General features: G+C 42.0%; 4 protein-coding genes across 7 annotated transcripts; all 4 read left to right on the top strand.

Moving 5' to 3' along the window:
• The first annotated feature begins 21565 nt into the window (after positions 1–21565).
• LOC132076611 (pancreatic alpha-amylase-like) lies at positions 21566–26415 on the top strand. Its single transcript, XM_059477751.1, has 10 exons — positions 21566–21736; positions 22340–22486; positions 22669–22866; positions 24120–24350; positions 24738–24871; positions 24957–25079; positions 25191–25290; positions 25502–25623; positions 25733–25858; positions 26108–26415. Exons 1-10 carry the CDS (start codon positions 21566–21568, stop codon positions 26295–26297), a joined length of 1542 nt encoding a protein of 513 aa, XP_059333734.1. The 3' UTR covers positions 26298–26415.
• A 6036-nt stretch (positions 26416–32451) lies between these two features.
• Positions 32452–46189, top strand: RNPC3 (RNA binding region (RNP1, RRM) containing 3). 2 transcript variants are annotated; one of them, XM_059477744.1, is made up of 15 exons: positions 32452–32691; positions 33689–33736; positions 34764–34882; positions 35490–35570; positions 36272–36383; positions 36848–36916; positions 37506–37651; positions 38567–38692; positions 39413–39549; positions 40332–40493; positions 40652–40746; positions 40826–40884; positions 41418–41550; positions 42353–42425; positions 45961–46189. In XM_059477744.1, the coding sequence occupies exons 1-14, from the start codon at positions 32452–32454 to the stop codon at positions 42410–42412; spliced, it is 1587 nt and encodes a 528-aa protein (XP_059333727.1). In that variant the 3' UTR covers positions 42413–42425; positions 45961–46189. The 2 variants fall into 2 exon arrangements, with proteins under 2 accessions (XP_059333727.1, XP_059333728.1); XM_059477745.1 differs by having other exon boundaries at positions 45032–46189.
• On the top strand, positions 45873–55866 carry LOC132076610 (pancreatic alpha-amylase-like). 3 transcript variants are annotated; one of them, XM_059477748.1, is made up of 11 exons: positions 47349–47553; positions 49683–49898; positions 51353–51499; positions 51781–51978; positions 52496–52726; positions 53629–53762; positions 53848–53970; positions 54082–54181; positions 54454–54575; positions 54685–54810; positions 55399–55866. In XM_059477748.1, exons 2-11 carry the CDS (start codon positions 49731–49733, stop codon positions 55586–55588), a joined length of 1539 nt encoding a protein of 512 aa, XP_059333731.1. In that variant the 5' UTR covers positions 47349–47553; positions 49683–49730; the 3' UTR covers positions 55589–55866. The 3 variants fall into 3 exon arrangements, with proteins under 3 accessions (XP_059333733.1, XP_059333731.1, XP_059333732.1); XM_059477749.1 differs by lacking the exon at positions 47349–47553 and adding an exon at positions 47685–47893; XM_059477750.1 differs by lacking the exons at positions 47349–47553; positions 52496–52726 and adding an exon at positions 45873–46037.
• Positions 55867–60654: 4788 nt separating this feature from the next.
• Positions 60655–65576, top strand: LOC132076609 (pancreatic alpha-amylase). Its single transcript, XM_059477747.1, has 10 exons — positions 60655–60833; positions 61417–61563; positions 61753–61950; positions 63222–63452; positions 63840–63973; positions 64059–64181; positions 64293–64392; positions 64665–64786; positions 64896–65021; positions 65269–65576. Exons 1-10 carry the CDS (start codon positions 60663–60665, stop codon positions 65456–65458), a joined length of 1542 nt encoding a protein of 513 aa, XP_059333730.1. The 5' UTR covers positions 60655–60662; the 3' UTR covers positions 65459–65576.
• Positions 65577–69795: the final 4219 nt, after the last annotated feature.

The raw sequence follows: 69795 nt of genomic DNA, 5'->3' as shown, positions 1-69795 counted from the left end.
CATTCTTTGCCTCACACACTTCTGGAACTATTTCCAGCTTTTTCATAGGAGTTGCCCTAGGAGAGCTGCCCACCAACTTGTCCTTCCTAGTGCCAATAAGCTCTGTTTCTCTGCCATATGGGTGGAGTGTCTGGGGAAAACAGTCTTCCCTCTGACTGGTCCCTCTCCTGTGAGTGCTGCTGCCGAGCCTGATGATGTGGAGGCACTGCCAGGAATGGGCAAAGAAACCTGGAGTGTGACTTTCAGCTTTTGCATGTCCAGGAAAATAGGCAGGGAGCTTGACAGATCTTATAGAGATAGATAGATTTTTCAGTAACTCTAGAGTATGGTGGAAAGAGCTTGAGGAAAACAAGACCAAATATAATATTTGTACAGGTATTTAGCAATGGGACCATAAACACCACTGATGGCATTGTTGGTACCCTCACAGCAGCAAAACCAACTGCTGAAGACTTGCAGTGTAGGGCTGGCAGCATTCTGACCTGAATTGTCAGGCCTGAGGTGGGGCAGTATGTCCCATGATCCCACATTTACTGAAGGGTATGGAGAAGTGTATTCCTTGCACAGCAATGAGCACCAAGGAACATCTCTGACCTAGTGCTTTTGCCTAAAAGAATTTAAAAAAATCCTCTGCATGTATGCAGTGAGGGAAGAGGAAATGAAGGATGGAAAGAGTAAGTTATGAAACTTTTGCTTCCCTTCAGAAAGCCCTCTCAAAGGTTACAATCCACTTTGGCTTCAGCACTTCAGTGAAATGCATATAAACAGTTATGTTGTAAAACCAAGATGGACTTAAACTGAAAAAATGTTCTCCACATCTCACGTATGAAATTAACCCCAGTTCCACTTGACTGCACAAGGTAAAGGCTTCTCATCTTAGTCACAGGAACCATTCCCCGTTGTCTCTGTAAATATTTCTGGATTGACTTACACGCCAACTTCACTTTGTCATAAAAAAAAGAGAATGTTCTGGTAATGACATTGACTGGAAAAATAAGCAAATAGACCTTCATTTCTCCAAGAGCAGAATTCAAATTCAAGATGGAAATGCAAGTTGACCTGCAAGGATCTGTTCCCTGGCAGTAAGGGGGATTTTTTAATGGGAGAAAAGCAGGGGAACACTTCATTATGGTACAAAGACAGGAAGTGAAGTAAGCACTGAAGCAGGCTTCCCCTTGTAATACTAGGAAAGAGCAATTTCAATATCAACTTTGAATAAAATCATGGCAACTTTCCCCTGCCTGGATGAGTTAGGTCATTGGCCTAACTCACGTATGCAATATTGGTCTCGTACTAGTCAGGCATTATTTAGCTTGTCTCAAGCATGTATATTGCCCCCTTGCTGGTACTTCTGCATATCAAATGACCTGGTTAATTCCCTCAGATTTGCTCTCAGAAAGCAGTTCAAATTTGAACTCAATTATCCTTCAAGTTCTCCTACAGAAAGTTCAATAAGCATAATATTCCCTACAACATGCTGGAGGCAGAGAGTGCAAAGGTTCTCAGAATCTGAGAGGCAAAATACTTCTCAATACAACAACTGCCATATGAAGGTCGGTTGGGATTTTTTTTATTTTGTATTTTTTTTAACTATGTAAAAAAATAATCCCCTACAACGTGAACTGGTGACACATTCTAGCTGAAGAATTCTGAATATTTACCAAATCATCTGGGAGGCTTCTGTAGCTGTCTTCACAGAACTGAGAGCCCTTGTGTCCCTTCAGAATATTGTATTTGGATGTTTAGAGTATGGGGGATCTGCAAATCCAACCTTTTTTATGTTCTGAATTCACTGTGTTATCAGTGCACAGGCAGCACTCATAACATCCCATTCTGAATGTTTTCTAGTGAATTTGATCTTGTTCTAACAAATCAGCTGGAGTGACTGTGATATACTTCCTGAAATGAGGTCACTAAAAGACATTTTAAAGGCTGGATTCACGTGTGCCATCTGAGTGCTCTCCATCCCCAATACCACATCCCCAAACAGCTGCCTTTAACTTGCTCTTCCTCAAAGGGAAGCTCTGGTTAAGAAGCACAAAAACCACTGCTCCAAAGCACTGGGACACTGCTTGGAGAGCTGTTCCTGAGCTCTGTGGGCTGAGTGGCCCAACCCTGAAAAAAACTGAGAAGTTTGTGGCATGAGGTAAAAGACAAATTGAATAATGCCTTATGGGGGTCTCCTGAGCTGTGGTCTAGGTTGCCTTTTTCTGCCACTAACCAGTTTTGCCAGTGCTTCCATGATAGACTCTGTCTTCACTTTTTAAAGTGCTCACAGGCTCCTTGTGGATGGGATCGAATGACTGCCCTGTTCCCTTCACCTGTGAAATTTCAGAGGTGACTTGAAAAGGGCCATTGTTTCCCAGGAATGCCAGGCCTAGTCCAGGAAAGAAAGTCTTCATTTCAGCAGGAATTTGGAGTCTGCTTGAGAAGGCCTTGCAGTTAGTAGGTGAAAGCTATGGCACATTCATTAAACCTCTGAACATTTAGAGTGGCTGGGCTCGCCCTTTCTGGGTTCTTCTGCTTCCCCTGCTGAATGCGTGGGATGGGGAAAGGGAAGGAGAAGGAGAAGGAGAAGGAGAAGGAGAAGGAGAAGGAGAAGGAGAAGGAGAAGGAGAAGGAGAAGGAGAAGGAGAAGGAGAAGGAGAAGGAGAAGGAGAAGGAGAAGGAGAAGGAGAAGGAGAAGGAGAAGGAGAAGGAGAAGGAGAAGGAAGGTTTCACCACTGCACCACTGGGTTTGAGCTGGGGTCAGCCTCCACACACAGGGTTCTCTGTCCTAAGCCTCTGGAGCACTCGTGTGCTTTCATGTGAGTAAGGCTGTGTTTAGTGAGCATTTTGAAAACATTTCCAGTGGATTATTCTTGTATTTGAGTACAAAGAACAAATACAGTGAATGTGTTCAGGTTCAGACAGATGATGCCTGCTTCAACAAATTCAAAGTCACTTCTAGGGTGAAAACTGGGAATAGAAGCTATGAGAATACTTTGGTGTTTTTAAAACCATTTGAAACATGAGCACACAGGCAGCAATATATACTGGGACTAGCTCACAGTTTTGCTATCTAAATTTAATATCTTCCTGTTAATTTCTGGGATGTTTTGTGCAGAAAGAGTTGAAAATGTTGTCAGGATGAACTGATGATGCTAATAAACCTTATTAGGAGTATCTGAGTTACTGTAATGAATTCTTTAATGCATTGCCCAGTAGATGAGCAGAACACAAATGTGAAACACAAAGTGATAATGAATAATATTATTAAATTTGTAACCAGATGGGTAAGGGGAAGATGGGAAAAGTCTTCAAAGGGTTTTTCAACCTGTTTTTCAAAGGAAGGAAGAATCTGACCTGAATATGAACTGATGATAATAAGTACTGTGCTTAGTGAGCTGAAGCACTGAAAAATTTATTTTTTGTACGAATACATTTCTTCTGTTTTGGTTTCAAACCTCATTTAATCTCCAAATGGTAACACTATTGACATTAAATATTCAGATTATAATAAACTGACTGTGACTGTTTTCTGAAAGTATGGTCAAGAATGTAATAATAGAGCTAATAAATAATTTATCTTAGAAAGCTCACAAATATAATTTATGACAACTTGGATTTCATTTCTTTTCTTTTTCAACAGGTTTCCTGTGATCTAACTAAAAAAAAAAAAAAAAAAAAAAAGAAGTAGTAGCACTATGTGTCCTTAGACCCTGGTATAGATGGCACACAAAAGGAAGCTTGTCCTTTTGGGACCTGGCTCTGAATCAATTACAGACGACAGAGAAATACTCTTTTGTGGCTGCTAAAGTTCAGGAATGAAATCTGGCAGGCTTAGCCAATTCCCTAATGCAGCATCCACATTACCAACATCAAATTGGCAGCTTTTGCCTGTCCCAATGGGGACAGGGTAATGAATAGATTTAGTTAAGGTGTCCTGACTCATCTACAAAGTGCCTGGTATGTGCACCAAGGCTCTCCTGTATAACTTCCAAAAAAGTGTCATTCAAAGAAAAATGAAGTTGAGAAGGTTTGCTGGCTAGCACTGCTGTAGCACAGGACTGAGCTTCAGTCTGCTCCCACTGCCCTAGAAAAAGCTACTGTTCATTTTCCTTAGGCACCCTAAGGAAAGTATATTTCTCATAATCTATTGTTTTTCACTACATTGTCAAGGAAGATAATTTCTTTATGATCTTCACACTTTCCCTTTTTTTCCCTCCTGTCACTTCTAAATAATTTACACCATGTCAAAAGACTGCTTGGCCTAATGGTAATTTTAGGTGATTTTCCCTGGAATGAGGCATTGTCATTCTTAAACCCCAGGCAGTGTGCTTATGAATTTCCAGAGTGTGATACAAACATAATTTTCCTGTGAGGCTCTTCCCCATGACTGTGCAGTGAAGACTGACAAGGGATCCAAAAGAAACTACATCAGAAAGCCCAGTGAAATCCAGCTTCTACAGGTGGGATTCTTTTCACAAGTATCTCTAAATATCTACTCTTAAATTGTTTTTGTTTTAATAGAGACCATTTGTAAAATTTCTTTACATTTATTTCTAATGCAAACACAAAGAAATGGGAAAATTTTAAACTCCAATTGTATTTAATTTTTTTTTTATTCTCACCCATGTCCCTAGAATCCATGCCAAGGGGAGAAAAAAACCCAAACTAATAAAGTAGGGTAAAAATTTTGTCTCCTTATACACACTCTTGTATTTAACCTTCCCATTTCCTTCATTCAGAAAAATGAAAGAGAATAAAATAACCTAAGTTAAGTTCAAGTTTCCTTGTTTATTTTGGTTGCTTCTGCAAAGATTAGTAGCCTTCACAGACTCATAAGGCACAGGTGATCCAGTGCAATAGAAAGTTAATAAAAACCCAGAGTCTTTGGAGTGATCTTTTGGATTGTTTCAATATGAAATGGAACTCTGAGTTCTTGAAGGGCTTGCATCAGCAATTCTTATCTTCAAACTATTGTAAATGAGGTTCTATTTCACTGCACAGAATTGTATTGGACTGGTGTCTGATGTGTTAGGAACTGAGCCCATGTGCATGATTATAAATATGTATTTATGGATGTACAGTCTCCATAGGATTTGTTTGTTGCTTTCAATACTTTCAGATTAATAAATGATTTGCTGCCATGCAGAAGTCCCCCAAGGAATTACATTAGAGAATCATTTGAAATATTTGCAGAACCTCCCAAGCAGAAGATATTATGAATGTTAAATGCAGAGAGAGATATCATCCATTTGTCACTCTGGCTGTGATAAGCAATATGGAAAAAAAGAGAGAGAGAAAAAGCCTCAATAACAAGATCCACATTGAAAAGTTAGGCACTTTGAACTTTCCCATCACCTTACCAGTGCTTCCCCACAGGCTGTCTAAAAGACAACTCAGCAATGTCTGAATGGGGCTGCACACAATGGCTCCTTCACAAGTAGGTCTTTAATTGATTACGGCTGTGTTTATAGAAGCAGAAGAGAATTTACTCAAAATGACAGATTGCCTTTAGTGTTAAAATAGTTTAGTAATGTTAATGGTAAAGGAGGTCCCCGCCACCTCCTCCTCAGCTGCATGAAGCCCTAAAGATGAGCTCTTTGTTCCTGCAGCCCCCAATCGCTTCTTGCTCTCCCTCCTCCCCTCCCCGCTTCTTTGGTGCTTCCAGAGCGGGATGCTCCTGGCTCCAGGGCCGCATTCACACCGAGGGCAGCAGCTGGCCGGCTCCTGCGGAGGTAAGATCCTGCAAAACTGCAGATTCCATCGGAAATACGATAAACTGGAAGAACACCCAGCACAAACCTCCGGGAGCGCGTCCCAGCACCCTGCCTGTGTCCCTGAACCCTGCCTGTGTCCCAGATCCTGCCTATGTCCCAGATCCTGCCCGCTCGGACACCGGGGCCAGCCCGACCCTGGCGCTGCAGTAAGCAGCTTTTCCTTGTTTATATTCCAACACCCGCAGTGACGAGGTCCCGGTGCAGCGGCTGGATGCGCTGGAAGCTCTGGATGTGCTGGATGTGTTGGAAGGGCTGGATGCGCGGGGAGCGCCCCCGGCCCCCGGCCCCTCCCGCGGGGCGCCCGGCGCGGGGCGGCATCTGCCGGCCAACACCGCCCCCTGGCGGCCAGCGACAGCACGGCCGCGCTCCCCGGGAATGCCGGCCGCGCTCCCCCGGGAATGCCGGCCGCGCTCCCACCGGGAATGCCGGCCGCGCTCCCCCGGGAATGCCGGCCGCGCTTCCCCGGGAATGCCGGGCGCGCTCCCTCGGGAATGCCGGCCGCGCTCCCCCGGGAATGCCGGCCGCGCTCCCACCGGGAATGCCGGCCGCGCTCCCCCAGGAATGCCGGCCGCGCTTCCCCGGGAATGCCGGGCGCGCTCCCCTCGGGAATGCCGGCCGCGCTCCCCCGGGAATGCCGGCCGCGCTCCCCCGGGAATGCCGGCCGCGCTTCCCCGGGAATGCCGGCCGCGCTCCCACCGGGAATGCCGGGCGCGCTCCCACCGGGAATGCCGGCCGCGCTCCCCTCGGAAATGCCGAGCACGCTCCCACCGGGAATGCCGGCCGCGCTCCCCTCGGGAATGCCGGCCGCGCTCCCCTCGGGAATGCCGAGCACGCTCCCCCGGGAATGCCGGCCGCGCTCCCCTCGGGAATGCCGAGCACGCTCCCCCGGGAATGCCGGGCGCGCTCCCCTCGGGAATGCCGAGCACGCTCCCCCGGGAATGCCGGGCGCGCTCCCCCAGGAATGCGGCCGAGCCGCGGTGACGCGAGGCTCAGCGTCGCAGCACGGGGCGGCTCTCAGAACTACGAAGTTCTTTACAGCCTAATTGCACCTGCCAAGGCCGAGGCCAAATGGCATATTTGATTTTCGAATATTAAAAAGATTAAAATTTTAAAATATCCTCCGCCCCGATATTTTAAAATCTCCATAAATAAGGAGTTAACTGCCGGACTCTCAGAGTAATTTGGTTGACAATGATGAGCTATGGAGTTCACACACTTGGTTTCTTCCTTCTCCATAAAGGAAAGATAATGATTTAAAAGTCTTCTCGTTGGTTCAGCTGAATTAGTTGAAGCGTGAAGTAAGCAGAAAAAAAATACCCTGATCATTAGAAATGATGCTGTGTGGTTAACTCTGTATGTGGAAGGCAATGTTAATGTCATCAGACACTATATTTGATATCAAAGATACTTAAAATGAATTCCTTCTTTCACCTATGTGACTTCCAGTATCAGGAGAGAGCTATCATAAGTAACTGATGGCATTCCAAACAGACATTAATAAATCAGGTGAATATGATCAATAGCAAACTGCCCTGAAGAAGACTCAGGGTTTAATATCCCTGCCAAGTACCTTCTAAGCTCTGATTGTGCTGAATGCCTCATGACTGGAGAACACATTTTTGTGATGCTTTTTAGTGAATTTGTTTTTCCCAGATGGGAGGCTTGACTTGCACTGAATGACTCATCATAGTGACTGCTTCTATCATCATGCTGAAATATGCTGCTAAAACAAAAACCTTTTAGGGAATAGTAGTATTTCCATTGTAAGAACAGGAAGAAAGAAGCCATTCCCATGGGTCGTTTTGGCAGATATTAACAATGACTTTTGCTAGGACAACCTGCCCTAATGAGATCAAGCCTCCCATGAGCTGCCAGCCTTGGTGCATGAGGATACAAACAGTGAAGTAGATGTTGTTAGTGACATGATCAATAATTTATAAACCATACCCTGAGTTTTCATATCCTGGACTCCTTAAGCTCCTTTTATATCCAATGAAGATCCCCAGAGAGGTCAAAGGAGGCAGCATTGCTTACTAAGCTTACAGTAAGGCTGTAAAACTGGCCCATGGATATAAATTTCAGTTCACTTGTCAATGACACCATTATTGCACTGCAAGAGCAACACGTGGCTATAGCACCTTCCACCTCGGTAACTGCAGTGCCAGGAAAGCCAAGGGGAACAGTCTTTGTACACCCCTGAATTCACATGACTCTTCCAAGTCTGCTGAAAAATGGAACCTTATTCTTGTCTTTCATCCTCCATTAGGATTGTCCTTGCATATTTTTTCTGAAGACTCAAAACAGAATGGAACTGCTCAGATGAACCTGAAATACTGAAAATATGTCCTTTTAAAAAAAGAAAGAAACAAAACCAAAACTGAAACATTTCTAGTCTGCAGTTTTGGAAAATACAGATCACCTGAGGCTGGTAAAAACACACACATATTCAATAGATATGGCAAGGCCAAAAGCAAACATTAACAACAGTCCTACTACAATCTCATACAAAGTACATATTTATGCAAGAAATTTGTGACAGAAACAATATATCTCATGCAAACTCATAGAGCTTTAAATACATGCTCTTTCTTTAAGCCACAGGAAATGTCAGAGTTGTCATTTCCCAGTGCAAACACATTCAGAAATTCAAAAATAACTATATGTAATATTTGCTCTTGCAGATGTACACCCCATTCAGGAGTCAAGTCAAGAAAAGAGGATTAACCCTCCATTCATCTATACAGTCCTTCCTGGAAAGATCAGTAGGTGAAATCTCAAGGTGAGTTCATGAGTGTGATCCTGAGTGTATGAGTTAGAGGGGCTCCCTTACCATGAGTTTGGCTAATCATGAATTACTCCAGCTCTTTCTGTCTCTGAAGAAATAAAGTTGCCTTTGCTCTATATCTGCTTACAATCCCTGTAGTTAGCAGCCTAGAAGGGGAATCTGCCCTTTGATTTTTAAATATGGGAAAGGCTAATAAATCCTTGTGTCTAACATATAATTAACCTATGAGACTGCCTGGCATGGGCTGCTATTCTGACAGATGCAAAAGCAGATTAAAAATCACCCTCCACAGGAATAACACTTGCAATAGCTAGGACAAAACTTATAATAAGATCTGTCAATCCTGAGGCTTTGAGGAATATATTTCTTCCCTTGCACAGAGACAGGAGTGTTTATTACAGCATTGTGTCATCTATTTGCTTGCAACTTTTCCTTTTGCACCTGTCATTAGCAGGGTGCAAAGTGGTGAACAAGATGGAACAATTAGTCTCCTCTTGTTAGACATTTCTTGCACTCTTTGGCCATTGGGAAAGTATGTAAATGGAGTCAAGGAAGCACAGAGGAATTGCCTGAGGCCTGTTTTAAAATGCAATGGAACTCTTATGAGTGCTTCAAATTATTACTTATTTTTGATTAATGATTAATAAATGTATTAGTGGAAATGAGGCGCAAATAGATCTTGGTAATAATGGAAAAAGCAAACAATTTCATTACTCTGCTCCTCAAACAAGAGATAAAACTGTCCCTTTGGTTTCATAGCATTATTACTGAAGCTGCAGTCCCAAAGGCAGTGACATCCTGAGCACAGAGAAGGCTGTGAGTTTGCCCTTTGGACATGTGGGGGTGGCTGTGCCCCTCTTCAGCCACCTAAATAGAAAAATAACAGGCCTCTCCTCAAGCAGAGGAAATGCCCCAAAGATGGGGAGAAAACAAAGAGAAATTATTTTAAATAGCTCAGAGATCATTCTGAAGCAAGAATACAGAGAATGTAATACCCTGGTTATATAGAGTGGACTATTAAGTGTTAAATAATCAGTGAAATCTTACAGAACACGTCTACTACAAAATCACACATTTGCTTCTACGAATATATCTTTGTCTGATGAAGATGTCAGCTCAGAGAATATCTAAAATAAAGAGGCTATATTGTATTCACACTTCCTAAGTGATACATATTGTAGAGTGTGAGCTGCTTCATAATAAATGGATAGTTTTGTGAAGAGAACTTTAAAAAAAGTCATTGTTTTAATGAGGTGCTGGTGTCCTCCCTGTCCAGATGAAATCCTGTCAGGAATAGAACAGTGCTGTGGCCCTTGCTGTTGTTCAGCCCAAACTGAGCATGAAGAGAACTACAGAAACAAGAATTTCCTTGCTCCCACTTCTGCTGCAGCAGTAACACGGGTAAGCATTAAATGAGTGTAATGTGTGGCAATCCTGCAGAGCTGCTGTGCCCACACTGACTGGAGTGTGGTGCCAGCTGGGCAGAGCAGGAAAGCCGGGGCATTGCTGTGCTCTGGCACTGCTGAAATTCCACACAAGTGCTTTGGGGTCAGAAAATACGATTATGTTAACAGCTACAAATATGATCCAGGCTAAAGAATAACTCTCAACTAATCTCTGCATCAATTCCTTAGCTGGACACTGAGTCTGATCCAGCCCTGGTGACAGCTGCAGGACTTGTTCAGCTGACATACATGGAATATCTTTGATGTTGGGCTTAAGAGAATGGGTGGGGCTGTCATGTGTTGTTGGGAGGGACATTTTCTCATGTGGTGATTTGCATGGATTTTGGTGGCTTTTGCAAGGTACATCCAGGGATAAGAGTTTCAGTGAATCAGCACTGCTTACTGACAGCCTCTGGACATCTCAGTGTCTCAATCCTTGTGTACTGTCACTGGCCAGTGGTCTGATATAATCCACAGTCAAAAACCAGTCAGAAAGAGGGGATGGTATGTGACAAATGTAATGTCTTTCTCTAATGCAATAGTTTTTAATTAGAGATTGCTGCTATATCTTCTATTACAACTTTCTATTGACTCAATGTTCATATTCAGTAAAATATAGGGCTTATTTACATTCTTTGTGTTATACAAACAATTTAAAGATTATCCCTGTGTCCAGGAGGCTCTACTTGCCTGCTCTTTATAAGCTCAGTTTTGTCAGTAGATTCTTGCTTCTCTATGTTACGTGCTGGAATTGATAAATCAGGTTTTACTTTGAAAAAGTGGGGAAGTCTAACTCAGGATAAACATTAAAGCAAAAACTTTACCACTTTACAGATTAAATACTCAATTCTGAACAAAAGACAAGTCAATGCACATATATACAGTCCCATTGAGATTACAATATTATCACATAACTAATTTTAAAGAGATAAGAAACCTCACTGCACCCTGGTAGACTTATTAAAGATAAGGTAAAAATTATTAGAAAAAGAAATATTAAAAAAAATGTTCATAATAAACATTTTTTGTAGGACTTCCCCAAAGTTTTATTCAATGTATTCATACTATCTTGATCTGTAGATTAGACTGGACATTCTAGTGAATATTCAATATTGGGAGCCTCGAGTTGAAGCTCCCTTTACATGATACTGCTGACTCATCTCTAAGCAATTCCTGCAGACTGGAACTGACTGTGACAGGTTCTAGAAAAACAATGGAAAAGGAAGTATTGCTTCAGCATATTTAAATTACATACAAGTTTTCAAAAATTCACTAAAATTGATGGAAGGAACTTGTTATATTTCGATAGACAGTGGATGAGGCTGAGCAGCTTCAGTGTCCCAGCCCCTGAATGGGGCTCTGCCCTGTGCAGCTCCAGTGGTGGGACCACGGCCTCATTTCAGAGCTGGTCTCACAACCTGGCAAGGTGAGCAAGCTGGAGAAGAGAAGGTCTGAGAAGGGGCTAAAGAGGCAAGGACTTGGTATGAACAGACCTTACAGGTCAGAGGCACTTTCCTGTTTATTTGTAAATAAGATAAACAGTGGCAGCACCAGGCTTTGCTGCCTGTCCATGGCCCTGGCTCACACTCAGTGTGCCTGTCACAAACTCACTGCTATAGCACTACTTGTCTTGCACCTCTAAGGCACTGATTTCCTGCTGTCTTGTACCTTGTGCAGATACTTGTCTCAGAGCCAGCTGCCTTAAACTGTGCTGGATTTGATGGATGAGTTTTATTTGCAGCAGCTCTTTCCAGATTGCTGAGACATCTTTGATCTTTGTTGCTATGTACCTTTGTCAGCAAAAGAGAGTCATCAGCAAGATGCAACCTTCTTAGCAGATTTTTAGCTGATGCTACATTTTAGAAAATGATATCTTTTATGTATGGTTTCACTCAGATAACTGTTTCCTGATGCCTTCCTCAGTTCTCAGATGTGACGTTATTCTAGGCAAGCCCACAAACCCAATATCCTGTCAATTCTGGATGCCTGCAGCACAAAGGAAGGGAAAACCAGCTTTTTTCCTGCGTGGACTAGAATATATTGTTTTACTGGATTTTTGATGCAAAAGCAGCCAAGTTCAGTGGCAATTCAATCCTATATTAAAGCAAGATAAAGACCTGTTGCAAACTTCAGATGACTTGTTATCTGTAGCATGATTTTGCTGAATAACAAGAGCAGAGGCCATTTTCTGAGTGTTTTAAAAATAATTTTACAAGTATAGCGTGTACTAGACAGTGCACAGAAGAGTGGCTTAGCGCAATCTAACAATCATGGAAAGCATAGCTGTCCAGGGTAATTGAGAAACTCCTGGAAGATTGGTCAGTCTAGTGCATGGCCAGGACATTGCAGTGCTGGGGCTGAAGGCTGATCACATACCACTCCTGTACTCACACTTTCCAGCTAAATACTAACCAGGAGGCAGAAGAGATTATCAGTAAGGTGAAAATCAAATACTGTCTGTTCCCCTGTTTTCTAGTAATGCAGCACCAACACAAGGTATAAAGCTTTCTAGACTCCTGCTTAACTCTGATTTACTGTAATACCAGCTGTAAAATAACATAGAATTACACACCATTTTTACTTCACTATTATTAGGCCTCAGTGAATTACTTTTATTTCTCTCATCATTGAATGAATTTGCAGTATGCACATTCTAAGTAATAAAAGAAGTACTTTTATATATCAAACTATTTGAAAGATCTTAATTTTGGATTTACTTTTATTTAATCATACAGAAGTACAATTACTAAAACAATTCCTGTGACTCCTGTGACTTGATGGCCGAGCAAACATGGCTATATAATGTGTTATATTGTACTTAAAATATTATGTGTTTAATGGTAACATCCATAGCTGGCAAAGCTATTCCTGATGTTCCTTAGAACCACAGTGTTAAGTACCAATGACAGTTTTATTTTGCAGTACAATTCAGGAGAGAATTACTCTAGTTCAGTGATATTCACTGGAAATTTTTCTTCTTCAATGGTGAGAGATTTAAATGCACAAAAACCGTGGTTTAGGGCATGTTAATAAACAATATAAACAATATACTCAAGGAAAAAAGTATATTTTCTTAACTTGAAACCTAGAGTTGGGATTTGAAAGTTATGACTCATTCTGAGCTTTACACTGTCTGCAGTGTAGGGCACTTTCTGGTTTTCCAGTTAGAGCACTTTTATAATACTAGAATAATTCAAGTCAAATAAATGGATTTAGAATGAAAAGGCATGAATTTGTCTACAGAGAGTTGGGGTATAAAGTACAAATATAATTATCAGAGACTCTTTTTCCATTGGCTACTTTTCTAAAATTCAGCATTTACAGAGACTGTTTTAACAGAGGGAGTTTTGTTGGGTTTTTTTTCTTGTATTGTGTGTTGTGTATGCATTGCTCTGATAGATAGATAGATAGATAGATAGATAGATAGATAGATAGATAGATAAACTAAGACTACTATAAATTATAAAAATACAGCTGGAGAACCAGTAAACATGTTAGAATAAATATGTTAAAATCTGTATGGTTGCTTTCTGAAATGCTAATCTTTTGAAGAGTGTTGGGATAGCTAAAAACAGTGATTATAAAAAAGTGAGACAGATATGCAACAAATATGTTAAGCTATTGTTTATTGTATTCAAATACAAGGTCATCAAATTAATAAGTGGGTCTCAGGCACTGTTATGGACAGAATCCAAGCAACTTGCTCAATGTTTTATTATTTACTGCTCGCTACTTATTAAAGAACACTTGCATGGAAGTGGAAGGTTACCTCATCTTTTTGCATTTGAACTGTGGGATGTGTTCTCTGTCTGGGAGATGTTAAAGCTTCACAGATGTCTCCCAGATGGTTCCCTGATCCAGTCATACACAGAAGTCAGGTCAGCAACTTCGGAAATAAAATTTAACTCACAGGAAATACTTATAGTTTATTCAGCATGCATCAATATGACCTTTATTAGAATTGAGGGAAAAAGAAGAGAAAATGTTTACATACTTAGAATAGAAAGCTTTTGGTGAAAATATCAGAGAAACTTTTAGTTTCACATTCGCAGGGCTTACCCAAAGTTTAAAAAAAATGAAAGAAGAAATGTTTAATAGAATAATGAACTTTTTGGTAAAAAAATTAATGAAACTTTTAGTTTGCTATTCCTGAGGCCCACTCAAAGTCAAAGAAATTTGACACAAAATACCTATTTTTCACATATCCTAAGTGCCTTTTTAACATGCAGACACCCAACTTAGGCACTCTGCAAACCCTGCATTCAAAATGACAATAAATATTAATGTTCATGGTTATCTATTTGAGGTGTTAAAGACTAACTCCATGATCCCTAAAGCCAGTGCAGGAAGAAAAGCTACTAAAAAGTGCCCTGTGTTATAAATCTCTAGGGCAAGGAAAAGCAGCAGCATCTCAGGCACATGTTAAAGAAAGGGAAAGGATCCTGCTCTTGTGGGGTCAGCTCACAGCCAGAGCAGCAAGCAGAAACCCCATGTGGTGGGACAGTAGGAGCACTGGGCTGGCACAGGGAACACAGCAGAGCGTGTATGCTTGTAATGTTCACAGAGAGGCCACAAAAGAAAACAGATGACTGAAACTTGCACTAGTATGCAGTTCCAGTTACTAGTGTCATCTTTCCAGCAGTGTCATTTGATATGTGCTCCACTTCTTAGCTCCTTTGAAGCATTCTTGCTGCACACCAAATTCATTTTAAATTGCCTGGTGGGGTACTTATTTGTGCCAAATGTAACAATTAGTTATCAAGTAGATTTTCATATCCTGAAGGTAGATGGTACATTTTAAAGGCTTTACAGAATGCTGAGGTCACTGTGCTTGTGTCCTCTTGGTGTCAGAGCTCTCAAGGCACCGATAGGCTTCAAGGGCTGTGACCAGCCTCAGCTGGAGCCTCCACTCACCCCCCTGTCCACAGGCCCAGGGGCTGTTTTTAAGCTGAGCTTTGGCATTCAGTGGCATGGGCAGCACTGCTGGAGGGGTGCTGGGCAAGATCAGTGCTGGTCACACCTGCCCTTGGCCACCGAGCTCCTTGGTTTGGGCCTCGACCTGCAGACTTCACCTGGGACTGTTGCAGTGCTGTGGAGCTGCCTGGCAATCCTGGAACTGATCCTGGTGTGTGGGGCTGGCTGTCTCTCCATGGCAGAGCTGTATCACCACAGTGACCTTGTCCTGTGATGTGGACTCTTAGCTGGGTGTGGGGGCTCTCTCTGGAGGTTTCCTGCTCACCTTGCTCAGGTGCTGTGGGGTTGTGCCCTGGCTGCTCTGTTTTTCCCAGCTCCTACCTTGCCTTTCCTGATGGCCAGAGGCTGCCCACTGAGGCTTACTCTTGTGCAGCTTGTCCTTAGTCTTCAGTATATCTTCTCATTATGCAGTGGTAATTAATATTTATTAGATTTTATTTGTATCTTTCTGTTCGTGATTTTCTATTCCCTTTTCTCTTCAGGTTCCCAGTTGATTTTGCCTATCCTTTCCTACCCTTCTTCTCAGGCTCTCACTGAACCTCCTAGCTGTAGATCTCACTACAAATTCCCCTGTCTCTTTCCTCTAGGAAATCCCTGACAGTTGTCTTCAGTAGAACTACTTCATGCCTATCCTTGATGAATGAAGATTTATGACTTCATGTGTCCCTAAATCAAGCACTTCCTCAGGCCACTTCCTCACAAAATGCATCAGAAGAATTTTACTGAAAGTGAAAGGGAGAGAGAAAAATCTCAGGAGTTATAAGAGAAGTAATAATTTATTATATACTCTTAGTGAAATCCAAGAAAGGTCACTGCACTTAGAGGATTGAGGAGGAGTGGGGGGTTGGGTGTGGAATAAAATGCCAAGCTCTCCCTTAATTGAATCTTAGGTGTACAAACCCGAAGCTCCTCCTCTTTAAAATATTCATGTAAATTTTCTCTTGCCAAAATTATTGCTGAATAAGCCGAAAGGAAAATGCCATCTTGGTTTGGTTTGGTTTGGTTTGGTTTGGTTTGGTTTGGTTTGGTTTGGTTTGGTTTGGTTTGGTGTATTTCTGGGCTTAAGTTCTGGAATAGGTAATAAGTTAGAAGAATGTTCTGTGGTAAATGCAGTGTTTGACAGATGTGCTTCTTTCAGAGCAGACAAGTTTTCTCCACTAACTAATGCATATGCAAAATGCAAATAAGGATCTGCTATTTGGTCCTGTCCATCTGGGAGTACAAATCAGAGACATTACTAGGGGGCTTCATGAACCCCATGCAGGCTTTGTGATGTATTTTCTACACTGATGAACTGATTTACAAACAAAGGGGATAGGTGTGGAAAAAAGAAAAATATAAACCACAAACCAAGCAAACAATAAAAATTAAAAACAAAAACAAAAACAAAAAACCCCCCAACAATAAAAAATTAGGCGAAAGGAAAAAAACCCCACAACACTACCAGAAAAAAAAAAATCTCTGCACACCAAAGCCCCCCAACAGCACCTGACTACAGCCACACAGGGACACTGGGGCTCTGCCTCAGCACAGCTCTTGGAAGTAGCACCAAAGCCGCTTCCTCTTATCCCTGTTGTTACAGTAGCAGGGGACAGCTCTCTCAGGAAGAAAATCATTCATTTCCCACTCCCCCAGCATTCATGTTCGCAGCTTTCTGGTCCAAACATTTTTCTGAATATTAGATTGGGGTTTGTTTGGGGTTCTTTTTCCGACTATGTGAAGCAATTGAGATATCAGGTTTATTACAAATTCTTTTTCTATGACAGGGATCAAACCATAGCAGCCAAAGTTTCTACATTTCCAAACTTTTCTTTGTCATTCAGACTGTCAAAAGCTTTTTATGGCCTCCTGACTGCCATGGTCCCAAGGCTGTGTTCAACAGTGTCTTGTTTCCATTTGTTCCATCATTTCATCTCACTGCTATATCCCTACAGCAGATGCAAAGACTACTTTAGTAACTAAAAAGGCAGTTTTTCTTCCTCCTAAATTAAGGAACTAAGAGTAGGAAATTCCAGTGATCCCCTAGACAGAGTATGCCATCTGCACATTCTCCTTTGATGAACAGTAAATTTAAATTGCAGCTTTCCTGGTGGCTTTGTGATCTGAGCTATATTGAATGCTCAGACTTCAATCCAGGCAGTTAATTAATGGGACTAGTGGGATTCCAGCCTGCTTCCAAAGGGCTCTGCTTGAGGCAGAGTGCTCAGCCCCAGCCTGTGGGAGCTTTGGGCACAGGGAGCACTCTGTGGGTAACACTGGGATACCATGAAACTCCATGGAGTGGCCTTGCCTAAGGTAGCTTGGTCTGACAAGTATTTATAGGAAAAAAGAATTACTAAGATGATGATCTTTCACTTACAGACCTCTTCCAGATCATTCTGGAGGCACACAGATGAAGGCAATGCCATGCTTCACTGCATAGATTTTATTAAAATTGCACCACAAAAATAACTGTGCTAAATGTATAAACAAGTTGGTTAGGCCCAGAGTTTTTTATCTAGAAAAAGAATGTTTGTCTTGGGAGGAAAATTAATACTTAAGTGTCATAATATAAACATGACATAATTTCTTTTATAAAATCTAGGGGGAAAAGTGGACTTAGGAGAGAGTGCACTTGAAAGCCTTTCAAAGCAGTCATGCTCGTATTCAGTAGAAGCAGAATAATAACACCCTAGATAAAAACACTAATTAGGGTACAACAAACATGTCCAAGGGGGAAATAGCTGTGTCTTAAATGAAGCAGAGCTGCAAAGTAAATTTTATAGACACTCTGCAGTGGTAGGAATTTAGCCAGTAGTAAATATCCTTATGTTTTGCTGTTTGGCTTAAAATAGTCTCCTCTCATTCTCTTATACTTCTCCTCTTAAATAAGACCTGATTCCAATCTTTAGGCTGACTTTGGCACAATATATAAAGTGTAGATGTACACATCAGATATTAATGATTGTTTGAGCTCTTCTATGTAGCAGTAAAAGTGGGGAGTCCACTTCATTCCCATATGAAATTTGTTAACCTTTTCCGTGATTGACAGAAAACCTTAGTGATGAGCTGCTGTAATTCAAGTCAATAAATCTCTAGAAAACTTTTAAAGTTATCAAAGGAAATTCTCTTTGCAGCAGGGAAGCTTCTTCTGCAAGAAGAATGAAATTCTCACCAATAAAATTCTGTCAGAGGAGAAGTAGATGTACTTCCATTAAAAATAGAGTTGAGATCCAAAGAAATCTTTAAAAAATCACTCAGAATAGGAATCTGTTACAAGAGAAGTGTCCTCAGTTTGGTAAATATATATATTTTTAAATGGAAATTAAGATGATGAAGCCTCTTGTATCAATTTTAGTCCTTACAGTTGTATACCAATACTTTTAAGACCAGAATAAATCCATGTATATATTCTTACTGCTAATCTTACCAATACTGAAGAAATACTTCACACAGTGCCTGGATATCAGTGGGACTATTGGTGAAACAAGGGTCCAAACTGCCTGATCATGGGGTAGAAGAAGAAAAACAAGTGGGTTTTACCACTGCTGTGAGTCTTGGAAGCAAAGGCTGGTCTCTGGTTAAGCCTGAAGAAAGCCAGAGGATTTTCTTTGGTGCTGCCCCATGAGAATGAGTAACTGCAGGGACACTGCAGCTGTGTGAGCATGGGCTGGGCACAGTGGCACAGCATTTTCAGCAACTTTTAATAGCAAGTTCTTCTCCTAAGGAGTTTTAAACTTCAGGAACTTGTTGCCTATATGAGTATATAATATCTTTTATTGGAAGGCAGTATTAGGTGTTTTTGAAGGTGACACTGAGTTTGCACCTGGGAGTAAAATGAGTATTACCCTAGGTATTCAGCAGAATTACTGCAACATGGTGATTTTGTACAAGCCTATCTCCAAGTAAATTAGTAACAACATGTTCAAAATGAGAGTTAGCACAGTTATGTGACAGGAGCACAGTTGCAGTATAATTGTTAATGAATTTGCAAAAATGAAGCTTACTTTTAAAATGAATGTGAATGATCCCTCACCTCAGAGCCTGCTGGGGATAGAACAATGTCCCAGTGAAACTGCAATTGCAGTGTCATGCAGGCATTTCCCAATCAGACCCCAGTGTGAGTGGCAGATGCCATTTCAGTGAGGGAAAAAAAAGCTTTATGTACTCCTTAACTCTCAGAGAGTGTAATTTCCTTGCTTACATATTGAAAATAAGATCCAGATCTCTGACTGGCAGAAGTGTGCTACATGCTTGCCTAAAAGTGGGAAAGGCAGATATTAAGCTAGTTCCAAAGCTCTTTTCTGCTAGAACTGACTGGCACTGACCTAGCTTGCAAGCTGTTCTGAATTGTATAACCTGTTTTCATTCCTCCTCTGGTTTTGACATATGGGGATCACCTGAATGGAGCTGTGCCTTTAGCACTTCTGTACAGAAGGCAGCTGGCTGAGTATTGCTTTGTCTTCTGCAATCAGTAGAGCCTTCTTGTATTAACATTTCTGATAAGAAGATGGAAGAACTGCTGCAAAAAATAAAATGTGTTTGCAGGAGTTCATAGAAATGGCAAATGGTGAAAAATAATTAGGTCACATGAAAGAATGCTGTTCTCTTGAAATCACTTTGAGAAGACCATCAGTACAATGGCGTCATGTGTGGAAGGCTAATGGAGCTCTTGGCTAGGGCCCCCAACAATGTGGATCAAACCACTGCACTTCTAAATATAAAAGTATGGAATGGCTTATGGAAACAGAAAACAGAAATAATGCCTATGCAAATAAATAAGATAATCTATTTTTTAGCAGTAATTGCTAAACAGAAATGTCCTCCTTAATTCCAAATGCTCTTAAAGCACAGAAAAATAAATTTCAAAACTGAAACTAAACCCACCATTCTAATTATGTAGCATTGAAAAACAGAAAGAACTATAAATATAAACCTGAATTAGATATCTCAAATCTCTTCTCAGTAAACTTTCTCCTTTTTGCAAAAGTCTTTACTCAAAGCAGTCCACGTCTAGGCACATAGGGAGAAGAACATAAGAACAGCTTCAAAAATAATGTGACTTTCCCCATATTGTCAGAAAGAGTTATTGCAAAGATGTCTGATCTATATGGATTTGTATAGAAACTAACTACCCTATATGTGCTTACAGCCACAATGCATATAAGAAAAAGAAAACACCAACTTTTCATATAAAAAATGCTGCAGAGTTCCATAAAATAAACCAAAATGGTAACAGTACAGTATCATTGGCAATTAGGAGTCACAGCATCATCTAGTGGTCAGATATGAAAAGGAGAATTCTTGGTGGACTATCCATTGGTTTTGTATTTTTTTCAGACAAAAAAAATTAACACCATAAAGAAAATGACTGCTTATGCAGTTACCTGACATAAAGCCTTCTTTAAATATTAATTTTATCTTTTTGCAAAAAGTCATTTTTACTGAATCAGCAATCATTTTGCAGTCTCAGGTTGTGTGTATGCCTGTGTAGCTTGGGGGGCTGGCCTTGTCTGGGTGCCAGGTGCCCAGCACAGCTCCTCTCTGGCTGCCCTCCTCAGCAGGCAGGGCACAGGAACTGTGGCCAAAGGCTCCTGGGCCCAGACACAGATGGGGAATGCCTGTCTGGGCAAAACAGTGACGTACAAAACCAGCTGGGATCTCATCACCTCTCATTGCCCCCTTCATCCCACAGTTCTACTGTTAAGACATGCTGGCCTTTAACCTTTAACCTGTGATTCTGCCCAGTGAAAATCAGCTTAAGAGAATGAGAAGCAACTGTTTTTCTGGGCTTCTCTAAAAGTTTAGACATAAGTTCAGACATGTTTTTCTCCTGAAGACATATCAGTGCCCATGTTCCAAAGCTCACCATCAAAACCTGAAGGGATGGATGCCGGCTGGCTCCTGCTTCCTTTCAGCAGCATTTCAGTTCTATGGGTTATCCCTAGAACAGCCAGACAGGGAATTGTCATCCCTCACACAGAACACAATTCGTGGGGATTGAGGGACATGGACCATGCTATGCAAGCAAAGCTCTCTGTTGCATCAGTTTACCAGTATTTATAGGTCTCCAAGTTCTGTCCAGAATTTTCCACTCAGACTCCTTTGCCCCTGTTTCCTTAGTAACACAATCTTCTTGGTTATCAGTCTGTCACCAGCAATGCCCTTGCTACTTTCTTTTGCCAGAGCAGTCAGAGTGTCCAGACAGGATGTCTTCACTTTTGTTCTTGCCTTGAGTTTATCTCATCCAGGACCAAGAGGATGGTGGCACTACCCAGTTCAGCTTCTGCAGCTTTCTGATTGCCACATTTTGGAATACTTTTGATAAAGTATCTTTGTTTATGTGATTGGAAAGAGTGCAGTTCTGGATTTGGGTGCAAGGCTCATGGATCACTCAGTTTATGACGGCATATAATTATGTGAAAAGGTATTTTATCTTCAGCTGTTGGGTTATTCAGGAGAAAAAACAAACCAAAGGAATGATATTGAGCTATCTACCTAAATAATAACTGATAACATTGATCCATGTGAATTTTGACAGCTGCTACAGGAATTTTGCCATCTTGCAGGCACATAAATAGCTGGTGAAGAGACCACAGCCTTACATTGAAGGCACCATGAAGATCCTTCTCCTCCTCCTCGCAGCTGCAGGGCTTTGCTGGGGGCAGTACAACCCCAACACTGTCCCAAAGAGAACCTCTATAGTGCATCTCTTTGAATGGCGCTGGCAGGACATTGCTGAGGAGTGTGAACGCTACTTAGCTCCTAATGGATTTGGAGGAGTTCAGGTGAGTTGTTTCCTGTGAGTAGCAGGAAAATGGCACTGTAATATTGATTAATAATTTGATTAATAATGCCTGAGTTTGAGACAGTCATCTCTAAGTAACTTTGCTGCTGTGGAGGGAAGGTAGGAAGTACTAAGTACTTTAGAAGCAGCCCTAATCTGCTGGACCCTGTAGGGGTGAATGATGGTGTATGTCTAGCAGATCAGTAACAAAGAGGCATGCTGAAAGGCTTCACCTGAAAGCTAAGGAGAAGGTAAAGCTCTTTACCTTGTTCTAAAGGAAGAATGGAAGCAGTGAGGTTTGGCATTCCTAAGGCAGTCACAGTTACAGGTAAAAATAATTCCTGTGGCTTCAGCCCTTCCTTGCCCATGTCCTGGAAAGCAGGCCCATGCTGGATGTGGGCAACTCACAGGAACAAACCAAAATGCCTTTCTTGCCTGTGTGCAAGACAGACATCTCACTGACCTGAACTTCTGCTGTGGGAGAGAGACTGGGTTGGGTGCTAACTTTCCTCTGAGGGCAGAGGTCCTGAGCGCAGATTTTGCCCTTGAAATGTTGAAGTAAAACCATTTGATTTCTTATCAAAGTACATAATTTCATCTGCAGGTTTCACCTCCAAATGAAAATCTTGTCATTACTAGCCCGAACAGACCCTGGTGGGAAAGATACCAGCCCATTAGCTACAAGATCTGCTCTCGATCAGGAAATGAAGAGCAATTCAAAGACATGGTGAAGAGATGCAACAATGTTGGAGTAAGTGCCTTGAAAATCTGTCTGATATGGCAAGAAATGCTGTGTCAGCTGAGGGAAGGTGCTGCTTTCCTCAAAAGAGGTGTAAACTGAGGAGAAACTGAAAGGAAAAATAATCCACTGATTAGTGGCTGTCAGTTCATGTTTGCTACAAACACACTGAAATGCACACATTGCTTTTCCAGGTTCGTATCTATGTGGATGCTGTCGTCAACCATATGTGTGGGGCTGCAGGTGGCTCAGGCACACATTCTACCTGTGGAAGCTATTTTAATGCTGGAAACAGAGATTTTCCAGCTGTCCCATACTCTGGCTGGGATTTCAATGATGGCAAATGTCACACTGGAAGTGGAGAAATTGAAAGTTATAATGACATCTATCAGGTAACTTCCCCTGGAAAAGTTTTCAGGTTTTTTTTTTTTTTTGACATGTTCTGTTAACTCTACAGTAAAATTAAATGGTGTAGTGCCTCACAAAACCTGTGCTTAGTCACTTGACAAGTGAATGAAGTGGCCATAGGTATGTGTGGCCCAAAATATTCTCAGAACTGAGGAATCCAGAACCTATGTGCAGATGTTTGCTCCAGAAGTGAGCCAGTGTGCTCCGCTAAGAGTGAGCTCATTTTTATAGTTTATAAACTCAGCTGATCATGATAAGGGGCCCCCTTGGAAAATTGCCAGCAGTGCAAGGTGGAGCTGTAGTTATGCAAGTTACTGGTTTTTGTAGTAAGAATATGTAGCAGTTCTTTCTCAAGCTCTGCCTTCAGCCACTTTGCGGCAATACATTATAATGTTTCTGCACTTACACTGCTTCTTGTAAGGCTTGTCCTTCATGGGTTCAGATGCCTTCTTCTGTGGTAATCCCTAGCAGACATATTTCAAATCCTGGATTACAATAAATTAAAGGTATTTCCAGTACAATGTCCACTCCCAGTTCCTTTGGACTAGAGCATCATGTTTAATGTTGCAGTGAATTCCTCCCCTTGCCCCTGCTCTGGCCTAGACTTAGCCAGACCCTGCAGTCCCTCAGGTGCCAGCCCAGGCCATGGCCAGTGCTGGGATCAGAATGCCCCAGGGTCAGGGGATCAGCAGCACAGGCTGCAGCTGCAGCCCAAGCACAGAGCAGCCGCTGATGAGCCCTCGACTCTAATGCACAGTGAGGCCAGTGAGCCCCACGGCAAGCACAGCAGCCTGTCAATTATTGGCCAAACTGCAGTAACAGCTGTAAATTCCATCTAGCACATTAATCATGCCGTTGTTAATTTGGACCCTTTGAGTCCCATGTTGGGCACCAAAGAGAACTTGTGGTTTAACTCAGCTGGCAGCTAAACACCTCTCAGCCTGAGGAAACTCATGGATTGAGATAAAGACAGTTTAATAGGTGAAGAGAAAGCCACACACATAAACAAAGAAAAACAAGAATTTATTCACCATTCCCATTGGAAGGCAAGTGTCCAGCTGTCTCCAGGACAGTAGGTCTTTATCATGTGCAACAGTCACTTGTGAAGACAAAACCTTTACACCAGATATCACTCCCTCACTTCTTCCCAAACCAATACAACCTCATTAACCACCACCCCACCTCCGCCCCTCCTTTGGTGTAATACACAGAAATCTTTTTTTTTTCTGTTGCACAGGTCCGGGACTGCCGCTTGAGCAGCCTTCTGGATCTGGCCCTGGAGAAGGACTATGTGCGCTCAACGATTGCAGAGTACATGAACCGTCTCATTGACATGGGTGTAGCAGGATTCCGAATTGATGCTGCCAAGCACATGTGGCCTGGGGACATAAGAGCATTTCTTGACAAGCTGCATGATCTAAACACTCAGTGGTTTTCTGAAGGAACTAAACCTTTCATTTATCAGGAGGTAAAGTCCACATTTTCTCCTTTATGTTTGCCTTTGTCTTTTGTATCTCTTTTGCCCCCTCCTTCACAGGAGCAACAATACAACTTCATCCAACTTACCCTAGAAAGAGCTCACAATTTACTTAGAGCAGCCCTGCAGACATAGGCAGTTTTGATTCTTAAAAATGCCTCCACAACAGATTGTCAATCAACTCTACCTTTCCTTTCATCGGTCATGTTTTTACATGTGTCCCTCATGTCTTATTCTGAACTTGTGTTGCTCTACACAGCACAAATACATAATTACTTTCTTCTCAATGTTAAAGCAAGAGCTCCTGTTAAGTTTTGTACACAGCATTGCTGGCCTTTGTGAGACAAGAAGGGATGCAGGTTTTCTTTCTTGTACCAGGTGATTGACTTGGGTGGAGAGCCCATCAAAGGCAGTGAGTACTTTGGAAATGGCCGAGTGACAGAATTCAAGTACGGTGCCAAACTGGGGACAGTGATCCGCAAGTGGAACGGAGAAAAGATGGCCTACTTAAAGTAAGGATGAAGTTGCTGCAATTTATCCAGGATTCATTGGATACACCAATTGACAGGGTAGCTTCAAGTCTGTGTTTTTGTTTAGGAACTGGGGAGAAGGCTGGGGCTTTGTGCCTTCTGACAGAGCCCTGGTCTTTGTGGATAATCACGACAACCAGAGAGGACACGGGGCTGGTGGAGCTTCTATTCTGACCTTCTGGGATGCCAGGTGAGGGATTGCTCTTGTGTGGGTGATGCTTCTTGCTTTTGCTTGTTTGCCTGTGTGTTCTCTGGCAGGTTCCTCCTTTCACATCTCATTCCTTGTTTGTCCACCAAACAGGCTCTATAAAATGGCAGTTGGTTTCATGCTTGCCCATCCATATGGCGTCACACGTGTGATGTCAAGTTTCCGCTGGCCAAGATATTTTGAAAATGGAAAGGTGAGCTGTTGATGCTGAAGATTCATCCATGGGGATTAAGTGTGAGAGCAGGGCCAGGGAAGTAGTCCAGTGCATTTCAGGCTGTCGAGAGATTTCCCTGTCCCAGGCTGGATGCAGCCACTGTAACTTTGATGCTCCCTCTAGCTTTGTTGACCAGAGGGGTGCTCTACATTTTCAGTCAGAAGATATAAACCTGTCTTTTTAATGACAGGACGTCAATGACTGGGTTGGGCCCCCAAGTAACCCAGATGGCTCCACAAAGTCCGTTACAATCAATCCAGACACGACCTGTGGCAACGACTGGGTTTGTGAACATCGCTGGCGTCAGATCAGGTAGGGCACTGGGGAGAAACAAGAAGTAAAAGCAGTTGCTTTTGCTTCCTGCTCCATGTGGCTTTAGAGGTGTTGCAGGTGCAGTGGCAGACATGGCTTGTGTTTTCAGGAACATGGTTATCTTCCGTAACGTGGTGGATGGTGAGCCTTTCTCCAACTGGTGGGACAATGGCAGCAATCAAGTGGCTTTTGGCCGTGGTAATAAAGGCTTCATCATCTTCAACAATGATGACTGGTAAGTCAGTGGCACAAACAGTGTCCCGAGAGAACAATAGCATCCCTCATCAGCAATCCAAATTGAGTTATTTGAGTGCATGCTGGATCCAGAGAGCTAAAATGGGTTTGTAGGTAGGGTGGGATCAGAAACCTTATTCTTAACAACGTCCTTCCAAATAGAGGAGTAAGATAATGTTCAAAAATCTTACACACCTTTTGAAATACCTGTTTTAAAAACAATGCATAAATCATGTTTATTTTCTCATAGGAATATGAATGTCTATGTGCAAACTGGACTGCCTGCTGGTACCTACTGTGATGTTATTTCTGGACAAAAGGAGAACAACAAATGTACTGGAAAGCAGGTGTTTGTTTCTGGTGATGGAATGGCTAATTTCCAGATTAATACTGATGCTGAAGATCCATTTATTGCAATCCATGTTGATGCCAAGTTATAATTTGGGAGAAACAGACTCCTCTGTTTGATCTGTGTATTACTGTTTCCCCCATATGTTATTCCCTGCTTTTTGAGCATGAGTGACTCTCTATTGAATAATAAATGGCATTCAAATTGAAGAGTAATCAAGTTTTTCCCTTAATGAATTAGATGTAACTTTATCCCCTCATAACTAGTGGCAATGCAGTGATACGGTTTAAGGCAATGCAGCACTCCGGTTCCTGTGTAAAAAAAAAACATTGGAAAAAAAATAAAAGAATCCAATCCAGGTAAAATGGCTAAGCTGAAGTGCAGGATTTCCAGGGCTGATCCATGCACACCCACTTGTGTCCCAGAGCAGCCACCTTGTGGGCTGTCAGCTATGAGCAGTGCTTACATACAGAGTTTATCCCTTCCTTATGACCAAGCAAGCCTGGGGTCTGGGTCACTGAGGGAAGCTGGGCTGTGCCAATCAGTTATTCCAGCCTGTGGCGTCAGTGAAAGCAGCAGGTTTCCTGCTTCACAGTCAGCCTGTGCCTGGACAAAGCAGAGCCTGAGCTCTTGCATGGTTTGCCCCACTGGCTTGAGGCCAGCGAACGCTCCCTGTGCGGGTGCCGAAGGTGCCTGAGAGCACACAATGTATGCAGGCATTGCTTCCACCTTGTGCCACTGGCTGAGGCACGGCAAATTCCTGCCTCTGGTGTGTTAGGCACCCTTAGTCTCTAATATCTCAAAGAAATAAGCAAGCACAGTACAGGTTGGGCAGCCTTCCCAAATCCCTTGTCAGCTGTGAGAAAAGGCTGAGATAAAAGCAAGTGTGCAGGCCTTGCTGTGAGGCAGAATCTCTGCTAGGCCAAAAGTGGTGACTGCATCCCATTCCGGAGGGAAAAATGGAAGGAGGTTGTTCCAGTCTGAGGTCAAGGTGCAGTTTTAAGTTTCCTTTCTGTGGTGTTGGTGGTGGATATTGGCTCTCAGCGTGCCCAAGGGCTCCGAGTGTCTGTCAGGGCAGTCAGGGTGTGGGAAGTGTTCCTGGCCCAGCACTGCCCCTCCCATCTGTCTCCCTCCTTGGCTGTGGCCAGCATCTCCTGGATCCATGCACTCAGCCCCTGCACCAATGGAGAGGTGCCAAAGCCCTGGGCACCCATGTGGCAGGGAGTTCATGGCCCTGGCAAACCGGTCATTGCCCAGAGGGGCAGGTCAGGGAGCCCTGGGGCCCCTCTGGAACTGACAGGAGCTGCCTTCAGCCCTGCACTCAGCTCCACCCCTCAGACACTGCGATTCCATCCTCTGCTATTCACACATTGCCCAATCCCAAGTGGAATAATCAGCTCACAGGTCAAATTGCAACTCCACCCCCAAGCCCCAGAGCTTCTGTGGCAAATGACTGAAATGCCACACAGGGATCTGAGGTGTCCATAAACCAACAGGCTGAATATGGAGAGGGTTGTCTGTGCCTGGGAACAGATGTGGATCCACTTCCCAAGGATGTTGGGGTGCAATGAGAGTTTTCCTTAATGCAGGTTCAGGTAGCTCTGCATTTCACGGTGGCATGAAGGAGAACATGGAGAAAAAGAAGTCGTGAGATGCTTTCTTTAGGTGAAAAGAAAGTGAGATGCTTTAGGTGAGATGCTTTCTTTGTGATCCATATGTGGGCCACTGCTTTGAAAGGACCTAAATTGCATTCAGACCTTGGGTTATGTTCCTTTTATATCAGGATTTTGGCACATTGCCTTATAATTTGAGCATAAAGATGATAAAGAAGGCAAGTGTCATCCAGAGCAACACCAGATCTTTCAGATAATTCACTAAACCCAGAGTTACAGTCAACCTTACTGCTGATCTGTACGTTTTCAAAAGAATGTTAGTTCTAGGAAATGTTAATCTTAAGTTTTATAATTCCTATTGCTAGTCTTCTATGTGAAGTGATGACACTAAGGCCTTAATTTTTTTATTCCAGTGTTCAATGAAAAATTGAAATTATGTTATGAAATGATCAAATTTAAGGTAAGAGATTTGCTGGGGCATAACAGGATGGCACAACAGATCTGCTGAATTGTAAAATTTTAAAATGTTTTGGCACAATGCAATATTTCATTTTCTGTTAGAAACGATGCTTACTTTCATTGGCCAAACCATGAATTTATCTGTGTAATTATTCTGACACCAGAAATGCATTGTAAATTTAAGCTTATATTCATTTATTTCATCTTTTTTTTTTCTATTTATATTTCTTTTTCTCTTCCTCTCTTTTTTTTTCTTTTTTTTTTTTTTTTTCATTCATGAGTCACAGCATCATCTAGTGGTCAAATATGAAAAGGAGAATTTTTGGTGGATTATCCATTGGTTTTGTATTTTATTCAGACAAAAAATTAACAGCATATAGAAAATGGCTGCTTATGCTCAGGAAAACAGTTACCTGACAAAGCATTCTTTAAATATTAATTTTCTCTTTTTGCAAAAGGTCATTTTTACTGAATCAGCAATCATTTTGCAGTCTGAAGTTGTGTGTATGCCTGTGTAGCTTGGGGGGCTGGCCTTGTCTGGGTGCCAGGTGCCCAGCACAGCTCCTCTCTGGCTGCCCTCCTCAGCAGGCAGGGCACAGGAACTGTGGCCAAAGGCTCCTGGATGGGGAATGTTGTCCTTGGCGAAACAGTGGCAGGTCCACCTTGGGGCCAGCTGGCACCTGAACTTCTGGAAGGGGAAACTTCCAGCACTTCTCACAGAAGCCAGCCCTGTAACCCCTGGCTACCAAAACCCTGCCCCACAAAGCACTGGGTCTGTGCAGTGGATGAAATGCAGCTTGCCCATGCCTGGAGCCTCGGTACCACGGACACCATTCTGGCAGGAACAGCCAGGATCCTGCCAGCCTCACTGGGGCCCCTCTGCTGCCTTCTCCCTACAGCATTGTCTTACACCACACTGTTGAGATGAATATGGAGACAATTACTGAACTGCCACCATGAAAATCAGATTTTGCCCAATAGTGTCATTTGTACCTCAAAGCTGCTCTGGTGGTTTTCTTTTTTACCTCAGTAATCAAAACACCTTGGCCTGAGGCTTCCAAAACTCGTAACAAAAATCACCTTGCTAGGCTTGTGTAACTCACAAGAAATTAGGCAGGAAAAGTATCCTTTGGGAAATGAGTCTGAATAACATCTAATTCTGTCTGTAACTCCTATATTTGTTGATCTACAGAGTTGTTATTGCAGCAATGACCTGGTAATATAGGATGCTGGTCTGCAGGCCAGTAAATACTGTATTGCCATTATTAATAAAGAGCCACAGGCTTTCAAAGCCTCAGGACTGAGTGATGTCAGATTGTTTTGCTTGAACTCACATAGGCTTGTGTGGAGCTCTGTCTTAACTTGCTTAGATGTGGCATCAATTTCCCTTATGAGGTGGCTCTGCCAAATTTCATTTACTTTAACCTCTGCCCTGAAAACCAGATTTGATCTAAGCTGTAGTAACAAGTAGTCATTCTGTGGAGAAGGAAATATTTATCACGAATGCAGAAATACAGGCCTAGCATGACAGCAGAGGCCCTGGAGTCAATACTGTGCATGGAGACACACATGCATGCAAACACAAGAGCAGCTTAGAAGCTTTGTAGAAACTGGAGTGCTACACAACATTTGCAACCCACATTTTGATTCTATTCAGGTAAAGTAAAAGCAGAGTCCACTTGGAGAACCACTCAAACAGCCCTGGCTGCATAATCCACAGTTCTGCAAGTCACTGTTTGTATAGTTACAGATCAGACTGTCGTTCTTGCCAACTCAATACATTTTAACTGGAATTTGAATTTTTGTCTTCATGAAGTTACCACACAGTTACAAAAATATTGTCATGTTCAAATGGAGAAAAAAGGGAGGAACAAAATCACTAGAAGGTTAATATGGCATGGAAAAGCTTGCCTATGCAGGCTGTGGAATCTTCACCCTTAGGGCCTTTTGACACCAGCTGGAGAAAGTCCTGAATGATGTGGTTGGATTTCAGTATTGACCTTGCTCTGAGTAGGAACTGGACTTGATGTTGACTGGACTCGAGACTGCTGCAAAAGGATCTCCCTTCTTTCCCACCTGAATGAGGCTGTAGTTCTGAGTCACACTGGTACTGCTAAACCACTTGCATTCAATCTCTGTATAAGCAAAGAACTTCTAAGCCATGGATTTCAACACAAAACCATGATGCATTGGTGTTGAAGAACTCTACTGTTCAAAAATCTACAAATTAAACATCTTGGTAAGTAAAAAAGGTAACATATTATTCATACATTTTGACTGTAGATATGATTGAGAGAAAGTTAATTTTTTTTTTTTTTTTTTTTTTTTACTTTCTGTGTCTTAGGAAAAGCACATACACATTTTTTATCAGCTTGACTTGCATGTTGCTATGTTAAACCTCTGCTCTAGCGGTGTTCAGCTTCAGCAGCCTGGTCTAACAAGGTAAAGAGACTTTAAAAGAGGTATTTTCTGAGGGGGATTTTGTGCTAGGAGGAACAAGGGGGTTGAAGAGCCATGAGATATTAGTTATTTCAAGTGAAACAATTCTTGTCAATTGTTCAGTGTAACTAAAGAGTACATTGTTTCCTCAGCCTTCTCTAAGCAGAACTGGGAACAGTGTTCCTTAGTTCTGAGGGGAAAACACATTTGAAGTTATTTCATTATTTTACCATCTGGTGAATGATATGCACATTAATAACTGGAATGTACTAGAACACTACAAGGGAAACAGGAAGGTTTGCTTTGCCTACAAGTTTCACAGATCTGCTGCATAAAATATTCTCTGAAGTCATTACCCAGGAGTGAACTACAAGTCAGGCCAATTTAAACAGGATGTGCAGCACAGCCACCACAGGCTTGCATTTACAATTATTATCTTCCCATCTAATACAACTGCACATTGAGCAGCATACCCCAGAAAATCTTCTGGACTTTATACAAACCACAAGCCACACACAGAACTGGCTGGCTTGGCTGGCCAGCGCTATTTTTGAAGTTTCAACAGCCTCAGAAAAAAACCAGTACTGCTGGTGTTATCAAGAGAGAAAATACACTGCTCTGTTTGCACACTGTGTCAATTATTCCACCTGCTTCCCACTTCATAGATATTTCTTAGCTTATGCTTATGTCAGCAACAAAAATGCAGTAACAAATCCCGTAAGAAACTGCTCCCACATTTCTGCTTTTCTCATTGATCCCTTCAGAAGATCCTTTTATACCCAGCTCCTTCCCAAACTGGTTTGGATGAATTTGGATTGTCATCTGATGGAGCTAAGGAGACTGCTGTGCCCACCCACCATGGCCAGGCCTTTGCCCAATCTGTCAGTGCTCAGCCACCAAACGTGCCTGGCCAAGACCTTGCAGGTGCACGCGCTGGGCATAGCACCAGGTCCACCATGGCCGCTCAGGAACACTGAAGGGACTTTATGGACTGAAGGCCTTGCTTCTTGTATGGAGAGGTGTGGGAAGCACCCGTCCTATGGACAGGTTCCAAGCAAGTTTTCTCCATGGCTGGCTCCAGCACAGCCCAGCGCAGTGACAGAGCCCGGCTGTCCCTGAGTGCTCCGCTGCTCAGACATGTCAAGTGCTCCAGCAGGGCGGGCACTGCGCCTCTGTGGGACACACAGCCCGTGGCCATAGCGACACAGGCAGGCACGGCTTGTGCCAGCAAGCAACAGCTAATTTAACAGATCGGGGATTTCACTCTCTTGGGATCACAGCCTGTATGCTCCAGAACAAGGCAGGCTTGGGAGCCGCCTGTGTGGCTGCTGTGGTAGGTGACAGCAATCTGTTCATCCTCCCTATTCACGCTGATTATCCCCTCACAAATTGTAATTATGGGGGTGTTTCCCGTGGCCAGGCATGCCTCAGTACCTCACTGTTCACGGGAGGGAGGCAGGGACAAGTCTCCGCAACTAAAGGCTGAGGAGAGGGCATTTTGACAGCAACACTCCTTAGGACTTAGTGCGAGGGCAAGCTCCTAAGCGTTAAAGTGTTGAAGGGTGAGGGGAGCGGCACCGCGGGCGTCCCCTGGCGGGCTCTGCCAGGAGGAGCCGCTCCCATCTCCGCGCGCGATTCCCGCCACCTCCGCGGGGGGCGCCAGTCTCGCGAGACCTGAAGCGGCGGCCCCGCCCCGGTTCTCGCGAGATTTGCGCCGCCGGTCCCTGCGCGGCGATGGCGGCGCCGGGCGCTGAGGAGCTGCGGGCGGGCGGGCTGGGACCCGCGGGCGGCCCGGGGCTGGGCGCCGTCCCGCCTCACCCCGGCGTCCCGCCGCACCCCGGCGTGTCGCGGCGGCGCGGGCGGACGCTGCTGGTGCGGCACCTGCCCGCCGAGCTGACGGCGGCGGAGAAGGAGGATCTGCTGCAGCACTTCGGGGCCGTGTCTGTGCGGGTCCTGTCGGACCACGGGCGGCTGGTGAGGGCCGGGACCGGGACCGGGGCGGGCCGCGGGCAGCGCTGAGCCTGGAGCCGCGCAGGAGCGGGGGTCCCGCTGCCGGGGAGCCCCGTGGGGCGGGCGGGACAGCGAGGGGACAGCGGGCGGCTCCGGGCTCCATCCCGCCCGCCGCAAGCGCCGTGCCCGCGGCTTTGGCCTCTGGTGCTGCCGGCGAGGCTGGGCTGAGCCGTGCCCAGGGGCCCCTTGGCGCGGGCAGGGATGCAGGCTCACGGCTCTCCTGAAATCTCTGCTTTGCTTTCTCCTTCCCCCAGGTAACGAAAACATTGATGTATTTGTGATAAGTACTCTTCATAGAGAGCCTTGTTTTTTGCAGAACTGCAGATGGATGTCTGCGTATTTTATCAGGGTCATGCTTTATAGGATATCAGATATACTGGCTTTGTTACAATGATTTTGGGTACGGAGTCATGTAGTGGCAACATGGGGTAATAAAGTTTGTTAAAAAAGATTAACTTGGAAAGGTGTATTCTGTGAGGATTTGATTTAATTTAGAAAATGAGGAGGGGGGAAGTTAGAAACCACTCAAACGTTCGGAGCACAATAGTTACAACTTTCGTTGCAGGAAGAGCATTACTTTTAGTAAGAGTTACTTTGATGAAAATGTTTTGTGAGGTGCTCAAATGAGTTTTCTGGTTTAGAAGAGAATTAAATCTCTCTATATGTACTTTTGTGCAGTCTAGAGTGGGTTTTGCTCACTAAAAAATCCCCACTTGTCCTGTATTTGTCAAACTGCTGAGCTCATGTCTTGATTTTGACTGCAGGAGGTACTTTTCCAAAATTCATAAGAAAAAGGGTTTCTAGCCCTTCATGTTTGCCCTGATGGGAATTAGATAACTCCCATCTGGTAACTTTCAAATATGTAAGCTTGGACTAACAAAGTGCTTGTGGCTCAATGTTTTACATGCAATCTCTTACGTTTTTGATTCAAATACATTATAACTTTTTGTTTGTTTTCTAGAAACATACTGCTTTTGCCACCTTTCCCAGTGAAAATGCAGCTGCAAAGGTTTGTATTGAGTTTGTTATTGAATGTTTTAGCAAAGCACTGAATTGCCCGTGCTCTAAGTAGTTTACACATCATTTGGTACTTAGAGCTAGGAAGAAACAAAGCAACAGGATGTAGTATGAGAGTTCTGTTTCAGCACAGGTTTGCTCGCAGGACTTGATAAAATTCTTGATTATTTCTGTGTTTCCTAGAGTCCTAGGAAAGGTGGATTGAAAGGGGTTTGTGGAAGTTATCTGATCCAGCCTGGCAAAGTTAGAGAAGCTGAGACTGATCAGGGCACTGTTTAGGATGTGTGTGCATTTATATATAAACTATAAACCAAGCAGAGTTTCCTTGTCTCCTGTGTAATTGTGTTTGCCATAAAAATCAGCCCTAGGGATTCTCTCAATCCAAGTCTGCCTTGAATGCCCAGCTTTGATAAGAAAAAGCTGTGCCAGAACTCCCCCCTTATACCTTGGGTTTGGGGTTTTTTTTTTGCATTGCTTCTATTTCTTTTAGGCCACACTTTATAGGACTAAAAAAGTGAAAGACTGTGTGAGGTGAACAGTAGTGAATTGGGTGCCAGTTGTTAGCAGCCTGCTGGGCTCTGGACTTGAGGAATACTGGATCTTCCTAGAGCCACTGTGAAGATCTTGATATTAGAGTCCCTAGCTGCTACTGACAGAGTTTAGCATGTTGGTACTTCAGGAGCAAAAGGCTGGTTCTTTGAAATTCCAGCAATTTATTAGGCTGTGTGCAAAGTCTGATTGTTAGGGCTGCTGCTGTGTTCAGGTGACCAAGCTGTGCCGTGGTTCTGGCTGTGCCTGGTCCCTTTCCTTCCTGCCAGCAGGAAATGCTGCTGAAAGCAGAGCTGGGAAGACACAAACAGTGCAGAGCTCTCGTGTCCACAGTAGCACAGACTTAGCTTAAAGCACTTGGGCCTGCATCCTATGGCCAGTGTACCACTCAAAGGAAAAACAATTATGCTCTACAACAATTCTCATGGTTGTCCTCTTCCCTTTCTCTTCTCCTCTCTAATTACTTGAAGGCTTTATCCAGACTGCATCAGCTGAAACTTTTGGGTCACACCTTAGTTGTTGAATTTGCAAAGGAGCAAGAGAGTGCCCAGGTACTTAGCCAGCCTTCTGCCTCAGACAAGTGCAAAAGGTATGTGCAGAGTAATTTCCTCGTTATCTTAGTGGTCCGGGAAAGGATTCTGGATTCATGATACTTAGGTAATACTTGTAACCCAAGGATAAACTGTAACCACTTGGAAGTCCTAACAGGTTCCCATCTATAGGACAGTGACTGTGTCATTTGCACCTGTGAAATGTGCAAATAAGTGATAAAAGCTATGTGACAGTGCTTAATTAAAAATACTGTAGTAGAGTTTTCAGGTTATTTATCCCACTTTCTGAATATGAACAAATCAATAATTTAATACCTTTGAATTTATGTTCTCTGAAGAGAGTGCGTGATAAATAATTTCAGTTCTTTTCCTTTGAGTGGATTTAACTCAGGAGTGTTTGAATATAGGGAATCTTATTTAAATCTGCATAAGTATTTATTTTAGAAGACTCACTACTGTAATTATCCTCATGTATTGATTATGAAGAATTGGTAACAGCTGTAGTAATGCAATTGGTAAAAGATGTTAAAAATACCTGTGATAATTTATTTTTTATATTTATTAATAGATTATGCATATTTTATATATTACATAAGGCATACCTAATTTTTGCACTGTTTTAATTAAGACTAAATTAATTTTCAGTTTAGAAGAACCAGTGAAAGAAGAAGAGAAGATAGAACCAAACTGTGTTAAAATAGAGAATGGAATTGCACCCAACCATGGGTTAGTGTCGGGGTTTTATTTGTCTTAATTAATTTATTCTGTTGCAGATTATTTTGCAATGTGTTACATCATGTTGAACAAGATGCTCAGAACAATAACTCCTATGCTGCTGTTCCTCAGGCATGTAGGAGTTGTCATAAAGATGGAGTTTCAGTTCCTCAAGTTTAGAATCCTCACATCTGCATAGTGACTGGTGCTTTGAGCTTGTGGATTGCAGAACAGCCTTCTAACACTGCACATTGCTTTCTTGGGGGGTTGGAGGGCTGGCATTCCCCCAGTGTTAACAGCAGAATATCACTGACTTTTTTCCTGATGTTTCTTCCTTCTCCACCTCCCATTTTCATTTTAGCATACAGGAAGTAGTAATTTTTTTGAAGCTAATGCAGCCCTTTGAGCATTGAGTTTCTGATATTTGTACAGGCTGCTATTCTGTGCTTTTGGGTTGGACATGCTGATTGTTTCTGTTTGCTTTAAGCTCCTGCATGGCTTGATATTTTCAGTATTTCCAAGCCCAGTAAATCTGTCATGCATTGGGGACTACTCCATGATGTTAAAGGCATTCTAAGTGGCCCAAAACTGTTCTGGGGAAATAAAAATATTTCAGTGTTACTTCAGATGTAATCAATAGTTAAGCCTCTAGTAACCACTGTTAAGTGGGAGTACTGGTAAGGTGTCTAATTTTCAATCATTTTTTTCCTCAGCCTCACCTTTCCCATCAATTCTTGCCTCAAATATTTGTATCCACCACCTTCAAGTGCAATTCTAGCAAATATAGCAAATGCCTTGGCAAGTGTGCCCAAATTTTATGTCCAGGTAAGTAAAAAATGGGGGGAAAAGTATAAAATTAAAGACATTTAATTTTTCCTCTTTTAATTATGCACAGAAGTAATTATTTTTGTCATCATAACTACTAACTTGGATTTTCTGTGATAGTGTTAACCAATCTTAGTTTTTTACTGTGCTGAGGTAATGAGATTTTATTAACCTGAGATAGATTGACACTGAATTCATAACTGCATATGCACTTCCTAATTAGATGTGACTTGAGTACCTGGAATTTCATTCTGAGAGGATGCTGTGTGTTTTTTATTAGCCTTGTTAGGGTGTTGCTTATATTGACTATTGGTGTTGGATCTCAAGTGCGAGTTTTACATTGTTCATGAACATTAAAACTGTGCTGATTTTCACCTGCCAGGAGTGATTGGCTGTTTTACCTAGCAAGGAACTGTTATCACTTACTTATTCAAAGGAAACCTACTTATTTTGACTCATTTCAGGTACTCCATCTGATGAATAAAATGAATCTTCCTCCACCTTTTGGACCAATCACTGCTCGCCCTCCCATGGTAACATTTGAAATATGTTTTCAGTACTGTAGGAATGATTCACAATTTAAAATGTTAGCAGCATAGTAGGAGATGTGAATTTCTAGAGGATTGCAAATCCTGCTGCATTTTGCTGAGTACATGTTGGTCTTCTAAAGCAATTCTTTGGACTATACTTAGAACAAAGAAATAGTCATCTATGGTAGCATCACTGGAGTGTTTCAAACTGCTGCTTCAGTGTTGAAACTGAGATGCCTTTGGAGCCTAAGCCTTCACCCATATGCTTGGACTGTATTCTTCTCAGGAAAGTCCTTGAAGCTGAGTGCAAAGTGAAAATCCAAGGCCATGGTTGCTGTATTTTTTTCTTATCTAAACTTAAAAGAATTAAACCATTCACTGTTATGCTTCAGAAAGCAGATTTTTTTGCTTGTGGAAAGTTTTTCATTAGTAATGTAGTTTACCTAAATGCTATCTCGATCCCTGTAAGCATATTTGGAGGAAATACTTGTTAAATTATCATTAATTGATTGTTGTTATTAAGAAAACAAGACATGTTCAGGTTTTTTCCTTCAAGAAGTTTAAGTTTTTGCAACTTCTTCCCCATAATTAGTATGAAGAGTATTTGCCAGTGCCTGTGCTACCTCCCCCAATCCCACCTCTGCCTCCTGAAGAGCCTCCTTTGCCTGAAGAAGAAGAAGGACTTTCTAGTGGGGATGAATCAGAATATGAAAGTGATAATGATGAGGAAAAGGAGAGGTATGCATTTTGCAGTCATGTGCAAGGTTTTGGGCTTGCTGAAAGGGGTGGTTTTACTTTTCCAGCTTTGAGTTCAGCAGGTGGTAATGTTTGCAGTATGTAGATGTAGCAGCTTGTAGAGAGTGTGTAGCAATCTTTCCAGATGTTTAGAGAACCCTCAGAATGCAGAAGAACAGTGCAGGTTTAAATGCAGTAAGAAAAGGAGAGTGGCCTATTGCTGTGCAAGTTTTCATTTGTTTCCATGTCCAAAAAAAACCAACTAAACAAAAACTCAGCTTGAAGAGCGCAGATGTAAGGAAGCAGAAATTTTATTATTATCTGAAGTCTTCATTGTTCCACATCTTTCTAAATTGACTCCTCAGCCTGAATTGTATGTGCACACCAACTTCCAGAACATTCTTTGTACATCAGCAGGTATGCTAGGGGTGATAATATTTGTGCTGAGGATTCTCTTGCAGTTTTGGGACTGAATTGCATCATAGCTGTATTTTTTTTAATCTTTAAACTAACTCTAAATTAAAAAGCAGCTTTTTCCTTTACTGTCTAAACTGAGAAGTAAATCAGAAAGTACCTATGCTGTATTTGGAAAAAGCCACCCCTGTTGAGTGTTAGAAAATCAGGTTCAGCCTGGGCCATCACAGCTTCAGTGTCCCAGTAAGGAGCATGCTTGGGGAAGGAAGGGCATCACTGACATGTTAGGATTTTGGTCAGTCCTTAAGTGCTCTGTGTATATTGATTTGCTGTGTGTTACAGCTTCAGTTTTAAGGTAGTTAGTTTTACAATTATATTCTGAAAAGTTCTATATCAAGGGCTTTAAGGAAAGGGGAAGGGTTTTTAAAATTAGTACTTTCAATGAACTGTAAACCTCTTTGTTTTATTTTTGTTTGGTTTTGGTTTTCTTTTTGTTTAAAATAGAATGACAAAGTTGATGGAATTAGCAACCCTTCAGCCTAAAAGACCAATAAACACAAAGAAGCGTGGTGTTAGAAAAAAGCAAAGAATTAAGGACATGTTGAATGTTCCTGTGTGTACCTCCCACAGGTTTGTGGTTTTTGCACTTATCCTATTGGTTTTATTGCCCTAAAAATCAGATTTTCTTCTAGTTTGAACTAAAGTCTGCTCAACAACTTTAAAGTGTGCCTGATTCAAGCTCTGCTTCTCTTCCTGTCAAACTAATAGAAATTCCTTTTCCTAAAAAGATAACTGGTTTTGCATCACAGCTGTCACCAAAGCAATTTGGATTTATTGCTTGATCTGCTTCTTAAAACAGTGACACTGGAAGAATAGAAACTGGCTTGCTTTAAAATGAGTTTGGGTCTTAGAACTGCAGTTCTACGCCACAGTAGACAGCAGTGCAGTATTTCTGTGTTGTGATAAATGATTGTGAATGCATTTTTACTAATGGCTGCCTGCTTCCTCCAAATGATTTGCTACATTTTTTTAAAGTGTGATATATTTTATATACTAGCTGAGAGCAGCAGCAAGGCTGCTTATTTTTCATGCTGAAGTTACTGATGAAGGTTTTAATAAATGCCTGTGTGTATTGTACCATGGTACATGATGGTTGGTTTTGCTCCCACTGCCAGACATACCTTCTGTGTCTGCAGTGTTGTAATCACCTGAAATTCTGTTGGGTGAAATGGAGAACATGTGTTTGTGGTAAACTACTGCATAAAATCTAACTGGAAGAAATCTTGTGTTTGAGCATGCATTCATTGGTGTCTGAGTCTTTAATTCATGTGTTGTTATTTTTTTAAACAGTAACTCGCACCCTACACTGTCACCTTCAGATGTCTTTGAGCAGCTGCAGCATGTAGGTCATAAAAAAATAGAGTTTCATATTAGTACTGAGATCCCAGCTGTTCTTCAGACAAACCAAGAAAAAGAAGAAAAAAATGGTAAGAGGGTTTGTACCTCATATGTGTTTAATGTTCAAGTCATGTGGCTTCAGTATATAAAGGGTGCTGAAATTTACACCAGGAAATTCTTTTCCCTTACTGTATTGGAGCTTTCAGCACCAAGTTGCATCATAGTATTTGCTGTTTTTCCCATTTTACAAGCTTTGAAAAGGATCCAGAGGATTTTAAAGGACTCTCCTATGTGCTCTGTGGTTTATGGTGAATTGCACTGTCTTTTAAATGATAGGATGCAAATGTTACAAATTTTCAGTATTTTATGGTGTAAATTAATATATCAGGCTAGTTTCAGATTTTCCTTTTCCAGCTCTTAGAGAACAGCATCTGAGTGACTGACAGCCCTTTTTTCTCTGGTGCACTGATTATCTGCCATAAAAATGCTGGGTGGGCACTGATAACAATGAGGTGTGATGGCTTTTTAGAGAGTTATGGTCAATCTGTAGTTCTTGGTACTTTACAGTAATATCCAGTTTCCTTAAGGGAAAATAGTGAAATGGATACAGAACTGAACAGCAAGGCAAGGTTTATGCTAACTGATGTGTGCCATGGCCTTTATTTTCTACTACATGGGGTTTTATAGGACTGTACAGAGCAGGTGCTTTTGTCAAGCAGGGATTAAGACTCTTTTTTAAGGGTGTGTTCAAATTGCCTTGCAAAGTCTGCTCTATTATCATGTTGCTGGAAGGAGTGTGGTTTTCTTGCTGGCTCTCGATCTTGGTGTGAATAAAGGTACAAACCACTTACATGATTTGTTGAAATTTCAGACCTTTATGCAACCACGGAAGAAATCAATAACACAGGCTTTGGAAGGATTTTCCCAGCTCCTAGCTCAAATGATAAAATGGAAACTGAAGAGGAAGATGATGAAATACCATCAGAATTTATATCTAGAAAGGATCTAGAAAAAAACAGACTTTCTAGAGAAGGTATAACTGTGAGAATCGATTATCTAGTAACAGCATCTTGATTTGTTGCAACAAATAGCTTAAATAAGTGTTTGTTTTTTTATAGTGAATTATTTTATATTGAGCAAATGTGCAAAAGTAAATTAACTAAAGTATGGTTCATTTTTTTTGTCTTCAAGAAATGGAAAAATATTCTGTTTTCAAAAACTATGAGCCAGGTGATCCAAATTGCAGGATATATGTGAAGAATTTAGCTAAACAAGTTCAAGAAAAGGTAAGTAAACATGCAAATTAAATATCTATCAAAAGTGCTTTTTCTGAGCATTCATCTTACACCTACACTTTAATTTCAGGATCTTAAGTTCATTTTTGGAAGATATGTTGACTTCCAGTCAGAGGTGGAACGCAATATGTGAGTTGATTTCATACTTGGTTAGAATTAAGCCTTTTATATTAACTCCTATGTCACTTCTGAAAGCTGGGATTTTAACAATAGCCATATTCACATTTTCTGTGTTTCTGCATTAACAAAAATGTGTTAGACCTAAAAATCTTCATTTATGAAGGTTAAGAAATGAAATTATTTTATGATGAGTGACTGAAGACCCTATTATTTTGCCTTTATGATTTTATTCCCAGATTTGCTTTTCTTGGCTGTGTGACACAGAATGAACTGTGTAGGTGATTGTGTCTATCTGATCACTTTGCATATGTCCTATTTAGTAGTACTGCACATCAATTTGCCATCCTGCAGTTTAGTAAATTGCCTTTTAGTAAATGGTTTCCCCAACAAAATGGTCTCCAAGGACATCACGCTTCTTTGTAGGCTTTCCTTCTGTTTCTGTTCTTTCTCCCACCTGGAGCATGAGAATTGTGCATTTGTACTGTGAAATCTGCAAGGTTTGTTAAACATGAATAATTCCCAGTTGTGGTCTGTGCCCCTAGGTTTGATATCCGTGTGATGAAAGAGGGCCGGATGAAGGGACAGGCTTTCATTGGACTGCCCAATGAGAAGGCAGCTGCTAAGGCGCTAAAAGAAGTTAATGGCTATGTCTTATTTGAAAAACCCATGGTGGTTGTATCCTTTTCTTCAAGGATTTACATTATATTCTTTGTCGTCTCTGCCAAGGTTTGTTGTCACAGTGTTCTGCAAAATAAAAAATGCCTTAACAAAACAGCATAACACAGTGCACTATTTATGGTGGCTGAAAAAAACAGGGGGCAACTCTTGTGAAATAGGACAGTAAAAGTGATTTAAGAACAGAATTCACTGGTCTTACATCTTTGATCCTGCAAAGACAATACAGAAGATAATTTGGCTTGCATGGCCACTGTATTTAAATTAAATACAAGGGTTTTGACTTGGTTAGGTGTATGTTTACAGAATCATGATCATAAGAAATGCTCCTGTAAGAGTAAGTGGTTCTAGATGGGTTTTTCAGCTGGAACTGTCTCCTTTTGATTGCATAGCACTGGTTTTTTGTGTGAATGTTCTTTCTTATTTTTCACTCAAACATTTCATAGTTTTTTTCTTTATACTCACATTTACCCCAGCATCTGCTGCTTTTACTGTTTTTCCTGATACATCAAAGTTAAGAATTAACATGCTGGGTTGGAAGTTTGTAAATATCAAACATTTATCCTTGTTTGCATCTAACCCATTCCCAGTTAGTCCTCCTTATAGTCTCTCTAATAACTCCTGTACTGTGTATCAGTGAGGTCCTAATCTTAGACTAATAGACACTGTTATAATACTTCATACTGTATTGATTCACAGATAAAGGTCACTTTCTAGACACTAATTTGCAGGAGTAATCTTTTTGGTCTTTCTTAATTGACTTCTACTTACCAGACACTTGTAGTCCTTAATAGAAGCTCAGCAATTTGCTCGTTCAGCTAGACCAAAACAGGATGCCAACGAAGGGAAAAGAAAAAAGTAAAACCCTGCACAAGGTATGGACTCTCTGCCTGAAAGTGAAAACAAAGGATTGGGCTGGGGTTTTTGTTAGTGTTTGTTTGGTTTTATTTACTCTCTCTTTAATAGCTTCTTCAGGAATATTGATGATGGAGAGGAAATGTTCCATACAAATTAATTTTCTTAAATGTGTGCTTATATCAGAAAAACTGAGTGCAAGATATATATAGTTAGTGTAAATTTATAACTTTCCTTTTTCCTGTGTCAGAAAACTCAGATGCAAATATTTTCCTAATTCTGATATTGTAGGGCACTTGTCAGTTCCTTACCTTGCAAAGATAAGGAGAATAATTTTGTGGAATTGGACCACTTATCTTTTAGTAATCCACCAGGGTTTTACTGTTGAAAAGTATTGCCTCCTACCTCCTCCTTTTCTATTCCTGCTGTTGTAATGGGATTCTGAAGAGCTGGTTCTAACAATAAACTTCTACTGGCTGTAAAGAATCTTTTCTAACTTCAGAAAATGAGTTCTTAGTGCTGTTGCAGTAACCTTTAACCTTGTCTGAATTAGGGAAGGATATTCTGTTGGAAAGTGCTGCTTAATGTTGCATTGATGAAGGCTTCCTTTGTTGTGGAATATGTAGGTCCTGATTTTTGGCATTATTTAAATGTAATGAGACAGTACCTTCTAGCAGAGAGTTGCTATTTAACTTTTATTTCTTATCATGTAGCTTTACTTCACTGCTCCCTACTCTGGGTATTTCATTTATGTGGGAGTAAGTCAAGCCAAATCAGCTCTAATTTACCTGAGTGGTTTCATGGCCTGCAAACATTTGCATAGTGAACTCAAAAATGACCATGTGCAGTAACTGGTGCAAGAATAAAAAGCATTTATTTCTCAGTCTGCAACCTCTGATACATGAGTTAGCTCCAATTTAAAGGGCACTGACCTTAATTTCTGGTTACAGTTGAGATCACTCTGGTTATGCCTCTGCTTAAAACAAAATTAATTGACATCTTACCCTGAGTGCTTAGGAAACATTCCTTAAACCATGGTCTGTTTTTAATCTGGAGCTTGATTCTTGTTACTCAGGATGTGAACATTTGCTTTGATTTTTACAAATTGGCTGTAAAGCCCACAATGTGATTATTGTGATGGTAGTATTTCTATTTTTATCATCTACTCTAATTGTAGGTTCTTCATTCCATCCATTGTCTAAGGATTTTTAAACTCAGATTTAGGCTTGTTTTTCTCTCTTTGGTCTTACTTCCTATTTTGTGTTATTTTTTGTAGTTTGCAAAGTCTGTATTTTGTCAGATTAAAGATCACTTTTTTATAGGCCCTCTGTACTGGTCATTGAAAAGAGCCTTGGCTAAAGTGTTCTATTAGGATCATGTATTTATGGGACTATTTCAGTCTTGTTTGTCACTCCTTTCTTGTTAGAAAAAACTTTCTATTTATCTAATAAGATTACTAAGGTGTCTTATATTAAAAAAAAATGGAAGCATTTTAGCTATTGGAGAAAACCCAATAGATGAAGTCAGCACTTTTATTTTTTTAGGAATTCCCCTTTTTTTCAACTCATCTTGTACATTAATTCTGAATTCATTAAACATGCTAAATACTTGAATTGCATAAAGAAAATAACAAAGTGCTTATTTGTTGTTATTCTGATGGTCAACTCAGAAGCTTTTTCTAGAGAGAGCAAACCATTCTGAGGCAAGATTTAATTGTGCACCTGAAAGTCTTCCACGAGTTACCATCTTAGAGGTGTCCCTGGTGTTCTGTCCATGGGCAGAACTTCTCTTACCTTGACTGTTCGTTTAAATCATATCAATGTGCCAAGGAGTTACACAGGTTTTTAAGGATCCATGAGGTTTCATTAAAAATACTTGTTGCATTTCCCAAGTAATGATTAAGCTGACCCCTATTTCTGCATGATTGTTTTTCTGTTCCTGCTGGAATATTCGGATAGATGCTGATTTATGAAGTAAAATTCCGTGATAAAAACTTGAGTCTGCTTGAGTCTAGGGTTCTTTTTCTGTTGTTGGGTGGGTTTTGTTGTTTTTTTATTTTGGGTTTTTTTAGTTTGTTTTTTTTCTACAAAGGCTTTATCCTTTTTTTTTTTGACAAAACAATACATCTGGTTTATAAAATATTGCAGAAATTGCTGGCTGAAGTGTCTCTTTATTGACGGACTGGCAAAAAGTTCACCTAAAGTGACTTTTTCCTGTAGCTAAAATACAACTGTTTGGGAGAAAAGTTATGTGGAAGAAACTGATGTTGAGAGGTCTCCAGCTTCTTCATAAGGAAAAAGTGGTTTGAAAGCTGGCATTAGAGGGAAACATGATTGGGTTTTGGATCTGATGGAAATAAAGTGAGTCTGTAAAATGGCAAAGACTTGAAGGAGATGGAAGAATCTGCTGGTCCTAATAGTTCAAGTTATCAAAAAATGTATTTTCTTTTGAATATGAAGTTTAGTGTTGATGGATTCATCAGTCCTCATTAAGTCTCACAAGGGGTTAGAATTGTTTTTTATCAAAGAGGCATATTTGCTTTTTTTTTGGTAGGTAGCATAAAGTTATGTGTGTGCAATACTGAGAATCAAGTAAAATTAAACTACATTCTGCTGTTCTTCTTTAGAAACATTCCTGCGTAAATACTGCAATAATACTGTCATGCAGAGTGTATCCTTTCTTGTTGTATCCTTTTTTGTGCAAAGTTTCCTGTAGCACTCAACTGCATCTTAGGTTTCCATAATAGAGTAGGTGTGGGGAGGAGTTAACACATTTTAAGCTTGAGCTAATCTAATAATTTTAAAAAACAAATTTTTTCGGTGGGGGGAAAGAAACCAAAGAGTTGTCTGTGTTGTGTGAGTAGACACAATGAAGGTTCTTAGTCTTAAAAGGTGGCCTTCACCTTTTTCCTCAGGTACCCTAGTAATTTGTGGTCTTATTCCTTAGTGGAGCAGTTCTAGCCCATACCAGCTGATCTGTGTGAAGCTGTGCTGAGCTCACACTTGTGACCAAGCCACCTTGTTTTACTTTAAAAACCTATTAATATAATAATATGTTGGCTAAAATAGATTGTAGAGCAGTTTTAATATTAAGGGGTTGACCAGTATTTTAGGTCATTTGATGATTACTGGTGTCCTGGTACATGAGAAGCAATCTGGATTTGATTTAGTTAATACATTCCTTACTTTCTCTTTTTAGAATAAAGAAGAAAATTAACAATATCTGGCATTTAAGTATTTGGAGCTGGACTAATAATCAACTATTAATCACTGCTACCTTTTTGTTGGTTGTTTCGGGTTTTTTTACATTGCTGTCTGCACTGAGGTAGTGTTGTTGCTGGTGACCTACATGTTTCCTATGGGTTTCATACTACATCACTGTTTAACATTCTATAATATAAAATTAATACAGTCTGCATTTATTAAGATGTATTTTTCACAGACATTAAGCACTTTTTAAAACACTAAGCATCTTTCAATTTAGTTGTCAAAAGCCAGTATAACACTGCTTTTTTTTGGTAGTTCTTACTTTTAACATGCCTTTGTGATGTTCCAGGTCCCTTTTGTGTTCCTTCTCTTTCAAGTATTTCTGAGCTGGGGAAGAAGCAGTGTGATCATCAGGACTCTTGAACTGTGCGTAGTTGCATTTCTAAAGTATTTAAGGCAGAGAATAAATTTTCCTGTCTTAAGGATTCCACATATCTTTAAATATCACAAGACTTACTACATCATAAATGTATGTTAGATTGCTTGTGAGATCTAATAAATTATTTCCGTTCTCTTCATTTTGCTGCCTTCTCTTTGTTTTGACTTTTGTTCTTGGGGTTTTGGGCAGGACAGGTTTTCTTGTTTTGGAGACCAAGCAGAAGGATGGGTGCAGGATGGGCCTGAATTTGTACTGTGAAACTGGGCACTGTTCTTCCTCAGTAATCACCTTGCATTGTTCATCTGCAACTTGAAAACTGTCAGTGGTGAGGCTGAAGTCATTAAAACCAGAGTAGCAGTTAAAGCTGATATAGATGTGGTCCTTAGCCTGTTGAGGGTGATAACAGTAGTCACATAGGATTTGCTGCATACTGGGCTGGTTAGCAGAACTGTCTAAAACCATGTGGGAAATACTGCAATGACATTTAATTTAAAAGATATTCTAGTCCAGTGCACTTAAAGGAAAAGTTAGTCCATAAATGACTAAATCATAGCTGATGGTGTGGGAGCTGGTGCAGAAGATTTGTCATTACTCCAGCTGCCAACACTCTAAATCACTAGTATTGGTGGCGGGACCAAAGTAAACCTATCTTTGCTATTTTTTTCCAATAGGAGCTAGCTTAGCAGATTCCTTTGAAGTGCTTTTACTGGAATTACTCTTATTTTACACTTCCCATGGGGACTGTGTTGTTCATTTAATCCTGGAGGGCTTTTTCAACTTAAATGCTTCTATGGTTCTACAGTAGTATGTCCTGTGGCCCGTGTTGAGCTACAGGACCAAAGGCCCACAAGTGGCGCCGAAATAGGATAACAGCAAGGTGGTGCTGTGCTCAAGGGCAAAAATACTTTATAAGAAAGTGCGGAAAGTGAATGTTCAGAGAGCCGTGCCCGGTCCGCGTTGTCCCCGAGACGGGCGGGGCCGGGCTCGCCGCTCCCGGGCGGTGGCGGGGCGGCCGCAGCGGGCACGGAGCGGGATCCACGGGCTGTGCGCCGCACGGGGAGCCCGGCCGGGAGCCTCCGAGGGGCGGGCACGGACCGGGATCCACGGGCTGTGCGCCGCACGGGGAGCCCGGCCGGGAGCCTCCGAGGGGCGGGCACGGAGCGGGATCCACGGGCTGTGCGCCGCACGGGGAGCCCGGCCGGGAGCCTCCGAGGGGCGGGCACGGAGCGGGATCCACGGGATCCGCGCCGCACGGGGAGCCCGGCCGGGAGCCTCCGAGGGGCGGGCACGGACCGGGATCCGCGGTATCTGCGCCGCACGGGGAGCCCGGCCAGGAGCTTCCGAGGGGCGGCCGCTGCGAGTTTGCTTCGCCTGCCGGAAACTCGGGGTGCTCGGGGGTTGTGTGGGGAGCCGCCAGAAGGGACAGGGCCACTGCTGTGCTGCCCTGTGACATCCTTTGGCAGCTGCAGCCTCCGCAGCTCGGCAGGTCCGGACGCGGCCCAGGTGTGTTGGATGGCGGCACCGCTCAGGCCGTGCCCAGCACAGACAGGGTGACCCGAGTCCCGGGCTGGCCGGGACAGCGGTGGGGCTCTGCAGAGACGCTCCGCTCCCAGCTTCTCTGCAGTGCAGTCAGTGTTGCAGTCTTCCACATGGCTTCTTAAAGTTTTTCCGAGTTTCGAAATTATTTTGAAGCTAGAGCCATCAGAGTGCCGTGAGGATCTCAACATCTGCATTCTCTTATTATTGCTTGTATTGAAGGCAGAGCAGCCATAAACCTGTTTCAGAGAAAGGAAAATCTACATTGAATCTTTAAGCACTAGGCTTTGGAGCTGGTTGGGTCAAGGTACATTATTCTTATTACTTTGTGTCATTTACTACTTTGCATATTTACTGCTGTAAGTAAAACTTGCCAATCTAATAAATGGCTTTTCTCATCAGAGAAGATGGAATTTTCTTAGCTCATTTTCTCTTAATGTATGTTCTTCCTGTCAGGTCAGAAAGCATTCCTTCATGAAAATGGAAGCACGCACAACAGCTGCTTGTGGTTGAAACTTAATCTGTATACTTTACTTAAGATCTACTAATAAATAATTGTATTAAAGCTGTTTTGTTCACAAGCAGAAAAGCCAGCTAAATATACCAAATGCTTAATTCTAAACAACACTACCTGCTTGTGAAGAGCAGTGATAGCTGATAGTAGTAGGCTCTGGAAGGCTGGTTCTACATTTTATAAACTATATTTTGTGCCTAAATTTGCTCCAAAGAGGGCTCCACTACCTGAGAGGCACGGATCATCCTTTCCTTGAAGCAGAAATGAGGGCAATTTTGTAGAAATCATGTAAAATTTTGTATCAATTTATGTCTGGCTAGGTGTATCACAGCAGGTTAGAGTTTTCAGCAGTGCATTCCCAAATGTGTATTAAATCAGGAAAAGCACTGGTTTCTTTTGTGTAGCAAACCTGAGGGCCCCTCTGTTCATGTTTAAACCTTCACTGAGGTGTTTGGTTTCCCTTGTGACAGGAATTTCTCTTTGCTCTGTCACTGTAGGATAACTTTTTAAAAGAATAGATACTTACAGGAAAGTAACAAGATTCTGTATTTTGTTTTAAGGGAAGTATTAGTTCAGCCGTTTGCAGAAGTTCTTGTAGGACTTCTTTCTATCTCGGACTCTAAATCAACTTCTGAACCGAAGAGTGCAATATAAGGCTCTCAGTAGAGTAATGTAAACCTTGATAGTTGTTTAGTTTCTGGTTTGTTACAGTTGTATCTCTCTAGGTGAGGAAAAGGAGAGGCAATTTTGATATAAGGATTGTTGTCTTTGTTTATCCCTGAGTAAATACAAATAGGATACGAGTTGGGAAATACAGTTCCTAGCCTAGCTCATCAGAAGGAAATGTAGCTTCAAGCCTCTGGAAAGCTCCTTCTGCAGAACTCTGAGCACTCAGGAGAATTCTTGGTTATGGAGCTTCACAGCACTTCTAAAATCTGCATGTCATTGCCCACGTTCTTAAAAGGAGAATATCTCCACACAAATCCTGCAGGTGTGCAAAGATAAGACATTTAGCATTTCTGGGTTTCACTATAATTAATGATTTCTGTATCTGAGAGATCTTCCAGATTTCAGGCTGTTGTTTGAATGAGAGATGTCATGCATATCATGAATGACAGACTCACATATGTTAAACCTCCAAAATATCTGGGGTTTCATAACAAATCATGGTAAGAAATATGCTGCCTCTGCAAGGTCTTATCCAAATATGTTCAAGTTGTAGCAACACCATTTGGAAAAAAAAAAAGATGTCTCTCAATGATAAATAGGAATGTAAAATAACATACATTAAAATTATAAATAAAATGTCAATTTCAGTCTATATAAGTATTTGTTTACCCTTTGGGGTAGTTTTTGGCTTTATACTAATAAAACCACAACTTTTGCATTCTGGAGGCAGCCTGCATTAAGCAACATCTGAATTTTAGGTGCATGAAAACAAAGTTACTATTAGTATGGGAATTTGATATGGTTTAGATAAGATCCAGTTCTCATACAAAATAGCAGGTAAATAAATATGGTGCCAGAGATGGGTGTTTATCTTTAAACAAGTATTTTCTAACGTGTACTTACCCTCTTACAGGAACATTGGCAGTTAGTAAGAAGAGCCCAGCTGATCACAGAGCACTGGATGGGGATCTATTTTCTGCTGTTAGTTGTAGGGCTTTGTTGGGGGCAGTACAACCCCAACACTGTCCCAAAGAGAACCTCTATAGTGCATCTCTTTGAATGGCGCTGGCAGGACATTGCTGAGGAGTGTGAACGCTACTTAGCTCCTAATGGATTTGGAGGAGTCCAGGTATGTCTGCTCCTATCAGTAGGCAGTGAAATTGCTGCACAGGTGATAATTTGTTTTTCACAGAAAATATTCAATTCGTCAAAGGACAGGTACTGAACAAGAAAAATAGAAGCTGGTAATGGAAGTAGTAAATGCTGACATATATATTCTTCAGCTATCTTTGAGTAAGCATGGATTTATTTCATTGCTCCAAAGTGCATGTTTTGCAGTCTGTGCTATTACATTTAGGTGAATTAGAATTGCCCATCACTTGCTAAATCTTCTTTTTTTACTGCTGTGAAGAGTAACCTATGTTTATCTGCTTGATATTTTTAAATCAAGGAAAGCTCTTAAGAGCTAGATAAATGTAAAATGGAACTATGACAGAACAAAGGGCTTCCAAAGCGAACAAAAAAGTGCTGAAGGTGTTAAGTACAAAAGGCTGCTGATGGTGTTCACCCAAACTGGCCAGTTTCTCTCTGTGTATCACAGTAAGCCACTAAGAGACCCTTCTTTGCAGGAGCCTGGTGTGAGCGGGCAGTAGTGCACTGAACACAGGTTCTGGTGAAGCTGTCCCTGTGTGAGTCAGTTCTGTCTGAACAACAGAGACGTGTTCCTGTGCAACCAGAACTGCCACTTGGGTGGGGTAGCATGTCAGGAGAGCAGCCACTTATTAAAGTGTTCCTGTTTGCCTGTCAGATTGCTCAGGAAAAATTGGTGCAAAGGCTGCCTGTCTCTTGTAGCCCAAGAGATTGCAAGCTGGCTTGAGTGAGAACTCTCTCATCATTTTCAAATAATCATCTTGTCTTTGCAACCTTCTTTCCAGGCACACAGACCAGATGGATTTAAAACTGATTTTTTCCCTGGCCTATGCCTGTTTATCATTTTAATCCATTCTGTGGCAAGGTCTTAGAAGTTTTTTTCAGATGATGACTTGCTGAGCTGGTCAGGAAGGTGTGGCAGCTAAGAAGCTGAAGGGCTTTTTCTGAGAAATGGTTGGATCAGGTTGTTGTACCCAGAGGCTTGAAGGTAGCAGCAAAAGCTTATTGCCTAAAAATTATCCTGAAAATTCTGTAAAAAGAAGAAGTATAACTCACCTGGAAACTTACAAGAATTAGGTCAAGAATGCGTTCATCCAAAGCATTACAAAAATGGGAAGTTGGATCAGTTTTAAAGGCAGGATGTTACGTCAGTTGTTATGCAGTCACTTCCTTCCTCTGCTGACCTAATTCTTCAATTTCAGGTGCTTCTTTTTGAAGCTTGAAGTCACAAAGAAAATTAGGCCACTCTGTTCATGGGCCTAATTTTTATATTTCTGAGGCCAGGCCTCAGTCTTTTGTTTCCAGCCTACTTTAGTGTAAGCAGAGGATACTGAGGATCTAAGTGTTCTCTAAAAATGTTCTTTCTCTGAAAATACTGGGCAAATAAATTAACCATTTTCAGTATCCTGTTACCTGCCATTGTTTTATTTACAGATTTCACCTCCAAACGAAAATGTTATCATTACTGACCCCCGGCAACCATGGTGGGAAAGATACCAGCCTGTCAGCTACAAGCTGTGCACAAGGTCTGGAAATGAAACTGGATTTAGAGACATGGTGACCCGGTGCAACAATGTTGGAGTAAGTACTTTTAAAACCTTCTGGTGTTTACAATGCAAGGATATAGCCAAGCAGTGATTCTACCATTTAAAAAAAATGGATGTAGTGTTACCTGCCTGTCTGCTGAGCTGCATGTTTTATCACCCTTGCTGTATGCTAATTAAAAAAATGGAATAAAATATTGGCTGAAGCAAGGAAGCAAAAGCAGGAGGATAGGGCAGGAGGTATGGTAGAGAGAACATTAATTAGTGGTGCTGTGGGAAGTAGCTTTTTCAAATTGTTACGTGGATACTGTTCTCTAGGTGCACATTTATGTGGATGCAGTAATCAACCATATGTGTGGAGCCAATGCTGGGGCTGGTGACCATGCTACTTGTGGAAGCTATTTCAATGCAAAGACTGAAGATTTCCCAGCTGTGCCCTATTCTGGCTGGGACTTTAATGATCATAAATGTAAATCTAGAAGTGGAAACATTGAGGATTATCATGATATATCTCAGGTAAACCTACAGCTGTGGTTTTAATGTACATCTGTTCCTGTGCTGTGATTTCTTTGCTCTCATTTACAGTGAGACATTTTTTAAAAGAAATTTTTAAAAGCCTTATGAAAAGCCATCCAAATTAATAACAGAGGTTAGTGTTGTTATTAGGAACACCACTTCTTAAGGGGATAGCTGTACTTGAGACAATGTCTCAATTTCAGATTCAGACAATGTGTTTAGGTAATTAATAAAGACAATTTAAAGCTCATAAAATCTATTTAGTGCTAAAAAAGGTAAAGTTATTATTTGCCTTTTATTGTAATTTGGAAGTTTTCCATGGTCTCAATTTCAGAAGAGAGGGGTAGACTCAATTTCTTATTGCAGCTTCTCTGTAGATGACTTTGCAAAGTAAAGAAATGCACGGGAAACAAAGGCTACTGAAGTTTTACCTGGCATTGTAATATCGGCCAAGAACATTCAAAAGGTGTGTAGAACAGTACCTGAAGTTTATTAGGTGAGAAGGGTTTGATTTCAGGTGCGGGACTGCCGCCTGGTCAGCCTGCTGGACCTGGCCCTGGACAGGGAGCACGTGCGCTCCAGCGTTGCCGCGTACCTGAACCGGCTCATCGGCCTGGGCGTCGCGGGCTTCCGCATCGACGCTGCCAAGCACATGTGGCCTGCCGACGTCAAGGCCATTTTAGACAAGCTGGAAGATCTAAATACTCAGTGGTTTCCTGCAGGAACTAAACCTTTCATTTACCAAGAGGTAATCTTTATTTTTTTTTTAATATTACTTCACAAACACTTCTTGCAGGCCTGGGTACAGACTCAGTCACACATGGCAATGCTTTGCATGGGCTGAGCTCAAGCAGATTTGCAGAAATCATCCTCAATTCCATCCTCAATTATACTCTACAAATATGTAATCTGTCCATAAATGGTAATTGATGTGGAAAATGCCCCACTAGTTTTGGACCTACTGGACTTAGGTAACCTGGAAATTTTATTGAGAGAATTTTTATTGAGGTGAAATTTACTGCATTGTAGTTAGTATAAAAATTCTATTGGTTTAAAAAAAGATACCATTTCCTGAATTTTAAATCCTGGATAATAAATTGCAACATAAGTATTGATTATGGGCTGAAAGTTTATTTTCCAATGGTATAACAAGTATTGTTTGATATTCTGAAATTGTGTTTTACATTTGAATAATGAACTGGAACAAGCAGGTGAGTGTTGGTTTCAGTCAGCAGAAGCTAAACTTGCTGTACATATTTTATTAGATTAATATCTTGCCTGCAAAGTCTAGGCAAAGAGAAACATTCTTTAGCTCCATAGTGAAAGGATGCAGCCCAACTGCTGGAAGCAGAGGCATTGGTGACCATACTGAATATAAAGGAAATACAGCCCAAGCCTTAATCATGGGTAAGTGATCAGCTGGGGTAAGGAGATACAGGATAGAGATGAAAACGAGGTTCACAAGCTGGGCTGAGCTAAAAGGAGAAAATAGCCTTACATATGATTTTGCAAGAAACTCAAATAACCAATAGCCAGCTTGAGCCAATAATTAGCTCAAGTACTGTCCCCTTCCTTAAAGCAATGTCTAAAGCAGTGTCTTATTTGTTTGGTTTTTGAGAAGAAAGACATGCTCTATCTTTCCTGTACCAGGTGATTGACTTGGGTGGAGAGCCCATCAAAGGCAGTGAGTACTTTGGAAATGGCCGAGTGACAGAATTCAAGTACGGTACCAAACTGGGGACAGTGATCCGCAAGTGGAACGGAGAAAAGATGGCTTACTTAAAGTAAGGATGAAGTTGCTGCAATTTATCCAGGATTCATTGGATACACCAATTGACAGGGTAACTCCAAGTCTGTGTTTTTGTTTAGGAACTGGGGAGAAGACTGGGGCTTTGTGCCTTCTGACAGAGCCCTGGTCTTTGTGGATAATCACGACAACCAGAGAGGACACGGGGCTGGTGGAGCTTCTATTCTGACCTTCTGGGATGCCAGGTGAGGGATTGCTCTTGTGTGGGTGATGCTTCTTGCTTTTACTTGTTTGCCTGTGTGTTCTCTGGCAGGTTCCTCCTTTCACATCTCATTCCTTGTTTGTCCACCAAACAGGCTCTATAAAATGGCAGTTGGTTTCATGCTTGCCCATCCGTATGGCGTCACGCGTGTGATGTCAAGTTTCCGTTGGCCAAGACATTTTCAAAATGGAAAGGTGAGCTTTAATTAATTAAATAATTAATTTAAATAATTTTAATTAAATTAGCGCTGAAGATTCATCCATGGGGATTAAATGTGAGAGCAGGGTCAGAGAAGTAGTTCAATGCATTTCAGGTTGTCGAGAGATTTCCCTGTCCCAGGCTGGATGTAGGCAGTGAAACTTTGATGCTCCCTATAGCTTTGTTCACCACAGGGAGTCTCTGCATTGTGAGTCAGAAGATATGAATCTTTTTTTTTAAATAAAAAAACGTTTGTTTTTAATGACAGGACGTCAATGACTGGTATGGGCCCCCAAGTAACGCAGATGGCTCCACAAAGTCCGTTACAATCAATCCAGACACGACCTGTGGCAACGACTGGGTTTGTGAACATCGCTGGCGTCAGATCAGGTAGGGCACTGGGGAGAAACAAGAAGTAAAAGCAGTTGCTTTTGCTTCCTTCTCCATGTGGCTTTAGAGGTGTTGCAGGTGCAGTGGCAGACATGTCTTGTGTTTTCAGGAACATGGTTATCTTCCGTAACGTGGTGGATGGTGAGCCTTTCTCCAACTGGTGGGACAATGGCAGCAATCAAGTGGCTTTTGGCCGTGGTAATAAAGGCTTCATCATCTTCAATAATGATGATTGGTGAGTAAGAGGGAAATAAATTGTAATTTATTATGATTATAAGAAAATTGTTATGTGTTAAATATGTATTTCAAAAATCTAGTTACTAGTGAAACCTTTTAAGGTGTTGCTAGCTTGAATAGATATTTCTAATGGATTATTATTGACAGTTGTTGACAATTTGAACATGGCATTTTCCATAGGCACTCTTTGCAGTTTAGACCTTGTAGTGTGGTATTTCTATTTCCCAGTTCTGAAGCTGGCTGTGTCACTGGGCCTGGTCAACCAGCAAAGTCTAAATTTATAGAAGTGGGGGAACTTGTAAACTCAGGAATATGTTCTAAATGTGACAGTTTTAAAAACTGTATTGGAACCGTTTATGGGAGAATGAGTTGACAAGAGAACAGGAGTGAATCAGGGCTGCAATAAGTAGCTGTAGGTTGTGGTGAATAGCAATTTGAAGCATGTAGTTATTGAATAGATTCTGTGGCGTCCAGCGAAGTGCTAGAGGGTAGTTCCATAATTACTTAACATCTGAGGTTTCCAGTATGATTTGAAGAGCATTTTAGAGCCCTCATAATGCTTACTGCACTTTTTTCTTTTCCAAAGGTCCTTGAATGTATCTCTGCAAACCGGTCTGCCTGCTGGCACTTACTGTGATATCATTTCTGGGCAAAAGGAAGGTGACTTGTGTACAGCAGTTGAAGTTCATGTTGCTGCTGATGGCATGGCTAATTTCCTAATTGGGAATGAAGACCAAGATCCATTTATTGCCATTCACGTTGATGCTAAATTGTAACCAGCTGTGTTGTGCATGTGCTCTTCCTTCTCCTCTGTATCTTTGTTATCAGCAAACAGATGTGCAGAATGTCCTGGCTTTCAGGACTGCATGAACTGAGACAGAGCAAAGTGTGTTAGCTGTAATACTGATGAAATAGTGAGCAGAGATGAGAACTGGTGGTGCCATGCACATCTGGGAGTGATGCTATACATCTGTGTACATTTGTAAGTGTACTTTATTCAGTTAAGGTACTAATAAAAAATGGAAGGAGAAGATTGACATTATTAAATTTAAAATCATGGTGCTCTGTGCAGAAGTAGAAATGCAGTTCTCTTTAGGGGCAAGCAGGGTTGCTATAATTGACAGGATATCCAAAAACCAAGAGAAGACCCCTTTGTGCTGAAACATGGCACAATTCAAGTTGATTTTCTAGTCTTTGTATTCTCTTGGAGTATTGTTTTATTGTTAGTATTACTCAAGTTTATTCATGGAGGGCTGTCGCTAAGACAGGGATCTTTTAAGTCAGTTCCAAATGAAGACCTGAAATCATTTCATGCAGAAGAGTCAAAGGTCTTTCTTTTTTGAAGGAGGAAATTGTAGGAAATACAAGAAAGGACTTGGAAAACAGTTTCAAATTCAGTTATATGTCAGGCAGCTCATCTGCACTATCATTTGCATCTGATTTTGGGTTTTGTTCCTTGAATCTGATGAATCATTGATCACTTAAAATAAGGTGAAACAGTTCATAGTAGGGACTGGGCAATGACACCAGAGAAACATTAGATATGAGAAGGTGTCCCCTCCTAGCTGCCAGTGATTCACCTGGTAAAGACCCCATACCTCTTGTGTGATAAATCTGTTACTGATTAAATATTGACCTGGTTTTTGGTAGCCGGAGTACCATGGAGGTGCTCCGGTGAGAAGCTGCTGGAAGCTTCCACTATTTCCAGCAGAACCATTCCCCAATGGCTCTGAAGATGGTCAGTCATGCTGCTGTCCAAAACCAGGCCAACAAGAGAGGTTGATTATGCCTCTGTGCTGACATATTTAAGAAGAAAATCAAAGCAAAGTCACACATTTTTTCTTCTAGTCAGAAAAGAGGAGGAGGTGAGAACAGACCTTGGACACACCAAGGTCAGTGCAGAAGGAGGGGGAGGAGGTGCTCCAGGTGCCAGAGCCGAGATTCCTCTGCAGGCCTCATGGTGATGACCATGGTGAGGCAGCTGTGCCCATGGGGATCCAGGGGGGATGCAGAGATCCACTCACAGCCCATGGGGGAGGTGCCCATGCTGGAGCAAGTGCATGCCTGGAGGAGGCTGGGATCCAGTGGAAGACCCTGTGGAGAGAGGGGGCCCCTGCTTCCAGGCTGGAGCAGCCTGTCTGGAGGACTGCACCCTGTGGGAAGAGAGGCTCAGGTGCAGCAGTTTTGGGAGGCTGTGTGCCCATGAGAGGGACTCACGCTACAGCAGGTGAGGTTTGGCTGTTGCAATTGAGAGTGGACCCATGCCAGGGCAGTTCATGGAGAAATGTCTCCTGTGGGAGGGACCCCATAACCTCACAGGGGGAGGACTCCTCTCCCTGAGCAGCAGAAGACAATCTTGGTGATGAACTGACCAAAATCCCCATGCCCTGTCTCCCTGCACTGTCAGTGGGAAGGAGGAGAGCTGGAATGAAACATTGTTTTAAGGGCTTATTTTACTTGTCATTATCCCCCTCTGATTCTGTTTGTAATAAAATCACTTTGCAACCTTAAGTTGAACCTGTTTTGCCCTTAAATGTTTTCTTCCAGTCCTTATCTCACTCACGAGCCCTTTGTCAATTTTTTTCCCTCTCCACTGCCATGATGTGGCAGGGGTGAACAAGCAGCTCTCATTGGTGCCTGGTGTTGGGCCAGTATAAAACCATGACAGTTCCTCATACCCTGGTCTGAACTCAGTCTAATTCTGAGAGCAAGACACCTCTGAATGCTGGCAAACTCATTCATTCTCATAATGCTGTTAGATTTCCACTCATCTTTCAATCAGCTCCCACTCCTTTTACCTTCAGAGGGTCTGTGTGTTATGTTTTGGTGCAGGGATTGAGAGACACAGACCATGCTATGCAAGCAAAAACATTTATTGCAATAGTTCACCAGTATTTATAGGTCTCTAAGTTCCAAACAAAATATTCCACTCAGACCCCTTTGCTGGTGACAGAATGATAACTGAGAAGATTGTGTTACTCAGGGAATAGGGGCAATGTCCTTGTTGCTTTCTTTGGCCAGAGCAGAGTGACCAGACAGGATGTCTTAACTCTTGTCCTTGCCTCTTATCCTTGGGAGTTTATCTCACTCAGGGCCAAGAGGATGGTGGCACTACCCAGTTCAGCTTCTGCAGCTGTCTGATTTTCCACATCTCCCTGTTTTTTTGTTTTTTATGTAAAGGGTTTGTGTACCCTGATGTTAAAACAGTTCGCACCTATAAGGCCATTATCTTATTAAGAATATTACTGGTTATCTGCTGGATAAAGGATAAGATACATGGAATACAGATGACAATAAAAAAAAAAAAACTTATGAAATACAATCATGTCAGAGAGACTCATATAGGAGAACAAAAGGATAATGTCGAATTGGGAAGTGGAAACAAATGGTTACTGTTCTAAAGTTCATGTGGTTGGAGTTCAGGGGCTGTGCTGTTTAGGCAGGAGGAATGTTAACATTATTGAAACTGAATTGATCTTAATAGCACTTAACAGATCTTAAAATAACAGACCTTAAATTGAATAACTTAAATTTAACTTTGTTTAAGATTAGCAACACATAAACTTGACAGAAATTAATTTGAACAAAAATTAATCCTACCAAAATTAACTTAATGATACTTAACCTTAACAGCATCTTAATTTGGCAGAACTTAAGTGCAACAGAACTTAAAATTAACAGAAGGTAAACCTAACATCACTTAAATTCAACAGAACTGAATTTTTCCCATTACTTAAACTGTACCATATTGAAACACAACAGATTTGAAAATTATTATCACTTAAATTTAACAAGAATAATTTTGATTTTATTATTAAAAAAAGTTACTGGAAATCTGTCATACAACAGTTAAACATCAAGGAGCAGCACGTAGGTAAACAACTGTTCTGTGACCAAAATAGCAGCAACGTGGATTTACTGGAGGGATTAAACTGCTGCAGATCAAATTCAAGGTTATAGGATTTAGTTAACAACTGTCAGTGAATCATCTCTCTAGTAAACAATCCTGTTAAAAATCACAGCTCCCTGAAAATACAAGGTTAATTTTAACAGATGTATTTCAGTGCATCCTGCAGGCGCTGTAACAGCGGTGTGCCATAGCTTCAGAACTTCGTGCAGGAGGGCTTGGTCCCGACTGTGGGGGCTGATGGGCGGCTCTCAGCAGGCACCGACCGGGACCCGCGGGTCGGCGCTGCTGCTCGGGGATGGGAACAGGCGGGAGAGCTCTGACAAGCCCGGGGGTTTTCAAGCCCAGGGGGTAATACCAACCATAGGGCCAACTGTGGGCAGGGGGAGCTCCGAGGGGGCTGCACCACTGCCAGCAACACCCTGCACCAAGTTGAGGATCGGTCCCTTCTTTGGATACATTCTGTGGATTTGTTCTCAGGATCTGTGTCTTGGATCCGTGCCCAGGTTCGTTATCAGTATCTTTCTTAGTACTCGTTTGTTATCAGTATCTCTCTTAGTACTCCTGTTGCAACTACTTACAGGATTTTTTTAATCGCAAGGTCTCTCTCATTTAGGAAAGTTTAACCCACAATGACAGTGGCTCCAATATGGAGAAATTCCTGTAATATTTGTTAGCTGCACTGACACTACCGGAACATCTCCCGAGTACTCACAATTCCATGATTTTTTGTCCAACGAACACCACTGATCGTTTAATCAGCTGTGCCAGCATCTTGCTTTCCATTGGATTGTGACTTGCAAAGAAAGATCCATGTCTCATGGATCATAGGCAAAGGGGGATGTTAAAAGCTCCTCTGCAGAGTCCTTGCATGTTGCTGAGGGGGCACTGGGTGACAATTCTTTCCCAGCACCCTCCTGAGCTTAAAGAGTTTCTAAAAAAGCTCTCCAGAGAGGTGCAAAATCAGCTGCAATCTTATCACCTCTCATTGCCCCCTTCATCCCACAGTTCTACTGTTAAGACATGCTGGCCTTTAACCCTTTAACCTGTGATTCTGCCCAGTGAAAATCAGCTTAAGAGAATGAGAAGCATCTGTTTTTCTGGGCTTCTCTAAAAGTTTAGACATAAGTTCAGACATGTTTTTCTCCTGAAGACATATCAGTGCCCATGTTCCAAAGCTCACCATCAAAACCTGAAGGGATGGATGCCGGCTGGCTCCTGCTTCCTTTCAGCAGCATTTCAGTTCTATGGGTTAGCCCTAGAACAGCCAGACAGGGAATTGCCGTCCCTCACACAGGACACAATTCGTGGGGATTGAGGGACATGGACCATGCTATGCAAGCAAAGCTCTCTGTTGCATCAGTTTACCAGTATTTATACGTCTCCAAGTTCTGTCCAAAATTTTCCACTCAGACTCTTTTGCCCCTGTTTCCTTAGTAACACAATCTTCTTGGTTATCAGTCTGTCACTAGCAATGCCCTTGCTACTTTCTTTTGCCAGAGCAGTCAGAGTGTCCAGACAGGATGTCTTAACTCTTGTCCTTGCCTCTTATCCTTGGGAGTTTATCTCACTCAGGGCCAAGAGGATGGTGGCACTACCCAGTTCAGCTTCTGCAGCTGTCTGATTTTCCACATTTTGGAATACTTTTGATAAAGTATCTTTGTTTATGTGATTGGAAAGAGTGCAGTTCTGGATTTGGGTGCAAGGCTCATGGATCACTCAGTTTAAGACGGCGTACAATCACTGTGAAAAGGTATTTTATCTTCAGCTGTTGGGTTATTCAGGAGAAAAAACAAACCAAAGGAATGATATTGAGCTATCTATCTAAATAATAACTGATAGCATTGATCCATGTGAATTTTGACAGCTGCTACAGGAATTTTGCCATCTTGCAGGCACATAAATAGCTGGTGAAGAGACCACAGCCTTACATTGAAGGCACCATGAAGATCCTTCTCCTCCTCCTCGCAGCTGCAGGGCTTTGCTGGGGGCAGTACAACCCCAACACTGTCCCAAAGAGAACCTCTATAGTGCATCTCTTTGAATGGCGCTGGCAGGACATTGCTGAGGAGTGTGAACGCTACTTAGCTCCTAATGGATTTGGAGGAGTTCAGGTGAGTTGTTTCCTGTAAGTAGCAGGAAAATGGCACTGTAATATTGATTAATAATTTGATTAATAATGCCTGAGTTTGAGACAGTCATCTCTAAGTAACTTTGCTGCTGTGGAGGGAAGGTAGGAAGTACTAAGTACTTTAGAAGCAGCCCTAATCTGCTGGACCCTGTAGGGGTGAATGATGGTGTATGTCTAGCAGATCAGTAACAAAGAGGCATGCTGAAAGGCTTCACCTGAAAGCTAAGGAGAAGGTAAAGCTCTTTACCTTGTTCTAAAGGAAGAATGGAAGCAGTGAGGTTTGGCATTCCTAAGGCAGTCACAGTTACAGGTAAAAATAATTCCTGTGGCTTCAGCCCTTCCTTGCCCATGCTGGATGTGGGCAACTCACAGGAACAAACCAAAATGCCTTTCTTGCCTGTGTGCAAGACAGACATCTCACTGACCTGAACTTCTGCTGTGGGAGAGAGACTGGGTTGGGTGCTAACTTTCCTCTGAGGGCAGAGGTCCTGAGCACAGATTTTGCCCTTGAAATGTTGAAGTAAAACCATTTGATTTCTTATTAAAGTACATAATTTCATCTGCAGGTTTCACCTCCAAATGAAAATATTGTCGTTACTAGCCCAAACAGACCCTGGTGGGAAAGATACCAGCCCATTAGCTACAAGATCTGCTCTCGATCAGGAAATGAAGAGCAATTCAAAGACATGGTGAAAAGATGCAACAATGTTGGAGTAAGTGCCTTGAAAATCTGTCTGATATGGCAAGAAGTGCTGTGTCAGCTGAGGGAAGGTGCTGCTTTCCTGAAAAGAGGTGTAAACTGAGGAGAAACTGAAAGGGAAAATAATCCACTGAATAGTGATTAGTGGCTGTCAGTTCACGTTTGCTACAAACACACTGAAATGCACACATTGCTTTTCCAGGTTCGTATCTATGTGGATGCTGTCGTCAACCATATGTGTGGGGCTGCAGGTGGCTCAGGCACACATTCTACCTGTGGAAGCTATTTTAATGCTGGAAACAGAGATTTTCCAGCTGTCCCATACTCTGGCTGGGATTTCAATGATGGCAAATGTCACACTGGAAGTGGAGAAGTTGAAAATTATAATGACATCTATCAGGTAACTTCCCCTGGAAAAGTTTTCAGGTTGTTTTTTTTTTTTTTTTTGACATGTTCTGTTAACTCTACAGTAAAATCAAATGGTGTAGTGCCTCACAAAACCTGTGCTTAGTCACTTGACCATAGGTATGTGTGGCCCAAAATATTCTCAGAACTGAGGAATCCAGAACCTATGTGCAGATGTTTGCTCCAGAAGTGAGCCAGTGTGCTCCGCTAAGAGTGAGCACAGTTTTATAGTTTATAAACTCAGCTGATCATGATAAGGGGCCCCCTTGGAAAATTGCCAGCAGTGCAAGGTGGTGCTGTAGTTATGCAACTTACTGGTTTTTGTAGTAAGAATATGTAGCAGTTCTTTCTCAAGCTCTGCCTTCAGCCACTTTGCAGCAATACATTATAATGTTTCTGCACTTACATTGCTTCTTGTAAGGCTTGTCCTTCATGGGTTCAGATGCCTTCTTCTGTGGTAATCCCTAGCAGACATATTTCAAATCCTGGATTACAATAAATTAAAGGTATTTCCAGTACAGTGTCCACTCCCAGTTCCTTTGGACTAGAGCATCATGTTTAATGTTGCAGTGAATTCCTCCCCTTGCCCCTGCTCTGGCCTAGACTTAGCCAGACCCTGCAGTCCCTCAGGTGCCAGCCCAGGCCATGGCCAGTGCTGGGATCAGAATGCCCCAGGGTCAGGGGATCAGCAGCACAGGCTGCAGCTGCAGCCCAAGCACAGAGCAGCCGCTGATGAGCCCTCGACTCTAATGCACAGTGAGGCCAGTGAGCCCCACGGCAAGCACAGCAGCCTGTCAATTATTGGCCAAACTGCAGTAACAGCTGTAAATTCCATCTAGCACATTAATCATGCCGTTGTTAATTTGGACCCTTTGAGTCCCATGTTGGGCACCAAAGAGAACTTGTGGTTTAACTCAGCTGGCAGCTAAACACCTCTCAGCCTCCTACTTTCAGTGGGATGGGGCAGAGAACTGGAAGAGTAAAACTGAGGAAACTCATGGATTGAGATAAAGACAGTTTAATAGGTGAAGAGAAAGCCACACACATAAACAAAGAAAAACAAGAATTTATTCACCATTCCCATTGGAAGGCAGGTGTCCAGCTGTCTCCAGAACAGTAGGTCTTTATCATGTGCAACAGTCACTTGTGAAGACAAAACCTTTACACCAGATATCACTCCCTCCCTTCTTCCCAATCCAATACAACCTCATTAACCACCATTCCAGCTCCATCTCCTCCTTTATTTCATTTTTTTCTGTTGCCCAGGTCCGGGACTGCCGCGTGACCGGCCTTCTGGATCTGGCCCTGGAGAAGGACTATGTGCGCTCAACGATTGCAGAGTACATGAACCGTCTCATTGACATGGGTGTAGCAGGATTCCGACTTGATGCTGCCAAGCACATGTGGCCTGGGGACATTAAAGCGTTTCTGGACAAACTGCATAATTTAAACACTCAATGGTTTTCTGAAGGAACTAAACCTTTCATTTATCAGGAGGTAAAGTCCACATTTTCTCCTCTATGTTTGCCTTTGTCTTTTGTATCTCTTTTGCCTCCTTCTTCAGAGAAGCAACAATACAACTTCATCCAACTTACCTTAGAAAGAGCTCACAATTTACTTAGAGCAGCCCTGCAGACATAGGCAGTTTTGATTCTTAAAAATGCCTCCACAACAGATTGTCAATCAACTCTACTTTTCCTTTCGTCAGTCATGTTTTTACATGTGTCCCTCATGTCTTATTCTGAACTTGTGTTGCTCTACACAGCACAAATACATAATTACTTTCTTCTCAATGTTAAAGCAAGAGCTCCTGCTAAGTGCTGTGTGTGGCATTGCTGGCCTTTGTGAGACAAGAAGGGATGCAGGTTTTCTTTCTTGTACCAGGTGATTGACTTGGGTACAGAGCCCATCAAAGGCAGTGAGTACTTTGGAAATGGCCGAGTGACAGAATTCAAGTACGGTGCCAAACTGGGGACAGTGATCCGCAAGTGGAACGGAGAAAAGATGGCCTACTTAAAGTAAGGATGAAGGTGCTGCAATTTATCCAGCATTCACTGGATACACCAGTTGACAGGGTAGCTCCAAGTCTGTGTTTTTGTTTAGGAACTGGGGAGAAGGCTGGGGCTTTGTGCCTTCTGACAGAGCCCTGGTCTTTGTGGATAATCACGACAACCAGAGAGGACACGGGGCTGGTGGAGCTTCTATTCTGACCTTCTGGGATGCCAGGTGAGGGATTGCTCTTGTGTGGGTGATGCTTCTTGCTTTTGCTTGTTTGCCTGTGTGTTCTCTGGCAGGTTCCTCCTTTCACATCTCATTCCTTGTTTGTCCACCAAACAGGCTCTATAAAATGGCAGTTGGTTTCATGCTTGCCCATCCGTATGGCGTCACGCGTGTGATGTCAAGTTTCCGTTGGCCAAGATATTTTCAAAATGGAAAGGTGAGCTTTAATTAATTAAATAATTAATTTAAATAATTTTAATTAAATTAGCGCTGAAGATTCATCCATGGGGATTAAATGTGAGAGCAGGGTCAGAGAAGTAGTTCAATGCATTTCAGGTTGTCGAGAGATTTCCCTGTCCCAGGCTGGATGTAGGCAGTGAAACTTTGATGCTCCCTCTAGCTTTGTTCACCACAGGGACTCTCTGCATTGTGAGTCAGAAGATATGAATCTTTTTTTTTAAATAAAAAAACGTTTGTTTTTAATGACAGGACGTCAATGACTGGTATGGGCCCCCAAGTAACGCAGATGGCTCCACAAAGTCCGTTACAATCAATCCAGACACGACCTGTGGCAACGACTGGGTTTGTGAACATCGCTGGCGTCAGATCAGGTAGGGCACTGGGGAGAAACAAGAAGTAAAAGCAGTTGCTTTTGCTTCCTGCTCCATGTGGCTTTAGAGGTGTTGCAGGTGCAGTGGCAGACATGGCTTGTGTTTTCAGGAACATGGTTATCTTCCGTAACGTGGTGGATGGTGAGCCTTTCTCCAACTGGTGGGACAATGGCAGCAATCAAGTGGCTTTTGGCCGTGGTAATAAAGGCTTCATCATCTTCAACAATGACGACTGGTAAGTCAGTGGCACAAACAGTGTCCCGAGAGAACAATAGCATCCCTCATCAGCAATCCAAATTGAGTTATTTGAGTGCATGCTGGATCCAGAGAGCTAAAATGGGTTTGTAGGTAGGGTGGGATCAGAAACCTTATTCTTAACAACGTCCTTCCAAATAGGGGAGTAAGATCATGTTCAAAAATCTTACACCTTTTGAAATACCTGTTTTAAAAACAATGCATAAATCATGTTTATTTTCTCATAGGAATATGAATGTCTATGTGCAAACTGGACTGCCTGCTGGTACCTACTGTGATGTTATTTCTGGACAAAAGGAGAACAACAAATGTACTGGAAAGCAGGTGTTTGTTTCTGGTGATGGAAAGGCTAATTTCCAGATTAATACTGATGCTGAAGATCCATTTATTGCAATCCATGTTGATGCCAAGTTATAATTTGGGAGAAACAGACTCCTCTGTTTGATCTGTGTATTACTGTTTCCCCCATATGTTATTCCCTGCTTTTTGAGCATGAGTGACTCTCTATTGAATAATAAATGGCATTCAAATTGAAGAGTAATGTTTTGCCTTTAATGAATTAGATGTAACTTTATCCCCTCATAACTAGTGGCAATGCAGTGATAGGATTTAAGGCAATGCAGCACTCTGGTTCCTGTGTAAAAAAAAAACATTGGAAAAAAAATAAAAGAATCCAATCCAGGTAAAATGGCTAAGCTGAAGTGCAGGATTTCCAGGGCTGATCCATGCACACCCACTTCTGTCCCAGAGCAGCCACCTTGTGGGCTGTCAGCTATGAGCAGTGCTTACATACAGAGTTTATCCCTTCCTTATGACCAAGCAAGCCTGGGGTCTGGGTCACTGAGGGAAGCTGGGCTGTGCCAATCAGTTATTCCAGCCTGTGGCGTCAGTGAAAGCAGCAGGTTTCCTGCTTCACAGTCAGCCTGTGCCTGGACAAAGCAGAACCTGAGCTCTTGCATGGTTTGCCCCACTGGCTTGAGGCCAGCGAACGCTCCCTGTGCGGGTGCCGAAGGTGCCTGAGAGCACACAATGTATGCAGGCATTGCTTCCACCTTGTGCCACTGGCTGAGGCACGGCAAATTCCTGCCTCTGGTGTGTTAGGCACCCTTAGTCTCTAATATCTCAAAGAAATAAGCAAGCACAGTACAGGTTGGGCAGCCTTCCCAAATCCCTTGTCAGCTGTGAGAAAAGGCTGAGATAAAAGCAAGTGTGCAGGCCTTGCTGTGAGGCAGAATCTCTGCTAGGCCAAAAGTGGTGACTGCATCCCATTCCGGAGGGAAAAATGGAAGGAGGTTGTTCCAGTTTGAGGTCAAGGTGCAGTTTTAAGTTTCCTTTCTGTGGTGTTGGTGGTGGATATTGGCTCTCAGCGTGCCCAAGGGCTCCGAGTGTCTGTCAGGGCAGTCAGGGTGTGGGAAGTGTTCCTGGCCCAGCACTGCCCCTCCCATCTGTCTCCCTCCTTGGCTGTGGCCAGCATCTCCTGGATCCATGCACTCAGCCCCTGCACCAATGGAGAGGTGCCAAAGCCCTGGGCACCCATGTGGCAGGGAGTTCATGGCCCTGGCAAACCGGTCATTGCCCAGAGGGGCAGGTCAGGGAGCCCTGGGGCCCCTCTGGAACTGACAGGAGCTGCCTTCAGCCCTGCACTCAGCTCCACCCCTCAGACACTGCGATTCCATCCTCTGCTATTCACACATTGCCCAATCCCAAGTGGAATAATCAGCTCACAGGTCAAATTGCAACTCCACCCCCAAGCCCCAGAGCTTCTGTGGCAAATGACTGAAATGCCACACAGGGATCTGAGGTGTCCATAAACCAACAGGCTGAATATGGAGAGGGTTGTCTGTGCCTGGGAACAGATGTGGATCCACTTCCCAAGGATGTTGGGGTGCAATGAGAGTTTTCCTTAATGCAGGTTCAGGTAGCTCTGCATTTCACGGTGGCATGAAGGAGAACATGGAGAAAAAGAAGTCGTGAGATGCTTTCTTTAGGTGAAAAGAAAGTGAGATGCTTTAGGTGAGATGCTTTCTTTGTGATCCATATGTGGGCCACTGCTTTGAAAGGACCTAAATTGCATTCAGACCTTGGGTTATGTTCCTTTTATATCAGGATTTTGGCACATTACCTTATCATTTGAGCACAAAGATGATGATGACAAGTATCATCCAGAGCAACACCAGATCTTTCAGATAATTCACTAAACCCAGAGTTACAGTCAACCTTACTGCTGATCTGTACGTTTTCAAAAGAATATTAGTTCTAGGAAATGTTAATCTTAAGTTTTATAATTCCTATTGCTAGTCTTCTATGTGAATTGATGACACTAAGGCCTTAATTTTTTTATTCCAGTGTTCAATGAAAAATTGAAATTATGTTATGAAATGATCAAATTTAAGGTAAGAGATTTGCTGGGGCATAACAGGATGGCACAACAGATCTGCTGAATTGTAAAATTTTAAAATGTTTTGGCACAATGCAATATTTCATTTTCTGTTAGAAATGATGCTCACTTTCATTGGCCAAACCCTGAATTTAACTGTGTAACTAATCTTTGATTCTAAAAATGCATTGTTGTCGTGGGGTGACAGCCTTTATCCCAATATCGTGTGTTGTGTCTGGCAGCTGTGCCTTTTCTCTCTTCCCCCGCCCCGGCCGTCTTGCCGCAGCGGGGCGGGGAGGGAGGAGTGAGTGTGACCGGGCACTTTCGCTTTTGGCTTTTGGCTGCTTGGCTTGCCTCGCCGCTGCTTGCTTGCTTGCTCCTGCCTCGGCCCCTAGCTGATAATTGTTTTTGGCTGCTTTCTGCTGTCTGCGCTGTTTTTTTTGTTTTCTTTCGTTCCCTCTTTCTTACCCTCCCCTGAAGATAACTGGACGTCCAGGACCCCCGGAGTCTGTGAGAGAAGCTCAGCGCCCTCCACAACACTGCCTGGTTTCTTTTCTTTTCTTGTGTTGGGGAGTGTTCTTTTGTTACTTGTCAATAAATAGGTTTTGTTTTCCACTTTGCTCCTCTGAGAAATTCCTTCCCAAACCCCGTATTGGGGGAGGGGTGGTTGGAGGTTTGTTTTTTTTTTGGGGGGCTCCCTTTTGGAGACTTCCCCTAATTTGTCCTAAACCAGAACAATTGTAAATTTACAATTATTTAATTTGTCACCTTTTTTTTTCTATTTATTTTTCTTTCTCTCTTCCTCTTTTTTTTTTTTTTTTTTTTTTTTTTTTTTTTTTTTTTTTTTTTTTTGCCACCACAGGTCTTTTTCTAAATGGGGCTTTCAGCTTAGTAGTGATCAGAATTTAATGGTAGTGCAGTACAATAAAGCGAAGTGAACAGCTGCTTGTATGTACAACTGCTCACTGCTCATATCAAGTTAGATATATATATAGATAGATAGACACATTCAGAAAATAAACACCTTCACATTCATCCAATCAGAAATGTTATATGATTTGTTAATTTATCCTTCTAGTGCGTTTAATCCACAGAGTTAAAATTGTATATTTGTCAGGTAAGTGGAAATAAACAATGAGATTACAAAAACCATGAACTCCTAGTGTCCTATGAGGAGACCTGAAAGTTGTTCACTGAATTATTCATGGCAACTTATTTTCTCAGCTAAGTGCAACAGCAAATATAGAAACTTTTGTTCAGCTCTGCATGACTTTGTGTCAGCTTATTATTTCCCTGAATCACTGTTACTTTTCTAAGAGAAGAAGTTCTGTAAAGGCAAACTAACAATCTATTGTCTCTTTTATGGAGACTGTAAAAATTTTATTTAAGTTATTTTCTTTTAAGGGGAAACAAATGAAAAACAACACACAACACTAACTTTTAAATTGCTGATCGTGTGTTTATCTGCAATCTGTGTTTTTAATAGTTTTAGTGTATTAGTCTCATTGCACAATTCTGAACAGTATATAGATATTTCCTTTGCAAGTGTTTTCATGCTGTGGCAATTTTAATTTTGCCTTAATATTAAATCAGAATAGTTGTAAGAATGAATACTGGTGACACTGTTTGAGATGATAAAGGTGAATTATCTCCAGCCACAAGAGAAAAAGTGAGAGTGAGTGCTTGGATTTTCACCCAGTTGGCACACTAAAGCACTCAGGGTGGGAATAAATAGCCAGAGTATTTAGTGTAGGATTAAGAAAGATGCTGTAGAAGAGCAGCAAAGAGTGAGCTGTGCTGTGGCACTTCTGAGTTGAAAATGGAAATACCAAATGTTTGTCAGAGAAATACAAATGTTTGGTATTTCTTGGTCCTGAACTAATAATTAGATTACATTATCCAACCAACAAGACTGAGAAGTAGCTAGCTTAATTAATTGCACACATCTCTAGACATCTAAATCTCTCTTCACTTGTCATTTACTCTCCTGCTCTTCAGCATTTGTAATCACCCTTTTGATTATATTTAAACATATGTCATTTGTGTGGTCTGGCAGAAAATGGCGGGACAATATTTTGCTGTAAAGATGCAGCAAGATCATTGGGATCAACAGCATATCAGAACCTTCCTGCTGAGATCAACCCTGGGATACTTGGCATGGAGTGATGTGGATTTCCATGGACTGGTCTCACTGCATCTCAGAGAAACTCCTCTGAACCTTGTGAAGACAGATAATGGGGTGTAACAGTAAGTAAGGCAATAAAGGCTAATAACATGAGGTTTCTCAGTCTGGGTTCTGCGCCCATTTCTGCCTTGGCTCACATACCCCTTGAATCTACCTTTTTCTAGACAGTGAAGCTAGCAAAGGACAGCTGAT

The sequence above is a fragment of the Ammospiza nelsoni genome, chromosome 9 (genome assembly GCF_027579445.1).
Source record: "Ammospiza nelsoni isolate bAmmNel1 chromosome 9, bAmmNel1.pri, whole genome shotgun sequence".
Classification (NCBI taxonomy): Eukaryota; Metazoa; Chordata; class Aves; order Passeriformes; family Passerellidae; genus Ammospiza; species Ammospiza nelsoni.
This window is presented reverse-complemented; position numbering and strand designations above follow the sequence as displayed.

Bases quoted from the DNA above. Each gene is read 5' to 3' on its own strand.
- LOC132076609 (XM_059477747.1), top strand. From the start codon at position 60,663: ATGAAGATCCTTCTCCTCCTCCTCGCAGCTGCAGGGCTTTGCTGGGGG. The intron at 64,182-64,292 runs GTGAGGGATTGC...TCCACCAAACAG, and splicing joins CTGACCTTCTGGGATGCCAG to GCTCTATAAAATGGCAGTTG. The intron at 65,022-65,268 runs GTAAGTCAGTGG...ATTTTCTCATAG, and splicing joins ATCTTCAACAATGACGACTG to GAATATGAATGTCTATGTGC.
- LOC132076610 (XM_059477748.1), top strand. From the start codon at position 49,731: ATGGGGATCTATTTTCTGCTGTTAGTTGTAGGGCTTTGTTGGGGGCAG. The intron at 49,899-51,352 runs GTATGTCTGCTC...TTTTATTTACAG, and splicing joins ATGGATTTGGAGGAGTCCAG to ATTTCACCTCCAAACGAAAA. The intron at 54,576-54,684 runs GTAGGGCACTGG...TTGTGTTTTCAG, and splicing joins CATCGCTGGCGTCAGATCAG to GAACATGGTTATCTTCCGTA.
- RNPC3 (XM_059477744.1), top strand. From the start codon at position 32,452: ATGGCGGCGCCGGGCGCTGAGGAGCTGCGGGCGGGCGGGCTGGGACCC. The intron at 38,693-39,412 runs GTTTGTGGTTTT...TTTTTTAAACAG, and splicing joins CCTGTGTGTACCTCCCACAG to TAACTCGCACCCTACACTGT. The intron at 40,885-41,417 runs GTGAGTTGATTT...CTGTGCCCCTAG, and splicing joins TCAGAGGTGGAACGCAATAT to GTTTGATATCCGTGTGATGA.
- LOC132076611 (XM_059477751.1), top strand. From the start codon at position 21,566: ATGAAGATCCTTCTCCTCCTCCTCGCAGCTGCAGGGCTTTGCTGGGGG. The intron at 22,487-22,668 runs GTAAGTGCCTTG...TTGCTTTTCCAG, and splicing joins AGAGATGCAACAATGTTGGA to GTTCGTATCTATGTGGATGC. The intron at 25,859-26,107 runs GTAAGTCAGTGG...ATTTTCTCATAG, and splicing joins ATCTTCAACAATGATGACTG to GAATATGAATGTCTATGTGC.